Below are 71826 nucleotides of genomic sequence, written 5' to 3' on the forward strand. Positions count from 1 at the left end.
CAATGCCACCGGAGCATCGCACCGGGCCCTCATACATGCGGGGTGGTGTGGTGGCATGTCCGAAGAGGCGGGACGCGTCTCCGGGGCGTGGCCCCCCTCACGGACGGCGATGACACGGTAGTAGACGTTCGGCGGTAACGATGCGGCGTCTATATTACTAAATACTCGGAGCGCGATAAAATCATGATTTTTTTTGCATGACGTGGGCACATGTGCTATAGGAACGATGGTAGTTTTTCATAATTTTTGGTGATGGAGAAGTATCCGAAAAATTCCCTCTACGCGGATTGCCCTTCGCGCGTCTACGGCTGTGGCCGGCGGCCTCCGGGGGCTAGCATGCCGCCAAATCTTGCGCCGGCGGCCTCTCACAAGTCTGGAAGTGTTGTCGCGGTTGCAAACGCCCGACACGCGTGTCCGGGGTGTGCCCCCCTCACGGACGGCGCTGCCGCCGGCACCTGGAGGGGGGAAACGGATGCGTAGGGGTCTACACGGAGGGGATCTTGCTGTGGGTCTGCCCCGGATGTTGTTCCAAAGTGTTCCTATGGGCTGACCTAACACAACCGGGTGGGGAGGTCCACTGGTCAAAGCCCGTCCGTGCAAAGTCAAAGGGGTAGATCCCGTGGTCAAACACTACAGGGTTTGGCGGGACGGGGGCACTGGGGGTAGCAATGCCACCGGAGCATCGCACCGGGCCCTCATACATGCGGGGTGGTGTGGTGGCATGTCCGAAGAGGCGGGACGCGTCTCCGGGGCGTGGCCCCCCTCACGGACGGCGATGACACGGTAGTAGACGTTCGGCGGTAACGATGCGGCGTCTATATTACTAAATACTCGGAGCGCGATAAAATCATGATTTTTTTTGCACGACGTGGGCACATGTGCTATAGGAACGATGGTAGTTTTTCATAATTTTTGGTGATGGAGAAGTATCCGAAAAATTCCCACTACGCGGATTGCCCTTCGCGCGTCTACGGCTGTGGCCGGCGGCCTCCGGGGGCTAGCATGCCGCAAAATCTTGCGCCGGCGGCCTCTCACAAGTCTGGAAGTGTTGTCGCGGTTGCAAACGCCCGGCACGCGTGTCCGGGGTGTGCCCCCCTCACGGACGGCGCTGCCGCCGGCACCTGGAGGGGGGAAACGGATGCGTAGGGGTCTACACGGAGGGGATCTTGCTGTGGGTCTGCCCCGGATGTTGCTCCAAAGTGTTCCTATGGGCTGACCTAACACAACCGGGTGGGGAGGTCCACTGGTCAAAGCCCGTCCGTGCAAAGTCAAAGGGGTAGATCCCGTGGTCAAACGCTACAGGGTTAGGCGGGACGGGGGCACTGGGGGTAGCAATGCCACCGGAGCATCGCACCGGTCCCTCATACATGCGGGGTGGTGTGGTGGCATGTCCGAAGAGGCGGGACGCGTCTCCGGGGCATGGCCCCCCTCACGGACGGCGATGACACGGTAGTAGACGTTCTGCGGTAACGATGCCGCGTCAATATTACTAAATACTCGGAGCGCGATAAAATCGTGATTTTTTTTTTGCACGACGCGGGCACATGTGCTATAGGAACGATGGAATTTTTTCATAATTTTTGGTGATGGAGAAGTATCCGAAAAATTCCCACAACGCGGATTGCCCTTCGCGCGTCTACGGCTGTGGGCGGCGGCCTCCGGGGGCTAGCATGCCGCCAAATCTTGCGCCGGCGGCCTCTCACAAGTCTGGAAGTGTTGTCGCGGTTGGAAACGCCCGGCACGCGTGTCCGGGGTGTGCCCCCCTCACGGACGGCGCTGCCGCCGGCACCTGGAGGGGGGAAACGGACGCGTGGGGTCTACACGGAGGGGATCTTGCTGTGGGTCTGCCCCGTATGTTGCTCCAAAGTGTTCCTATGGGCTGACCTAACACAACCGGGTGGGGAGGTCCACTGGTCAAAGCCCGTCCATGCAAAGTCAATGGGGTAGATCCCGTGGTCAAACGCTACAGGGTTAGGCGGGACGGGGGCACTGGGGGTTAGCAATGCCACCGGAGCATCGCACCGGGCCCTCATACATGCGGGGTGGTGTGGTGGCATGTCCGAAGAGGCAGGATGCGTCTCCGGGGCGTGGCCCCCCTCACGGACGGCGATGACACGGTAGTAGACGTTCGGCGGTAACGATGCGGCGTCTATATTACTAAATACTCGGAGCGCGATAAAATCGTGATTTTTTTTGCACGACGGGGGCACATGTGCTATAGGACCGATGGTATTTTTTCATAATTTTTGGTGATGGAGAAGTATCCGAAAAATTCCCTCTACGCGGATTGCCCTTCGCGCGTCTACGGCTGTGGCCGGCGGCCTCCGGGGGCTAGCATGCCGCCAAATCTTGCGCCGGCGGCCTCTCACAAGTCCGGAAGTGTTGTCGCGGTTGCAAACGCCCGGCACGCATGTCCGGGTTGTGCCCCCCTCACGGACGGCGCTGCCGCCGGCACCTGGAGGGGGGAAACGGACGCGTGGGGTCTACACGGAGGGGATCTTGCTGTGGGTCTGCCCCGGATGTTGCTCCAAAGTGTTCCTATGGGCTGACCTAACACAACCGGGTGGGGAGGACCACTGGTCAAAGCCCGTCCATGCAAAGTCAAAGGGGTAGATCCCGTGGTCAAACGCTACAGGGTTAGGCGGGACGGGGGCACTGGGGGTAGCAATGCCACCGGAGCGTCGCACCGGGCCCTCATGCATGCGGGGTGGTGTGGTGGCATGTCCGAAGAGGCGGGACGCGTCTCCGGGGCGTGGCCCCCCTCACGGACGGCGATGACACGGTAGTAGACGTTCTGCGGTAACGATGCGGCGTCAATATTACTAAATACTCGGAGCGTGATAAAATCATGATTTTTTTTTGCACGACGCGGGCGCATGTGCTATAGGAACGATGGAATTTTTTCATAATTTTTGGTGATGGAGAAGTATTCGAAAAATTCCCACTACGCGGATTGCCCTTCGCGCGTCTACGGCTGTGGCCGGCGGCCTCTGGGGCTAGCATGCCGCCAAATCTTGCGCCGGCGGCCTCTCACAAGTCTGGAAGTGTTGTCGCGGTTGCAAACGCCCGGCACGCGTGTCCGGGGTGTGCCCCCCTCAAGGACGGCGCTGCCGCCGGCACATGGAGGGGGGAAACGGACGCGCGGGGTCTACACGGAGGGGATCTTGCTGTGGGTCTGCCCCGGATGTTGCTCCAAAGTGTTCCTATGGGCTGACCTAACACAACCGGGTGGGGAGCTCCACTGGTCAAAGCCCGTCCGTGCAAAGTCAAAGGGGTAGATCCCGTGGTCAAACGCTACAGGGTTAGGCAGGACGGGGGCACTGGGGGTAGCAATGCCACCGGAGCGTCGCACCGGCCCTCATACATGCGGGGTGGTGTGGTGGCATGTCCGAAGAGGCGGGACGCGTCTCCGGGGCGTGGCCCCCATCACGGACGGCGATGACACGGTAGTAGACGTTCTGCGGTAACGATGCGGCGTCAATATTACTAAATACTCGGAGCGCGATAAAATCGTGATTTTTTTGCACGACGCGGGCACATGTGCTATAGGAACGGTGGAATTTTTTCATAATTTTTGGTGATGGAGAAGTATCCAAAAAATTCCCACTACGCGGATTGCCCTTCGCGCGTCTACGGCTGTGGCCGGCAGCCTCCGGGGGCTAGCATGCTGCCAAATCTTGCGCCGGCGGCCTCTCACAAGTCTGGAAGTGTTGTCGTGGTTGCAAACGCCCGGCACGCATGTTTGGGGTGTGCCCCCCTAACGTACGGCGCTGCCGCCGGCACCTGGAGGGGGGAAACGGACGCGTGGGGTCTACACGGAGGGGATCTTGCTGTGTGTCTGCCCCGGATGTTGCTCTAAAGTGTTCCTATGGGCTGACCTAACACAACCGGGTGGGGAGGTCCACTGGTCAAAGCCCGTCCGTGCAAAGTCAAAGGGGTAGATCCCGTGGTCAAACACTACAGGGTTTGGCGGGACGGGGGCACTGGGGGTAGCAATGCCACCGGAGCATCGCACCGGGCCCTCATACATGCGGGGTGGTGTGGTGGCATGTCCGAAGAGGCGGGACGCGTCTCCGGGGCGTGGCCCCCCTCACGGACGGCGATGACACGGTAGTAGATGTTCGGCGGTAACGATGCGGCGTCTATATTACTAAATACTCGGAGCGCGATAAAATCATGATTTTTTTTGCACGACGTGGGCACATGTGCTATAGGAACGATGGTATTTTTTCATAATTTTTGGTGATGGAGAAGTATCCGAAAAATTCCCTCTACGCGGATTGCCCTTCGCGCGTCTACGGCTGTGGCCGGCGGCCTCCGGGGGCTAGCATGCCGCCAAATCTTGCGCCGGCGGCCTCTCACAAGTCTGGAAGTGTTTTCGCGGTTGCAAACGCCCGGCACGCGTGTCCGGGGTGTGCCCCCCTCACGGACTGCGCTGCCGCCGGCACCTGGAGGGGGGAAACGGATGCGTAGGGGTCTACACGGAGGGGATCTTGCTGTGGGTCTGCCCCGGATGTTGCTCCAAAGTGTTCCTATGGGCTGACCTAACACAACCGGGTGGGGAGGTCCACTGGTCAAAGCCCGTCCGTGCAAAGTCAAAGGGGTAGATCCCGTGGTCAAACGCTACAGGGTTAGGCGGGACGGGGGCACTGGGGGTAGCAATGCCACCGGAGCATCGCACCGGTCCCTCATACATGCGGGGTGGTGTGGTGGCATGTCCGAAGAGGCGGGACGCGTCTCCGGGGCGTGGCCCCCCTCACGGACGGCGATGACACGGTAGTAGACGTTCTGCGGTAACGATGCCGCGTCAATATTACTAAATACTCGGAGCGCGATAAAATCGTGATTTTTTTTTTGCACGACGCGGGCACATGTGCTATAGGAACGATGGAATTTTTTCATAATTTTTGGTGATGGAGAAGTATCCGAAAAATTCCCACAACGCGGATTGCCCTTCGCGCGTCTACGGCTGTGGGCGGCGGCCTCCGGGGGCTAGCATGCCGCCAAATCTTGCGCCGGCGGCCTCTCACAAGTCTGGAAGTGTTGTCGCGGTTGGAAACGCCCGGCACGCGTGTCCGGGGTGTGCCCCCCTCACGGACGGCGCTGCCGCCGGCACCTGGAGGGGGGAAACGGACGCGTGGGGTCTACACGGAGGGGATCTTGCTGTGGGTCTGCCCCGTATGTTGCTCCAAAGTGTTCCTATGGGCTGACCTAACACAACCGGGTGGGGAGGTCCACTGGTCAAAGCCCGTCCATGCAAAGTCAATGGGGTAGATCCCGTGGTCAAACGCTACAGGGTTAGGCGGGACGGGGGCACTGGGGGGTAGCAATGCCACCGGAGCATCGCACCGGGCCCTCATACATGCGGGGTGGTGTGGTGGCATGTCCGAAGAGGCAGGATGCGTCTCCGGGGCGTGGCCCCCCTCACGGACGGCGATGACACGGTAGTAGACGTTCGGCGGTAACGATGCGGCGTCTATATTACTAAATACTCGGAGCGCGATAAAATCGTGATTTTTTTTGCACGACGGGGGCACATGTGCTATAGGACCGATGGTATTTTTTCATAATTTTTGGTGATGGAGAAGTATCCGAAAAATTCCCTCTACGCGGATTGCCCTTCGCGCGTCTACGGCTGTGGCCGGCGGCCTCCGGGGGCTAGCATGCCGCCAAATCTTGCGCCGGCGGCCTCTCACAAGTCCGGAAGTGTTGTCGCGGTTGCAAACGCCCGGCACGCATGTCCGGGTTGTGCCCCCCTCACGGACGGCGCTGCCGCCGGCACCTGGAGGGGGGAAACGGACGCGTGGGGTCTACACGGAGGGGATCTTGCTGTGGGTCTGCCCCGGATGTTGCTCCAAAGTGTTCCTATGGGCTGACCTAACACAACCGGGTGGGGAGAACCACTGGTCAAAGCCCGTCCATGCAAAGTCAAAGGGGTAGATCCCGTGGTCAAACGCTACAGGGTTAGGCGGGACGGGGGCACTGGGGGTAGCAATGCCACCGGAGCGTCGCACCGGGCCCTCATGCATGCGGGGTGGTGTGGTGGCATGTCCGAAGAGGCGGGACGCGTCTCCGGGGCGTGGCCCCCCTCACGGACGGCGATGACACGGTAGTAGACGTTCTGCGGTAACGATGCGGCGTCAATATTACTAAATACTCGGAGCGTGATAAAATCATGATTTTTTTTTGCACGACGCGGGCGCATGTGCTATAGGAACGATGGAATTTTTTCATAATTTTTGGTGATGGAGAAGTATTCGAAAAATTCCCACTACGCGGATTGCCCTTCGCGCGTCTACGGCTGTGGCCGGCGGCCTCTGGGGCTAGCATGCCGCCAAATCTTGCGCCGGCGGCCTCTCACAAGTCTGGAAGTGTTGTCGCGGTTGCAAACGCCCGGCACGCATGTTTGGGGTGTGCCCCCCTAACGTACGGCGCTGCCGCCGGCACCTGGAGGGGGGAAACGGACGCGTGGGGTCTACACGGAGGGGATCTTGCTGTGTGTCTGCCCCGGATGTTGCTCCAAAGTGTTCCTATGGGCTGACCTAACACAACCGGGTGGGGAGGTCCACTGGTCAAAGCCCGTCCGTGCAAAGTCAAAGGGGTAGATCCCGTGGTCAAACACTACAGGGTTTGGCGGGACGGGGGCACTGGGGGTAGCAATGCCACCGGAGCATCGCACCGGGCCCTCATACATGCGGGGTGGTGTGGTGGCATGTCCGAAGAGGCGGGACGCGTCTCCGGGGCGTGGCCCCCCTCACGGACGGCGATGACACGGTAGTAGACGTTCGGCGGTAACGATGCGGCGTCTATATTACTAAATACTCGGAGCGCGATAAAATCATGATTTTTTTTGCACGACGTGGGCACATGTGCTATAGGAACGATGGTATTTTTTCATAATTTTTGGTGATGGAGAAGTATCCGAAAAATTCCCTCTACGCGGATTGCCCTTCGCGCGTCTACGGCTCTGGCCGGCGGCCTCCGGGGGCTAGCATGCCGCCAAATCTTGCGCCGGCGGCCTCTCACAAGTCTGGAAGTGTTGTCGCGGTTGCAAACGCCCGGCACGCGTGTCCGGGGTGTGCCCCCCTCACGGACGGCGCTACCGCCGGCACCTGGAGGGGGGAAACGGACGCGTGGGGTCTACACGGAGGGGATCTTGCTGTGTGTCTGCCACGGATGTTGCTCCAAAGTGTTCCTATGGGCTGACCTAACACAACCGGGTGGGGAGGTCCACTGGTCAAAGCCCGTCCGTGCAAAGTCAAAGGGGTAGATCCCGTGGTCAAACGCTACAGGGTTAGGCGGGACGGGGGCACTAGGGGGTAGCAATGCCACCGGAGCGTCGCACCGGGCCCTCATACATGCGGGGTGGTGTGGTGGCATGTCCGAAGAGGCGGGATGCGTCTCCGGGGCGTGGCCCCCCTCACGGACGGCGATGACACGGTAGTAGACGTTCTGCCGTAACGATGCGGCGTCAATATTACTAAATACTCGGAGCACGATAAAATCATGATTTTTTTTGTACGACGTGGGCACATGTGCTATAGGAACGATGGAATTTTTTCATAATTTTTGGTGATGGAGAAGTATCCGAAAAATTCCCACTACGTGGATTGCCCTTTGCGCGTCTACGGCTGTGGCCGGCGGCCTCCGGGGGCTAGCATGCCGCCAAATCTTGCACCGGCGGCCTCTCACAAGTCTGGAAGTGTTGTCGCGGTTGCAAACGCCCGGCACGCGTGTCCGGGGTGTAACCCCCTCACGGACGGCGCTGCCGCCGGCACCTGGAGGGGGAAACGGACGCGTGGGGTCTACACGGAGGGGATCTTGCTGTGGGTCTGCCCCGGATGTTGCTCCAAAGTGTTCCTATGGGCTGACCTAACACAACCGGGTGGGGAGGTCCACTGGTCAAAGCCCGTCCGTGCAAAGTCAAAGGGGTAGATCCCGTGGTCAAACGCTACAAGGTTAGGCGGGACGGGGGCACTGGGGGTAGCAATGCCACCGGAGCATCGCACCGGGCCCTCATACATGCGGCGTGGTGTGTTGGCATGTCCGAAGAGGCGGGACGCGTCTCCGGGGCGTGGCCCCCCTCACGGACGGCCATGACACGGTAGTAGACGTTCTGCCGTAAGGATGCGGCGTCAATATTACTAAATACTAGGAGCGCGATAAAATCATGATTTTTTTTTGCACGACGCGGGCACATGTGCTATAGGAACGATGGAATTTTTTCATAATTTTTGGTGATGGAGAAGTATCCGAAAAATTCCCACTACGCGGATTGCCCTTCGCGCGTCTACGGCTGTGGCCGGCGGCCTCCAGGGGCTAGCATGCCGCCAAATCTTGCGCCGGCGGCCTCTCACAAGTCTGGAAGTCTTGTCGCGATTGCAAACGCCTGGCACGCGTGTTCGGGGTGTGCCCCCTCACGGACGGCGCTCCCGCCGGCACCTGGAAGGGGGAAACGGACGCGTGGGGTCTACACGGAGGGGATCTTGCTGTCGGTCTGCCCCGGATGTTGCTCCAAAGTGTTCCTATGGGCTGACCTAACACAACCGGGTGTGGAGGTCCACTGGTCAAAGCCCGTCCGTGCAAAGTCAAAGGGGTAGATCCCATGGTCAAACGCTACAGGGTTAGGCGGGACGGGGGCACTGGGGGGTAGCAATGCCACCGGAGCGTCGCACCGGGCCCTATATTACTAAATACTCGGAGCGCGATAAAATCATGATTTTTTTGCACGACGTGGGCACATGTACTATAGGAACGATGGTATTTTTTCAGAATTTTTGGTGATGGATAAGTATCCGAAAAATTCCCTCTACGCGGATTGCCCTTCGCGCGTCTACGGCTGTGGCCGGCGGCCTCCGGGGGCTAGCATGCTGCCAAATCTTGCGCCGGCGGCCTCTCACAAGTCTGGAAGTGTTGCCGCGGTTGCAAACGCCCGGCACGCATGTCTGGGGTGTGCCCCCCTAACGTACGGCGCTGCCGCCGGCACCTGGAGGGGGGAAACGGACGCGTGGGGTCTACACGGAGGGGATCTTGCTGTGTGTCTGCCCCGGATGTTGCTCCAAAGTGTTCCTATGGGCTGACCTAACACAACCGGGTGGGGAGGTCCACTGGTCAAAGCCCGTCCGTGCAAAGTCAAAGGGGTAGATCCCGTGGTCAAACACTACAGGGTTTGGCGGGACGGGGGCACTGGGGGGTAGCAATGCCACCGGAGCATCGCACCGGGCCCTCATACATGCGGGGTGGTGTGGTGGCATGTCCGAAGAGGCGGGACGCGTCTCCGGGGCGTGGCCCCCCTCACGGACGGCGATGACACGGTAGTAGACGTTCGGCGGTAACGATGCGGCGTCTATATTACTAAATACTCGGAGCGCGATAAAATCATGATTTTTTTTGCACGACGTGGGCACATGTGCTATAGGAACGATGGTATTTTTTCATAATTTTTGGTGATGGAGAAGTATCCGAAAAATTGCCTCTACGCGGATTGCCCTTCGCGCGTCTACGGCTGTGGCCGGCGGCCTCCGGGGGCTAGCATGCCACCAAATCTTGCGCCGGCGGCCTCTCACAAGTCTGGAAGTGTTGTCGCGGTTGCAAACGCCCAGCACGCGTGTCCGGGGTGTGCACCCCTCACGGACGGCGCTGCCGCTGGCACCTGGAGGGGGGAAACGGACGCGTGGGGTCTACACGGAGGGGATCTTGCTGTGTGTCTGCCCCGGATGTTGCTCCAAAGTGTTCCTATGGGCTGACCTAACACAACCGGGTGGGGAGGTCCACTGGTCAAAGCCCGTCCGTGCAAAGTCAAAGGGGTAGATCCCGTGGTCAAACGCTACAGTGTTAGGCGGGACGGGGGTACTGGGGGGTAGCAATACCACCGGAGCGTCGCACCGGGCCCTCATACATGCGGGGTGGTGTGGTGGCATGTCCGAAGAGGCGGGACGCGTCTCCGGGGCGTGGCCCCCCTCACGGACGGCGATGACACGGTAGTAGACGTTCTGCGGTAACGATGCGACGTCAATATTACTAAATACTCGGAGCGGGATAAAATCATGATTTTTTTTGCACGACGTGGGCACATGTACTATAGGAACGATGGAATTTTTTCTGAATTTTTGGTGATGGAGAAGTATCCGAAGAATTCCCTCTACGCGGATTGCCCTTCGCGCGTCTACGGCTGTGGCCGGCGGCCTCCGGGGGCTAGCATGCCGCCAAATCTTGCGCCGGCGGCCTCTCACAAGTCTGGAAGTGTTGTCGCGGTTGCAAACGCCCGGCACGCGTGTCCGGGGTGTGCCCCCCTCACGGACGGCGCTGTCGCCGGCACCTGGAGGGGGGAAACGGACGTGTGGGGTCTACACGGAGGGGATCTTGCTGTGGGTCTGCCCCTGATGTTGCTCCAAAGTGTTCCTATGGGCTGACCTAACACAACCGGGTGGGGAGGTCCACTGGTCAATGCCCATCTGTGCAAAGTCAAAGGGGTAGATCCCGTGGTCAAACGCTACAGGGTTAGGCGGGACGGGGGCACTGGGGGGTAGCAATGCCACCGGAGCATCGCACCGGGCCCTCATACATGCGGCGTGGTGTGTTGGCATGTCCGAAGAGGCGGGACGCGTCTCCGGGGCGTGGCCCCCCTCACTGACGGCGATGACAAGGTAGTAGACGTTCTGCCGTAATGATGCGGCGTCAATATTACTAAATAATCGGAGCGTGATAAAATCGTGATTTTTTTGCACGACGCGGGCACATGTGCTATAGGAACGATGGAATTTTTTCATAATTTTTGGTGATGGAGAAGTATCCGCAAAATTCCCTCTATGCGGATTGCCCTTCGCGCGTCTACGGCTGTGGCCGGCGGCCTCCGGGGGCTAGCATGCCGCCAAATCTTGCGCCGGCGGCCTCTCACAAGTCTGGAAGTGTTGTCGCGGTTGCAAACGCCCGGCACGCGTGTCCGGGGTGTGCCCCCCTCACGGACGGCGCTGCCGCCGGCACCTGGAGGGGGGAAACGGACGCGTGGGGTCTACACGGAGGGGATCTTGCTGTCGGTCTGCCCCGGATGTTGCTCCAAAGTGTTCCTATGGGCTGACCTAACACAACCGGGTGTGGAGGTCCACTGGTCAAAGCCCGTCCGTGCAAAGTCAAAGGGGTAGATCCCGTGGACAAACGCTATAGGGTTAGGCGGGACGGGGGCACTGGGGGGTAGCAATGCCACCGGAGCGTCGCACCGGGCCCTCATACATGCGGGGTGGTGTGGTGGCATGTCCGAAGAGGCCGGACGCGTCTCCGGGGCGTGGCCCCCCTCACGGACGGCGATGACACGGTAGTAGACGTGCTGCGGTAACGATGCGGCGTCAATATTACTAAATACTCAGAGCGCGATAAAATCATGATTTTTTTTGCACGACGTGGGCACATGTGCTATAGGAACGATGGTATTTTTTCATAATTTTTGGTGATGGAGAAGTATCCGAAAAATTCCCTCTACGCGGATTGCCCTTCGCGCCTCTACGGCTGTGGCCGGCGGCCTCCGGGGGCTAGCATGCCGCCAAATCTTGCGCCGGCGGCCTCTCACAAGTCTGGAAGTGTTGTCGCGGTTGCGAACGCCCGGCACGGGTGTCCGGGGTGTGCCCCCCTCACGGACGGCGCTGCCGCCGGCACCTAGAGGGGGGAAACGGACGCGTGGGGTCTACACGGAGGGGATCTTGCTGTGGGTCTGCCCCGGATGTTGCTCCAAAGTGTTCCTATGGGCTGACCTAACACAACCGGGTGGGGAGGACCACTGGTCAAAGCCCGTCCATGCAAAGTCAAAGGGGTAGATCCCGTGGTCAAACGCTACAGGGTTAGGCGGGACGGGGGCACTGGGGGTAGCAATGCCACCGGAGCGTCGCACCGGGCCCTCATACATGCGGGGTGGTGTGGTGGCATGTCCGAAGAGGCGGGACGCGTCTCCGGGGCGTGGCCCCCCTCACGGACGGCGATGACACGGTAGTAGACGTTCTGCGGTAACGATGCGGCGTCAATATTACTAAATACTCGGAGCGCGATAAAATCATGATTTTTTTTTGCACGACGCGGGCACATGTGCTATAGGAACGATGGAATTTTTTCATAATTTTTGGTGATGGATAAGTATCCGAAAAATTCCCACTACGCGGATTGCCCTTCGCGCGTCTACGGCTGTGGGCGGCGGCCTCCGGGGGCTAGCATGCGGCCAAATCTTGCGCCGGCGGCCTCTCACAAGTCTGGAAGTGTTGTCGCGGTTGCAAACGCCTGGCACGCGTGTCCGGGTTGTGCCCCCCTCACGGACGGCGCTGCCGCCGGCACCTGGAGGGGGGAAACGGACGCGTGGGGTCTACACGGAGGGGATCTTGCTGTGGGTCTGCCCCGGATGTTGCTCCAAAGTGTTCCTATGGGCTGACCTAACACAACCGGGTGGGGAGGTCCACTGGTCAAAGCCCGTCCGTGCAAAGTCAAAGGGGTAGATCCCGTGGTCAAACGCTACAGGGTTAGGCGGGACGGGGGCACTGGGGGTAGCAATGCCACCGGAGCGTCGCACCGGGCCCTCATACATGCGGGGTGGTGTGGTGGCATGTCCGAAGAGGCGGGATGCGTCTCCGGGGCGTGGCCCCCCTCACGGACGGCGATGACACGGTAGTAGACGTTCTGCGGTAACGATGCGGCGTCTATATTACTAAATACTCGGAGCGCGATAAAATCATGATTTTTTTTGCACGACGTGGGCACATGTGCTATAGGAACGATGGTTTTTTTTCATAATTTTTGGTGATGGAGAAGTATCCGAAAAATTCCCTCTACGCGGATTGCCCTTCGCGCGTCTACGGCTGTGGCCGGCGGCCTCCGGGGGCTAGCATGCCACCAAATCTTGCGCCGGCGGCCTCTCACAAGTCTGGAAGTGTTGTCGCGGTTGCAAACGCCTGGCACGCGTGTCCGGGTTGTGCCCCCCTCACGGACGGCGCTGCCGCCGGCACCTGGAGGGGGGAAACGGACGCGTGGGGTCTACACGGAGGGGATCTTGCTGTGGGTCTGCCCCGGATGTTGCTCCAAAGTGTTCCTATGGGCTGACCTAACACAACCAGGTGGGAGGTCCACTGGTCAAAGCCCGTCCGTGCAAAGTCAAAGGGGTAGATCCCGTGGTCAAACGCTACAGGGTTAGGCGGGACGGGGGCACTAGGGGGTAGCAATGCCACCGGAGCGTCGCACCGGGCCCACATACATGCGGCGTGGTGTGGTGGCATGTCCGAAGAGGCGGGACGCGTCTCCGGGGCGAGGCCCCCCTCACGGACGGCGATGACACGGTAGTAGACGTTCTGCGGTAACGATGCGGCGTCAATATTACTAAACACTCGGAGCGCGATAAAATCATGATTTTTTTTGCACAACGCGGGCACATGTGCTATAGGAACGATGGAATTTTTTCATAATTTTTGGTGATGGAGAAGTATCCGAAAAATTCCCACTACGCGGATTGCCCTTCGCGCGTCTACGGCTGTGGGCGGCGGCCTCCGGGGGCTAGCATGCCGCCAAATCTTGCGCCGGCGGCCTCTCACAAGTCTGGAAGTGTTGTCGCGGTTGCAAACGCCCGGCACGCGTGTCCGGGGTGTGCCCCCCTCACGGACGGCGCTGCCGCCGGCACCTGGAGGGGGGAAACGGACGCGTGGGGTCTACACGGAGGGGATCTTGCTGTGGGTCTGCCCCGGATGTTGCTCCAAAGTGTTCCTATGGGCTGACCTAACACAACCGGGTGGGGAGGTCCACTGCTCAAAGCCCGTCCGTGCAAAGTCAAAGGGGTAGATCCCGTGGTCAAACGCTACAGGGTTAGGCGGGACGGGGGCACTGGGGGTAGCAATGCCACCGGAGCGTCGCACCGGGCCCTCATACATGCGGGGTGGTGTGGTGGCATGTCCGAAGAGGCGGGACGCGTCTCCGGGGCGTGGCCCCGCTCACGGACGGCGATGACACGGTAGTAGACGTTCTGCGGTAACGGTGCGGCGTCAATATTACTAAATACTCGGAGCGTGATAAAATCGTGATTTTTTTGCACGACGTGGGCACATGTGCTATAGGAACGATGGTATTTTTTCATAATTTTTGGTGATGGAGAAGTATCCGCAAAATTCCCTCTACGCGGATTGCCCTTCGCGCGTCTACGGCTGTGGCCGGCGGCCTCCGGGGCTAGCATGCTGCCAAATCTTGCGCCGGCGACCTCTCACAAGTCTGGAAGTGTTGTCGCGGTTGCAAACGCCCGGCACGCGTGTCCGGGGTGTGCCCCCCTCACGGACGGTGCTGCCGCCGGCACCTGGAGGGGGGAAACGGATGCGTGGGGTCTACACGGAGGGGATCTTGTGGGTCTGCCCCGGATGTTGCTCCAAAGTGTTCCTATGGGCTGACCTAACACAACCGGGTGGGGAGGTCCACTGGTCAAAGCCCGTCCGTGCAAAGTCAAAGGGGTAGATCCCGTGGTCAAACGCTACAGGGTTAGGCGGGACGGGGGCACTGGGGGTAGCAAAGCCACCGGAGCGTCGCACCGGGCCCTCATACATGCGGGGTGGTGTCGTGGCATGTCCGAAGAGGCGGGACACGTCTCCAGGGCATGGCCCCCCTCACGGACGGCGATGACACGGTAGTAGACGTGCTGCGGTAACGATGCGGCGTCAATATTACTAAATACTCGGAGCGCGATAAAATCATGATTTTTTTTGCACGACGTGGGCACATGTGCTATAGGAACGATGGTATTTTTTCATAATTTTTGGTGATGGAGAAGTATCCGAAAAATTCCCTCTACACGGATTGCCCTTCGCGCCTCTACGGCTGTGGCCGGCGGCCTCCGGGGGCTAGCATGCCGCCAAATCTTGCGCCGGCGGCCTCTCACAAGTCTGGAAGTGTTGTCGCGGTTGCAAACGCCCGGCACGGGTGTCTGGGGTGTGCCCCCCTCACGGACGTCGCTGCCGCCGGCACCTGGAGGGGGGAAACGGACGCGTGGGGTCTACACGGAGGGGATCTTGCTGTGGGTCTGCCCCGGATGTTGCTCCAAAGTGTTCCTATGGGCTGACCTAACACAACCGGGTGGGGAGGTCCACTGGTCAAAGCCCGTCTGTGCAAAGTCAAAGGGGTAGATCCCGTGGTCAAACGCTACAGGGTTAGGCGGGACGGGGGCACTGGGGGGTACCAATGCCACCGGAGCGTCGCACCGGGCCCTCATGCATGCGGGGTGGTGTGGTGGCATGTCCGAAGAGGCGGGACGCGTGTCCGGGGCGTGGACCCCCTCACGGACGGCGATGACACGGTAGTAGACGTTCTGCGGTAACGATGCGGCGTCAATATTACTAAATACTCGGAGCGCGATAAAATCATGATTTTTTTTGCACGACGTGGGCACATGTGCTATAGGAACGATGGTATTTTTTCATAATATTTGGTGATGGAGAAGTATCCGAAAAATTCCCTCTACGCGGATTGCCCTTCGCGCGTCTACGGCTGTGGCCGGCGGCCTCCGGGGGCTAGCATGCCGCCAAATCTTGCGCCGGCGGCCTCTCACAAGTCTGGAAGTGTTGTCGCGGTTGCAAACGCCCGGCACGCGTGTCCGGGGTGTGCCCCCCTCACGGACGGCGCTGCCGCCGGCTCCTGGAGGGGGGAAACGGACGCGCGGGGTCTACACGGAGGGGATCTTGCTGTGGGTCTGCCCCGGATGTTGCTCCAAAGTGTTCCTATGGGCTGACCTAACACAACCGGGTGGGGAGCTCCACTGGTCAAAGCCCGTCCGTGCAAAGTCAAAGGGGTAGATCCCGTGGTCAAAGGCTACAGGGTTAGGCAGGACGGGGGCACTGGGGGTAGCAATGCCACCGGAGCGTCGCACCGGCCCTCATACATGCGGGGTGGTGTGGTGGCATGTCCGAAGAGGCGGGACGCGTCTCCGGGGCGTGGCCCCCATCACGGACGGCGATGACACGGTAGTAGACGTTTTGCGGTAACGATGCGGCGTCAATATTATTAAATACTCGGAGCGCGATAAAATCGTGATTTTTTTGCACGACGCGGGCACATGTGCTATAGGAACGGTGGAATTTTTTCATAATTTTTGGTGATGGAGAAGTATCCAAAAAATTCCCACTACGCGGATTGCCCTTCGCGCGTCTACGGCTGTGGCCGGCAGCCTCCGGGGGCTAGCATGCAGCCAAATCTTGCGCCGGCGGCCTCTCACAAGTCTGGAAGTGTTGTCGCGGTTGCAAACGCCCGACATGCATGTCTGGGGTGTGCCCCCCTAACGTACGGCGCTGCCGCCGGCACCTGGAGGGGGGAAACGGACGCGTGGGGTCTACACGGAGGGGATCTTGCTGTGTGTCTGCCCCGGATGTTGCTCCAAAGTGTTCCTATGGGCTGACCTAACACAACCGGGTGGGGAGGTCCACTGGTCAAAGCCCGTCTGTGCAAAGTCAAAGGGGTAGATCCCGTGGTCAAACGCTACAGGGTTAGGCGGGACGGGGGCCTAGGGGGTACCAATGCCACCGGAGCGTCGCACCGGGCCCTCATACATGCGGGGTGGTGTGGTGGCATGTCCGAAGAGGCGGGACGCGTGTCCGGGGCGTGGACCCCCTCACGGACGGCGATGACACGGTAGTAGACGTTCTGCGGTAACGATGCGGCGTCAATATTACTAAATACTCGGAGCGCGATAAAATCATGATTTTTTTTGCACGACGTGGGCACATGTGCTATAGGGGGGAAACGGACGCGCGGGGTCTACACGGAGGGGATCTTGCTGTGGGTCTGCCCCGGATGTTGCTCCAAAGTGTTCCTATGGGCTGACCTAACACAACCGGGTGGGGAGCTCCACTGGTCAAAGCCCGTCCGTGCAAAGTCAAAGGGGTAGATCCCGTGGTCAAACGCTACAGGGTTAGGCAGGACGGGGGCACTGGGGGTAGCAATGCCACCGGAGCGTCGCACCGGGCCCTGATACATGCGGGGTGGTGTGGTGGCATGTCCGAAGAGGCGGGACGCGTCTCCGGGGCGTGGCCCCCCTCACGGACGGCGATGACACGGTAGTAGACGTTCTGCGGTAACGATGCGGCGTCAATATTACTAAATACTCGGAGCGCGATAAAATCACGATTTTTTTTGCATGACGCGGGCACATGTGCTATAGGAACGATGGAATTTTGTCATAATTTTTGGTGATGGAGAAGTATCCGAAAAATTCCCAATACGCGGATTGCCCTTCGCGCGTCTACGGCTGTGGCCGGCAGCCTCCGGGGGCTAGCATGCCGCCAAATCTTGCGCCGGCGGCCTCTCACAAGTCTGGAAGTGTTGTCGCGGCTGCAAACGCCCGCCACCCGTGTCCGGGGTGTGCCCCCCTCACGGACGGCGCTGCCGCCGGCACCTGGAGGGGGGAAACGGACGCGTGGGGTCTACACGGAGGGGATCTTGCTGTGGGTCTGCCCCGGATGTTGCTCCAAAGTGTTCCTATGGGCTGACTTAACACAGCCGGGTGGGGAGGTCCACTGGTCAAAGCCCGTCCGTGCAAAGTCAAAGGGGTAGATCCCGTGGTCAAACGCTACAGGGTTAGGCGGGACGGGGGCACTGGGGGGTAGCAATGCCACCGGAGCGTCGCACCGGTCCCTCATACATGCGGGGTGGTGTGGTGGCATGTCCAAAGAGGCGGGACGCGTGTCCGGGGCGTGGCCCCCCTCACGGATGGCGATGACACGGTAGTAGACGTTCTGCGGTAACGATGCGGCGTCAATATTACTAAATACTCGGAGCGCGATAAAATCATGATTTTTTTTGCACGACGTGGGCACATGTGCTATAGGAACAATGGTATTTTTTCATAATATTTGGTGATGGAGAAGTATCCGAAAAATTCCCTCTACGCGGATTGCCCTTCGCGCGTCTACGGCTGTGGCCGGCGGCCTCCGGGGGCTAGCATGCCGCCAAATCTTGCGCCGGCGGCCTCTCACAAGTCTGGAAGTGTTGTCGCGGCTGCAAACGCCCGCCACCCGTGTCCGGGGTGTGCCCCCCTCACGGACGGCGCTGCCGCCGGCACCTGGAGGGGGGAAACGGACGCGTGGGGTCTACACGGAGGGGATCTTGCTATGGGTCTGCCCCGGATGTTGCTCCAAAGTGTTCCTATGGGCTGACCTAACACAACCGGGTGGGGAGGTCCACTGGTCAAAGCCCGTCCGTGCAAAGTCAAAGGGGTAGATCCCGTGGTCAAACGCTACAGGGTTAGGCGGGACGGGGGCACTGGGGGGTAGCAATGCAACCGGAGCGTCGCACCGGTCCCTCATACATGCGGGGTGGTGTGGTGGCATGTCCGAAGAGGCGGGACGCGTGTCCGGGGCGTGGCCCCCCTCACGGATGGCGATGACACGGTAGTAGACGTTCTGCGGTAACGATGCGGCGTCAATATTACTAAATACTCGGAGCGCGATAAAATCATGATTTTTTTGCACGACGTGGGCACATGTGCTATAGGAAAGATGGTATTTTTTCATAATTTTTGGTGATGGAGAAGTATCCGAAAAATTCCCTCTACGCGGATTGCCCTTCGCGCGTCTACGGCTGTGGCCGGCGGCCTCCGGGGGCTAGCATGCCGCCAAATCATGCGCCGGCGGCCTCTCACAAGTCTGGAAGTGTTGTCGTGGTTGCAAACGCCCGGCACGCGTGTCCGGGGTGTGCCCCCCTCACGGACGGCGCTGCCGCCGGCACCTGGAGGGGGGAAACGGACGCGTGGGGTCTACACGGAGGGGATCTTGCTGTGGGTCTGCCCCGGATGTTGCTCCAAAGTGTTCCTATGGGCTGACCTAACACAACTGGGTGGGGAGGTCCACTGGTCAAAGCCCGTCCGTGCAAAGTCAAAGGGGTAGGTCCCGTGGTCAAACGCTACAGGGTTAGGCGGGACGGGGGCACTAGGGGTAGCAATGCCACCGGAGCGTCGCACCGGGCCCTCATACATGCGGGGTGGTGTGGTGGCATGTTCGAAGGGGCGGGACGCGTCTCCGGGGCGTGGCCCCCCTCACGGACGGCGATGACACGGTAGTAGACGTTCTGCGGTAACGATGCGGCGTCAATATTACTAAATACTCGGAGCGCGATAAAATCATGATTTTTTTTGCACGACGCGGGCACATGTGCTATAGGAACGATGGAATTTTGTCATAATTTTTGGTGATGGAGAAGTATCCGAAAAATTCCCACTACGCGGATTGCCCTTCGCGCGTCTACGCCTGTGGCCGGCAGCCTCCGGGGGCGAGCATGCCGCCAAATCTTGCGCCGGCGGCCTCTCACAAGTCTGGAAGTGTTGTCGCGGCTGCAAACGCCCGCCACCCGTGTCCGGGGTGTGCCCCCCTCACGGACGACGCTGCCGCCGGCACCTGGAGGGGGGAAACGGACGCGTGGGGTCTAAACGGAGGGGATCTTGCTGTGGGTCTGCCCCGGATGTTGCTCCAAAGTGTTCCTATGGGCTGACCTAACACAACCGGGTGGGGAGGTCCACTGGTCAAAGCCCGTCCGTGCAAAGTCAAAGGGGTAGATCCCGTGGTCAAACGCTACAGGGTTAGGCGGGACGGGGGCACTGGGGGGTAGCAATGCCACCGGAGCGTCGCACCGGGCCCTCATACATGCGGGGTGGTGTGGTGGCATGTCCGAAGAGGCCGGACGCGTCTCCGGGGCGTGGCCCCCCTCACGGACGGCGATGACACGGTAGTAGATGTTCTGCGGTAACGATGCGGCGTCAATATTACTAAATACTCGGAGCGCGATAAAATCATGATTTTTTTTGCACGACGCGGGCACATGTGCTATAGGAATGATGGAATTTTTTCAAATTTTTTGGTGATGGAGAAGTATCCGAAAAATTCCCAATACGCGGATTGCCCTTCGCGCGTCTACGGCTGTGGCCGGCGGCCTCCGGGGGCTAGCATGCCGCCAAATCTTGCGCCGGCGGCCTCCGACAAGTCTGGAAGTGTTGTCGCGGCTGCAAACGCCCGCCACCCGTGTCCGGGGTGTGCCCCCCTCACGGACGGCGCTCCCGCCGGCACCTGGAGGGGGGAAACGGACGCATGGGGTCTACACGGAGGGGATCTTGCTGTGTGTCTTCCCCGGATGTTGCTCCAAAGTGTTCCTATGGGCTGACCTAACACAACCGGGTGGGGAGGTCCACTGGTCAAAGCCCGTCCATGCAAAGTCAAAGGGGTAGATCCCGTGGTCAAACGCTACAGGGTTAGGCGGGACGGGGGCACTGGGGGGTAGCAATGCCACCGGAGCGTCGCACCGGGCCATCATACATGCGGGGTGGTGTGGTGGCATGTCCGAAGAGGCCGGACGCGTCTCCGGGGCGTGGCCCCCCTCACGGACGGCGATGACACGGTAGTAGACGTTCTGCGGTAACGATGCGGCGTCAATATTACTAAATACTCGGAGCGCGATAAAATCATGATTTTTTTTGCACGATGCGGGCACATGTGCTGTAGGAACGATGGAATTTTGTCATAATTTTTGGTGATGGAGAAGTATCTGAAAAATTCCCACTACGCGGATTGCCCTTCGCGCGTCTACGGCTGTGGCCGGCGGCCTCCGGGGGCTAGCATGCCGCCAAATCTTGCGCCGGCGGCCTCTCACAAGTCTGGAAGTGTTGTCGCGGCTGCAAACGCCCGCCACCCGTGTCCGGGGTGTGCCCCCCTCACGGACGGCGCTGCCGCCGGCACCTGGAGGGGGGAAACGGACGCGTGGGGTCTACACGGAGGGGATCTTGCTGTGGGTCTGCCCCGGATGTTGCTCCAAAGTGTTCCTATGGGCTGACCTAACCAAACCGGGTGGGGAGGTCCACTGGTCAAAGCCCGTCCGTGCAAAGTCAAAGGGGTAGATCCCGTGGTCAAACGCTACAGGGTTTGGCGGGACGGGGGCACTGGGGTAGCAATGCCACTGGAGCGTCGCACTGGGCCCTGATACATGCGGGGTGGTGTGGTGGCATGTCCGAAGAGGCGGGACGCGTCTCCGGGGCATGGCCCCCATCACGGACGGCGATGACACGGTAGTAGACGTTCTGCGGTAACGATGCGGCGTCAATATTACTAAATACTCGGAGCGCGATAAAATCATGATTTTTTTTGCACGACGCGGGCACATGTGCTATAGGAACGATGGAATTTTGTCATAATTTTTGGTGATGGAGAAGTATCCGAAAAATTCCCACTACGCGGATTGCCCTTCGCGCGTCTACGGCTGTGGCCGGCAGCCTCCGGGGGCTAGCATGCCGACAAATCTTGCGCCGGCGGCCTCTCACAAGTCTGGAAGTGTTGTCGCGGCTGCAAATGCCCGCCACCCGTGTCCGGGGTGTGCCCCCCTCACGGACGACGCTGCCGCCGGCACCTGGAGGGGGGAAACGGACGCATGGGGTCTACACGGAGGGGATCTTGCTGTGGGTCTGCCCCGGATGTTGCTCCAAAGTGTTCCTATGGGCTGACCTAACACAACCGGGTGGGGAGGTCCACTGGTCAAAGCCCGTCCGTGCAAAGTCAAAGGGGTAGATCCCGTGGTCAAACGCTACAGGGTTAGGCGGGACGGGGGCACTGGGGGGTAGCAATGCAACCGGAGCGTCGCACCGGTCCCTCATACATGCGGGGTGGTGTGGTGGCATGTCCGAAGAGGCGGGACGCGTGTCCGGGGCGTGGCCCCCCTCACGGATGGCGATGACACGGTAGTAGACGTTCTGCGGTAACGATGCGGCGTCAATATTACTAAATACTCGGAGCGCGATAAAATCATGATTTTTTTGCACGACGTGGGCACATGTGCTATAGGAAAGATGGTATTTTTTCATAATTTTTGGTGATGGAGAAGTATCCGAAAAATTCCCTCTACGCGGATTGCCCTTCGCGCGTCTACGGCTGTGGCCGGCGGCCTCCGGGGGCTAGCATGCCGCCAAATCATGCGCCGGCGGCCTCTCACAAGTCTGGAAGTGTTGTCGCGGCTGCAAACGCCCGCCACCCGTGTCCGGGGTGTGCCCCCCTCACGGACGACGCTGCCGCCGGCACCTGGAGGGGGGAAACGGACGCGTGGGGTCTACACGGAGGGGATCTTGCTGTGGGTCTGCCCCGGATGTTGCTCCAAAGTGTTCCTATGGGCTGACCTAACACAACCGGGTGGGGAGGTCCACTGGTCAAAGCCCGTCCGTGCAAAGTCAAAGGGGTAGATCCCGTGGTCAAACGCTACAGGGTTAGGCGGGACGGGGGCACTGGGGGGTAGCAATGCCACCGGAGCGTCGCACCGGGCCCTCATACATGCGGGGTGGTGTGGTGGCATGTCCGAAGAGGCCGGACGCGTCTCCGGGGCGTGGCCCCCCTCACGGACGGCGATGACACGGTAGTAGATGTTCTGCGGTAACGATGCGGCGTCAATATTACTAAATACTCGGAGCGCGATAAAATCATGATTTTTTTTGCACGATGCGGGCACATGTGCTATAGGAACGATGGAATTTTTTCATAATTTTTGGTGATGGAGAAGTATCCGAAAAATTCCCACTACGCGGATTGCCCTTCGCGCGTCTACGGCTGTGGCCGGCGGCCTCCGGGGGCTAGCATGCCGCCAAATCTTGCACCGGCGGCCTCCGACAAGTCTGGAAGTGTTGTCACGGTTGCAAACGCCCGGCACGCGTTTCCGGGGTGTGCCCCCCTCACGGACGGCGCTCCCGCCGGCACCTGGAGGGGGGAAACGGACGCATGGGGTCTACACGGAGGGGATCTTGCTGTGTGTCTGCCCCGGATGTTGCTCCAAAGTGTTCCTATGGGCTGACCTAACACAACCGGGTGGGGAGGTCCACTGGTCAAAGCCCGTCCATGCAAAGTCAAAGGGGTAGATCCCGTGGTCAAACGCTACAGGGTTAGGCGGGACGGGGGCACTGGGGGGTAGCAATGCCACCGGAGCGTCGCACCGGGCCCTCATACATGCGGGGTGGTGTGGTGGCATGTCCGAAGAGGCGGGACGCGTCTCCTGGGCGTGGCCCCCCTCACGGACGGCGATGACACGGTAGTAGACGTTCTGCGGTAACGATGCGGCGTCAATATTACTAAATACTCAGAGTGCGATAAAATCATGATTTTTTTTGCACGACGTGGGCACATGTGCTATAGGAACAATGGTATTTTTTCATAATATTTGGTGATGGAGAAGTATCCGAAAAATTCACTCTACGCGGATTGCCCTTCGCGCGTCTACGGCTGTGGCCGGCGGCCTCCGGGGGCTAGCATGCCGCCAAATCTTGCGCCGGCGGCCTCCGACAAGTCTGGAAGTGTTGTCGCGGTTGCAAACGCCCGGCACGCGTGTCCGGGGTGTGCCCCCCTCACGGACGGCGCTCCCGCCGGCACCTGGAGGGGGGAAACGGACGCATGGGGTCTACACGGAGGGGATCTTGCTGTGTGTCTTCCCCGGATGTTGCTCCAAAGTGTTCCTATGGGCTGACCTAACACAACCGGGTGGGGAGGTCCACTGGTCAAAGCCCGTCCATGCAAAGTCAAAGGGGTAGATCCCGTGGTCAAACGCTACAGGGTTAGGCGGGACGGGGGCACTGGGGGGTAGCAATGCCACCGGAGCGTCGCACCGGGCCCTCATACATGCGGGTTGGTGTGGTGGCATGTCCGAAGAGGCGGGACGCGTCTCCTGGGCGTGGCCCCCCTCACGGACGGCGATGACACGGTAGTAGACGTTCTGCGGTAACGATGCGGCGTCAATATTACTAAATACTCGGAGCGCGATAAAATCATGATTTTTTTTGCACGACGCGGGCACATGTGCTGTAGGAACGATGGAATTTTGTCATAATTTTTGGTGATGGAGAAGTATCCGAAAAATTCCCACTACGCGGATTGCCCTTCGCGCGTCTACGGCTGTGGCCGGCAGCCTCCGGGGGCTAGCATGCCGCCAAATCTTGCGCCGGCGGCCTCTCACAAGTCTGGAAGTGTTGTCGCGGCTGCAAACGCCCGCCACCCGTGTCTTGGGTGTGCCCCCCTCACGGACGGCGCTGCCGCCGGCACCTGGAGGGGGGAAACGGACGCGTGGGGTCTACACGGAGGGGATCTTGCTGTGGGTCTGCCCCGGATGTTGCTCCAAAGTGTTCCTATGGGCTGACCTAACCAAACCGGGTGGGGAGGTCCACTGGTCAAAGCCCGTCCGTGCAAAGTCAAAGGGGTAGATCCCGTGGTCAAACGCTACAGGGTTTGGCGGGACGGGGGCACTGGGGGTAGCAATGCCACCGGAGCGTCGCACCGGGCCCTGATACATGCGGGGTGGTGTGGTGGCATGTGCGAAGAGGCGGGACGCGTCTCCGGGGCATGGCCCCCCTCACGGACGGCGATGACACGGTAGTAGACGTTCTGCGGTAACGATGCGGCGTCAATATTACTAAATACTCGGAGCGCGATAAAATCATGATTTTTTTTGCACGACGCGGGCACATGTGCTATAGGAACAATGGAATTTTGTCATAATTTTTGGTGATGGAGAAGTATCCGAAAAATTCCCACTACGCGGATTGCCCTTCGCGCGTCTACGGCTGTGGCCGGCAGCCTCCGGGGGCTAGCATGCCGACAAATCTTGCGCCGGCGGCCTCTCACAAGTCTGGAAGTGTTGTCGCGGCTACAAACGCCCGCCACCCGTGTCCGGGGTGTGCCCCCCTCACGGACGACGCTGCCGCCGGCACCTGGAGGGGGGAAACGGACGCATGGGGTCTACACGGAGGGGATCTTGCAGTGGGTCTGCCCCGGATGTTGCTCCAAAGTCTTCCTCTGGGCTGACCTAACACAACCGGGTGGGGAGGTCCACTGGTCAAAGCCCGTCCGTGCAAAGTCAAAGGGGTAGATCCCGTGGTCAAACGCTACAGGGTTAGGCGGGACGGGGGCACTGGGGGGTAGCAATGCAACCGGAGCGTCGCACCGGTCCCTCATACATGCGGGGTGGTGTGGTGGCATGTCCGAAGAGGCGGGACGCGTGTCCGGGGCGTGGCCCCCCTCACGGATGGCGATGACACGGTAGTAGACGTTCTGCGGTAACGATGCGGCGTCAATATTACTAAATACTCGGAGCGCGATAAAATCATGATTTTTTTGCACGACGTGGGCACATGTGCTCTAGGAAAGATGGTATTTTTTCATAATTTTTGGTGATGGAGAAGTATCCGAAAAATTCCCTCTACGCGGATTGCCCTTCGCGCGTCTACGGCTGTGGCCGGCGGCCTCCGGGGGCTAGCATGCCGCCAAATCATGCGCCGGCGGCCTCTCACAAGTCTGGAAGTGTTGTCGTGGTTGCAAACGCCCGGCACGCGTGTCCGGGGTGTGCCCCCCTCACGGACGGCGCTGCCGCCGGCACCTGGAGGGGGGAAACGGACGCGTGGGGTCTACACGGAGGGGATCTTGCTGTGGGTCTGCCCCGGATGTTGCTCCAAAGTGTTCCTATGGGCTGACCTAACACAACCGGGTGGGGAGGTCCACTGGTCAAAGCCCGTCCGTGCAAAGTCAAAGGGGTAGGTCCCGTGGTCAAACGCTACAGGGTTAGGCGGGACGGGGGCACTAGGGGTAGCAATGCCACCGGAGTGTCGCACCAGGCCCTCATACATGCGGGGTGGTGTGGTGGCATGTTCGAAGGGGCGGGACGCGTCTCCGGGGCGTGGCCCCCCTCACGGACGGCGATGACACGGTAGTAGACGTTCTGCGGTAACGATGCGGCGTCAATATTACTAAATACTCGGAGCGCGATAAAATCATGATTTTTTTTGCACGACGCGGGCACATGTGCTATAGGAACGATGGAATTTTGTCATAATTTTTGGTGATGGAGAAGTATCCGAAAAATTCCCACTACGCGGATTGCCCTTCGCGCGTCTACGACTGTGGCCGGCAGCCTCCGGGGGCGAGCATGCCGCCAAATCTTGCGCCGGCGGCCTCTCACAAGTCTGGAAGTGTTGTCGCGGCTGCAAACGCCCGCCACCGGCGTCCGGGGTGTGCCCCCCTCACAGACGACGCTGCCGCTGGCACCTGGAGGGGGGAAACGGACGCGTGGGGTCTACACGGAGGGGATCTTGCTGTTGGTCTGCCCCGGATGTTGCTCCAAAGTGTTCCTATGGGCTGACCTAACACAACCGGGTGGGGAGGTCCACTGGTCAAAGCCCGTCCGTGCAAAGTCAAAGGGGTAGATCCCGTGGTCAAACGCTACAGGGTTAGGCGGGACGGGGGCACTGGGGGGGAGCAATGCCACCGGAGCGTCGCACCGGGCCCTCATACATGCGGGGTGGTGTGGTGGCATGTCCGAAGAGGCCGGACGCGTCTCCGGGGCGTGGCCCCCCTCACGGACGGCGATGACACGGTAGTAGATGTTCTGCGGTAACGATGCGGCGTCAATATTACTAAATACTCGGAGCGCGATAAAATCATGATTTTTTTTGCACGACGCGGGCACATGTGCTATAGGAACGATGGAATTTTTTCAAAATTTTTGGTGATGGAGAAGTATCCGAAAAATTCCCACTACGCGGATTGCCCTTCGCGCGTCTACGGCTGTGGCCGGCGGCCTCCGGGGGCTAGCATGCCGCCAAATCTTGCGCCGGCGGCCTCCGACAAGTCTGGAAGTGTTGTCGCGGTTGCAAACGCCCGGCACGCGTGTCCGGGGTGTGCCCCCCTCACGGACGGCGCTTCCGCCGGCACCTGGAGGGGGGAAACGGACGCATGGGGTCTACACGGAGGGGATCTTGCTGTGTGTCTTCCCCGGATGTTGCTCCAAAGTGTTCCTATGGGCTGACCTAACACAACCGGGTGGGGAGGTCCACTGGTCAAAGCCCGTCCATGCAAAGTCAAAGGGGTAGATCCCGTGGTCAAACGCTACAGGGTTAGGCGGGACGGGGGCACTGGGGGGTAGCAATGCCACCGGAGCGTCGCACCGGGCCCTCATACATGCGGGGTGGTGTGGTGGCATGTCCGAAGAGGCGGGACGCGTCTCCTGGGCGTGGCCCCCCTCACGGACGGCGATGACACGGTAGTAGACGTTCTGCGGTAACGATGCGGCGTCAATATTACTAAATACTCGGAGCGCGATAAAATCATGATTTTTTTTGCACGACGCGGGCACATGTGCTATAGGAACGATGGAATTTTGTCATAATTTTTGGTGATGGAGAAGTATCCGAAAAATTCCCACTACGCGGATTGCCCTTCGCGCGTCTACGGCTGTGGCCGGCAGCCTCCGGGGGCTAGCATGCCGAATCTTGCGCCGGCGGCCTCTCACAAGTCTGGAAGTGTTGTCGCGGCTGCAAACGCCCGCCACCCGTGTCCGGGGTGTGCCCCCCTCACGGACGGCGCTGCCGCCGGCACCTAGAGGGGGGAAACGGACGCGTGGGGTCTACACGGAGGGGATCTTGCTGTGGGTCTGCCCCGGATGTTGCTCCAAAGTGTTCCTATGGGCTGACCTAACCAAACCGGGTGGGGAGGTCCACTGGTCAAAGCCCGTCCGTGCAAAGTCAAAGGGGTAGATCCCGTGGTCAAACGCTACAGGGTTTGGCGGGACGGGGGCACTGGGGTAGCAATGCCACCGGAGCGTCGCACCGGGCCCTGATACATGCGGGGTGGTGTGGTGGCATGTCCGAAGAGGCGGGACGCGTCTCCGGGGCATGGCCCCCCTCACGGACGGCGATGACACGGTAGTAGACGTTCTGCGGTAACGATGCGGCGTCAATATTACTAAATACTCGGAGCGCGATAAAATCATGATTTTTTTTGCACGACGCGGGCACATGTGCTATAGGAACGATGGAATTTTGTCATAATTTTTGGTGATGGAGAAGTATCCAAAAAATTCCCACTACGCGGATTGCCCTTCGCGCGTCTACGGCTGTGGCCGGCAGCCTCCGGGGGCTAGCATGCCGACAAATCTTGCGCCGGCGGCCTCTCACAAGTCTGGAAGTGTTGTCGCGGCTGCAAACGCCCGCCACCCGTGTCCGGGGTGTGCCCCCCTCACGGACGACGCTGCCGCCGGCACCTGGAGGGGGGAAACGGACGCATGGGGTCTACACGGAGGGGATCTTGCTGTGGGTCTGCCCCGGATGTTGCTCCAAAGTGTTCCTATGGGCTGACCTAACACAACCGGGTGGGGAGGTCCACTGGTCAAAGCCCGTCCGTGCAAAGTCAAAGGGGTAGATCCCGTGGTCAAACGCTACAGGGTTAGGCGGGACGGGGGCACTGGGGGGTAGCAATGCAACCGGAGCGTCGCACCGGTCCCTCATACATGCGGGGTGGTGTGGTGGCATGTCCGAAGAGGCGGGACGCGTGTCCGGGGCGTGGCCCCCCTCACGGATGGCGATGACACGGTAGTAGACGTTCTGCGGTAACGATGCGGCGTCAATATTACTAAATACTCGGAGCGCGATAAAATCATGATTTTTTTTTGCACGACGTGGGCACATGTGCTATAGGAAAGATGGTATTTTTTCATAATTTTTGGTGATGGAGAAGTATCCGAAAAATTCCCTCTACGCGGATTGCCCTTCGCGCGTCTACGGCTGTGGCCGGCGGCCTCCGGGGGCTAGCATGCCGCCAAATCATGCGCCGGCGGCCTCTCACAAGTCTGGAAGTGTTGTCGTGGTTGCAAACGCCCGGCACGCGTGTCCGGGGTGTGCCCCCCTCACGGACGGCGCTGCCGCCGGCACCTGGAGGGGGGAAACGGACGCGTGGGGTCTACACGGAGGGGATCTTGCTGTGGGTCTGCCCCGGATGTTGCTCCAAAGTGTTCCTATGGGCTGACCTAACACAACCGGGTGGGGAGGTCCACTGGTCAAAGCCCGTCCGTGCAAAGTCAAAGGGGTAGGTCCCGTGGTCAAACGCTACAGGGTTAGGCGGGACGGGGGCACTAGGGGTAGCAATGCCACCGGAGCGTCGCACCGGGCCCTCATACATGCGGGGTGGTGTGGTGGCATGTTCGAAGGGGCGGGACGCGTCTCCGGGGCGTGGCCCCCCTCACGGACGGCGATGACACGGTAGTAGACGTTCTGCGGTAACGATGCGGCGTCAATATTACTAAATACTCGGAGCGCGATAAAATCATGATTTTTTTGCACGACGCGGGCACATGTGCTATAGGAACGATGGAATTTTGTCATAATTTTTGGTGATGGAGAAGTATCCGAAAAATTCCCACTACGCGGATTGCCCTTCGCGCGTCTACGACTGTGGCCGGCAGCCTCCGGGGGCGAGCATGCCGCCAAATCTTGCGCCGGCGGCCTCTCACAAGTCTGGAAGTGTTGTCGTGGCTGCAAACGCCCGCCACCCGTGTCCGGGGTGTGCCCCCCTCACGGACGACGCTGCCGCCGGCACCTGGAGGGGGGAAACGGACGCGTGGGGTCTACACGGAGGGGATATTGCTGTGGGTCTGCCCCGGATGTTGCTCCAAAGTGTTCCTATGGGCTGACCTAACACAACCGGGTGGAGAGGTCCACTGGTCAAAGCCCGTCCGTGCAAAGTCAAAGGGGTAGATCCCGTGGTCAAACGCTATAGGGTTAAGCGGGACGGGGGCACTAGGGGGTAGCAATGCCACCGGAGCGTCGCACCGGGCCCTCATACATGCGGGGTGGTGTGGTGGCATGTCCGAAGAGGCCGGACGCGTCTCCGGGGCGTGGCCCCCCTCACGGACGGCGATGACACGGTAGTAGATGTTCTGCGGTAACGATGCGGCGTCAATATTACTAAATACTCGGAGCGCGATAAAATCATGATTTTTTTTGCACGACGCGGGCACATGTGCTATAGGAACGATGGAATTTTTTCAAAATTTTTGGTGATGGAGAAGTATCCGAAAAATTCCCACTACGCGGATTGCCCTTCGCGCGTCTACGGCTGTGGCCGGCGGCCTCCGGGGGCTAGCATGCCGCCAAATCTTGCGCCGGCGGCCTCCGACAAGTCTGGAAGTGTTGTCGCGGTTGCAAACGCCCGGCACGCGTGTCCGGGGTGTGCCCCCCTCACGGACGGCGCTCCCGCCGGCACCTGGAGGGGGGAAACGGACGCATGGGGTCTACACGGAGGGGATCTTGCTGTGTGTCTTCCCCGGATGTTGCTCCAAAGTGTTCCTATGGGCTGACCTAACACAACCGGGTGGGGAGGTCCACTGGTCAAAGCCCGTCCATGCAAAGTCAAAGGGGTAGATCCCGTGGTCAAACGCTACAGGGTTAGGCGGGACGGGGGCACTGGGGGGTAGCAATGCCACCGAAGCGTCGCACCGGGCCCTCATACATGCGGGGTGGTGTGGTGGCATGTCCGAAGAGGCGGGACGCGTCTCCGGGGCGTGGCCCCCCTCACGGACGGCGATGACACGGTAGTAGACGTTCTGCGGTAACGATGCGGCGTCTATATTACTAAATACTCGGAGCGCGATAAAATCATGATTTTTTTTGCACGACGCGGGCACATGTGCTATAGGAACGATGGAAATTTTTCATAATTTTTGGTGATGGAGAAGTATCCGAAAAATTCCCACTACGCGGATTGCCCTTCGCGCGTCTATGGCTGTGGCCGGCGGCCTCCGGGGGCTAGCATGGCGCCAAGTCTTGCGCCGGCGGCCTCTCACAAGTCTGGAAGTGTTGTCGCGGTTGCAAACGCCCGGCACGCGTGTCCGGGGTGTGCCCCCCTCACGGACGGCGCTCCCGCCGGCACCTGGAGGGGGGAAACGGACGCGTGGGGTCTACACGGAGGGGATCTTGCTGTGTGTCTGCCCCGGATGTTGCTCCAAAGTGTTCCTATGGGCTGACCTAACACAACCGGGTGGGGTGGTCCACTGGTCAAAGCCTGTCCGTGCAAAGTCAAAGGGGTAGATCCCGTGGTCAAACGCTACAGGGTTAGGCGGGACGGGGGCACTAGGGGTAGCAATGCCACCGGAGTGTCACACCGGGCCCTCATACATGCGGGGTGGTGTGGTGGCATGTTCGAAGGGGCGGGACGCGTCTCCGGGGCGTGGCCCCCCTCACGGACGGCGATAACACGGTAGTAGACGTTCTGCGGTAACGATGCGGCGTCAATATTACTAAATACTCGGAGCGCGATAAAATCGTGATTTTTTTTGCACGACGTGGCACATGTGCTATAGGAACAATGGTATTTTTTCATAATTTTTGGTGATGGAGAAGTATCCGAAAAATTCCCACTACGCGGATTGCCCTTCACGCGTCTACGGCTGTGGCCGGCGGCCTCCGGGGGCTAGCATGCCGCTAAATCTTGCGCCGGCGGCCTCTCACAAGTCTGGAAGTGTTGTCGCGGCTGCAAACGCCCGCCACCCGTGTCCGGGGTGTGCCCCCCTCACGGACGACGCTGCCGCCGGCACCTGGAGGGGGGAAACGGACGCGTGGGGTCTACACGGAGGGGATCTTGCTGTGGGTCTGCCCCGGATGTTGCTCCAAAGTGTTCCTATGGGCTGACCTAACACAACCGGGTGGGGAGGTCCACTGGTCAAAGCCCGTCCGTGCAAAGTCAAAGGGGTAGATCCCGTGGTCAAACGCTACAAGGTTAGGCGGGACGGGGGCACTGGGGGGTAGCAATGCCACCGGAGCGTCGCACCGGTCCCTCATACATGCGGGGTGGTGTGGTGGCATGTCCGAAGAGGCGGGACGCGTGTCCGGGGCGTGGCCCCCCTCACGGATGGCGATGACACGGTAGTAGACGTTCTGCGGTAACGATGCGGCGTCAATATTACTAAATACTCGGAGCGCGATAAAATCATGATTTTTTTTGCACGACGTGGGCACATGTGCTATAGGAAAGATGGTATTTTTTCATAATTTTTGGTGATGGAGAAGTATCCGAAAAATTCCCTCTACGCGGATTGCCCTTCGCGCGTCTACGGCTGTGGCCGGCGGCCTCCGGGGGCTAGCATGCCGCCAAATCATGCGCCGGAGGCCTCTCACAAGTCTGGAAGTGTTGTCGTGGTTGCAAACGCCCGGCACGCGTGTCCGGGGTGTGCCCCCCTCACGGACGGCGCTGCCGCCGGCACCTGGAGGGGGGAAACGGACGCGTGGGGTCTACACGGAGGGGATCTTGCTGTGGGTCTGCCCCGGATGTTGCTCCAAAGTGTTCCTATGGGCTGACCTAACACAACCGGGTGGGGAGGTCCACTGGTCAAAGCCCGTCCATGCAAAGTCAAAGGGGTAGATCCCGTGGTCAAACGCTACAGGGTTAGGCGGGACGGGGGCACTGGGGGGGTAGCAATGCCACCGGAGCGTCGCACCGGGCCCTCATACATGCGGGGTGGTGTGGTGGCATGTCCGAAGAGGCGGGACGCATCTCCGGGGCGTGGCCCCCCTCACGGACGGCGATGACACGGTAGTAGACGTTCTGCGGTAACGATGCGGCGTCTATATTACTAAATACTCGGAGAGCGATAAAATCATGATTTTTTTTGCACGACGCGGGCACATGTGCTATAGGAACGATGGAATTTTTTCATAATTTTTGGTGATGGAGAAGTATCCGAAAAATTCCCACTACGCGGATTGCCCTTCGCGCGTCTATGGCTGTGGCCGGCGGCCTCCGGGGGCTAGCATGCCGCCAAGTCTTGCGCCGGCGGCCTCTCACAAGTCTGGAAGTGTTGTCGCGGTTGCAAACGCCCGGCACGCGTGTCCGGGTTGTGCCCCCCTCACGGACGGCGCTCCCGCCGGCACCTGGAGGGGGGAAACGGACGCGTGGGGTCTACACGGAGGGGATCTTGCTGTGTGTCTGCCCCGGATGTTGCTCCAAAGTGTTCCTATGGGCTGACCTAACACAACCGGGTGGGGTGGTCCACTGGTCAAAGCCTGTCCGTGCAAAGTCAAAGGGGTAGATCCCGTGGTCAAACGCTACAGGGTTAGGCGGGACGGGGGCACTAGGGGTAGCAATGCCACCGGAGTGTCACACCGGGCCCTCATACATGCGGGGTGGTGTGGTGGCATGTTCGAAGGGGCGGGACGCGTCTCCGGGGCGTGGCCCCCCTCACGGACGGCGATAACACGGTAGTAGACGTTCTGCGGTAACGATGCGGCGTCAATATTACTAAATACTCGGAGCGCGATAAAATCGTGATTTTTTTTGCACGACGTGGCACATGTGCTATAGGAACAATGGTATTTTTTCATAATTTTTGGTGATGGAGAAGTATCCGAAAAATTCCCACTACGCGGATTGCCCTTCACGCGTCTACGGCTGTGGCCGGCGGCCTCCGGGGGCTAGCATGCCGCTAAATCTTGCGCCGGCGGCCTCTCACAAGTCTGGAAGTGTTGTCGCGGCTGCAAACGCCCGCCACCCGTGTCCGGGGTGTGCCCCCCTCACGGACGACGCTGCCGCCGGCACCTGGAGGGGGGAAACGGACGCGTGGGGTCTACACGGAGGGGATCTTGCTGTGGGTCTGCCCCGGATGTTGCTCCAAAGTGTTCCTATGGGCTGACCTAACACAACCGGGTGGGGAGGTCCACTGGTCAAAGCCCGTCCGTGCAAAGTCAAAGGGGTAGATCCCGTGGTCAAACGCTACAAGGTTAGGCGGGACGGGGGCACTGGGGGGTAGCAATGCCACCGGAGCGTCGCACCGGTCCCTCATACATGCGGGGTGGTGTGGTGGCATGTCCGAAGAGGCGGGACGCGTGTCCGGGGCGTGGCCCCCCTCACGGATGGCGATGACACGGTAGTAGACGTTCTGCGGTAACGATGCGGCGTCAATATTACTAAATACTCGGAGCGCGATAAAATCATGATTTTTTTTGCACGACGTGGGCACATGTGCTATAGGAAAGATGGTATTTTTTCATAATTTTTGGTGATGGAGAAGTATCCGAAAAATTCCCTCTACGCGGATTGCCCTTCGCGCGTCTACGGCTGTGGCCGGCGGCCTCCGGGGGCTAGCATGCCGCCAAATCATGCGCCGGAGGCCTCTCACAAGTCTGGAAGTGTTGTCGTGGTTGCAAACGCCCGGCACGCGTGTCCGGGGTGTGCCCCCCTCACGGACGGCGCTGCCGCCGGCACCTGGAGGGGGGAAACGGACGCGTGGGGTCTACACGGAGGGGATCTTGCTGTGGGTCTGCCCCGGATGTTGCTCCAAAGTGTTCCTATGGGCTGACCTAACACAACCGGGTGGGGAGGTCCACTGGTCAAAGCCCGTCCATGCAAAGTCAAAGGGGTAGATCCCGTGGTCAAACGCTACAGGGTTAGGCGGGACGGGGGCACTGGGGGGGTAGCAATGCCACCGGAGCGTCGCACCGGGCCCTCATACATGCGGGGTGGTGTGGTGGCATGTCCGAAGAGGCGGGACGCATCTCCGGGGCGTGGCCCCCCTCACGGACGGCGATGACACGGTAGTAGACGTTCTGCGGTAACGATGCGGCGTCTATATTACTAAATACTCGGAGAGCGATAAAATCATGATTTTTTTTGCACGACGCGGGCACATGTGCTATAGGAACGATGGAATTTTTTCATAATTTTTGGTGATGGAGAAGTATCCGAAAAATTCCCACTACGCGGATTGCCCTTCGCGCGTCTATGGCTGTGGCCGGCGGCCTCCGGGGGCTAGCATGCCGCCAAGTCTTGCGCCGGCGGCCTCTCACAAGTCTGGAAGTGTTGTCGCGGTTGCAAACGCCCGGCACGCGTGTCCGGGTTGTGCCCCCCTCACGGACGGCGCTCCCGCCGGCACCTGGAGGGGGGAAACGGACGCGTGGGGTCTACACGGAGGGGATCTTGCTGTGTGTCTGCCCCGGATGTTGCTCCAAAGTGTTCCTATGGGCTGACCTAACACAACCGGGTGGGGAGGTCCACTGGTCAAAGCCCGTCCGTGCAAAGTCAAAGGGGTAGATCCCATGGTCAAACGCTACAGGGTTAGGCGGGACGGGGGCACTGGGGGGTAGCAATGCCACCGGAGCGTCGCACCGGGCCCTCATACATGCGGGGTATTGTGGTGGCATGTCCGGCCGGACGCGTCTCCGGGGCGTGGCCCCCCTCACGGACGGCGATGACACGGTAGTAGACGTTCTGTGGTAACGATGCGGCGTCAATATTACTAAATACTCGGAGCGCGATAAAATCATGATTTTTTTTGCACGACGCGGGCACATGTGCTATAGGAACGATGGAATTTTTTCAAAATTTTTGGTGATGGAGAAGTATCCGAAAAATTCCCACTACGCGGATTGCCCTTCGCGCGTCTACGGCTGTGGCCGGCGGCCTCCGGGGGCTAGCATGCCGCCAAATCTTGCGCCGGCGGCCTCCCACAAGTCTGGAAGTGTTGTCGCGGTTGCAAACGCCCGGCACGCGTGTCCGGGTTGTGCCCCCCTCACGGACGGCGCTCCCGCCGGCACCTGGAGGGGGGAAACGGACGCGTGGGGTCTACACGGAGGGGATCTTGCTGTGTGTCTGCCCCGGATGTTGCTCCAAAGTGTTCCTATGGGCTGACCTAACACAACCGGGTGGGGAGGTCCACTGGTCAAAGCCTGTCCGTGCAAAGTCAAAGGGGTAGATCCCGTGGTCAAACGCTACAGGGTTAGGCGGGACGGGGGCACTGGGGGTACATATGCCACCAGAGCGTCTCGCCGGGCCCTCATACATGCGGGGTATTGTGGTGGCATGTCCTGCCGGACGCGTCTCCGGGGCGTGGCCCCCCTCACGGACGGCGATGACACGGTAGTAGACGTTCTGCGGTAACGATGCGGCGTCAATATTACTAAATACTCGGAGCGCGATAAAATCATGATTTTTTTTGCACGACGCGGGCACATGTGCTATAGGAACGATGGAATTTTTTCAAAATTTTTGGTGATGGAGAAGTATCCGAAAAATTCCCACTACGCGGATTGCCCTTCGCGCGTCTACGGCTGTGGCCGGCGGCCTCCGGGGGCTAGCATGCCGCCAAATCTTGCGCCGGCGGCCTCCCACAAGTCTGGAAGTGTTGTCGCGGTTGCAAACGCCCGGCACGCGTGTCCGGGGTGTGCCCCCCTCACGGACGGCGCTCCCGCTGGCACCTGGAGGGGGGAAACGGACGCATGGGGTCTACACGGAGGGGATCTTGCTGTGTGTCTTCCCCGGATGTTGCTCCAAAGTGTTCCTATGGGCTGACCTAACACAACCGGGTGGGGAGGTCCACTGGTCAAAGCCCGTCCATGCAAAGTCAAAGGGGTAGATCCCGTGGTCAAACGCTACAGGGTTAGGCGGGACGGGGGCACTGGGGGGTAGCAATGCCACCGGAGCGTCGCACCGGGCCCTCATACATGCGGGGTGGTGTGGTGGCATGTCCGAAGAGGCGGGACGCGTCTCCGGGGCGTGGCCCCCCTCACGGACGGCGATGACACGGTAGTAGACGTTCTGCGGTAACGATGCGGCGTCTATATTACTAAATACTCGGAGCGCGATAAAATCATGATTTTTTTTGCACGACGCGGGCACATGTGCTATAGGAACGATGGAATTTTTTCATAATTTTTGGTGATGGAGAAGTATCCGAAAAATTCCCACTACGCGGATTGCCCTTCGCGCGTCTATGCCTGTGGCCGGCGGCCTCCGGGGGCTAGCATGCCGCCAAGTCTTGCGCCGGCGGCTTCTCACAAGTCTGGAAGTGTTGTCGCGGTTGCAAACGCCCGGCACGCGTGTCCGGGTTGTGCCCCCCTCACGGACGGCGCTCCCGCCGGCACCTGGAGGGGGGAAACGGACGCGTGGGGTCTACACAGAGGGAATCTTGCTGTGTGTCTGCCCCGGATGTTGCTCCAAAGTGTTCCTATGGGCTGACCTAACACAACCGGGTGGGGAGGTCCACTGGTCAAAGCCTGTCCGTGCAAAGTGAAAGGGGTAGATCCCGTGGTCAAACGCTACAGGGTTAGGCGGGACGGGGGCACTGGGGGTACATATGCCACCAGAGCATCTCACCGGGCCCTCATACATGCGGGGTATTGTGGTGGCATGTCCGGCCGGACGCGTCTCCGGGGCGTGGCCCCCCTCACGGACGGCGATGACACGGTAGTAGACGTTCTGCGGTAACGATGCGGCGTCAATATTACTAAATACTCGGAGCGCGATAAAATCATGATTTTTTTTGCACGACGCGGGCACATGTGCTATAGGAACGATGGAATTTTTTCAAAATTTTTGGTGTTGGAGAAGTATCCGAAAAATTCCCACTACGCGGATTGCCCTTCGCGCGTCTACGGCTGTGGCCGGCGGCCTCCGGGGGCTAGCATGCCGCCAAATCTTGCGCCAGCGGCCTCCCACAAGTCTGGAAGTGTTGTCGCGGTTGCAAACGCCCGGCACGCGTGTCCGGGGTGTGCCCCCCTCACGGACGGCGCTCCCGCCGGCACCTGGAGGGGGGAAACGGACGCATGGGGTCTACACGGAGGGGATCTTGCTGTGTGTCTTCCCCGGATGTTGCTCCAAAGTGTTCCTATGGGCTGACCTAACACAACCGGGTGGGGAGGTCCACTGGTCAAAGCCCGTCCATGCAAAGTCAAAGGGGTAGATCCCGTGGTCAAACGCTACAGGGTTAGGCGGGACGGGGGCACTGGGGGGGTAGCAATGCCACCGGAGCGTCGCACCGGGCCCTCATACATGTGGGGTGGTGTGGTGGCATGTCCGAAGAGGCGGGACGCGTCTCCGGGGCGTGGCCCCCCTCACGGACGGCGATGACACGGTAGTAGACGTTCTGCGGTAACGATGCGGCGTCTATATTACTAAATACTCGGAGCGCGATAAAATCATGATTTTTTTTGCACGACGCGGGCACATGTGCTATAGGAACGATGGAATTTTTTCATAATTTTTGGTGATGGAGAAGTATCCAAAAAATTCCCACTACGCGGATTTCCCTTCGCGCGTCTATGGCTGTGGCCGGCGGCCTTCGGGGGCTAGCATGCCGCCAAGTCTTGCGCCGGCGGCCTCTCACAAGTCTGGAAGTGTTGTCGCGGTTGCAAACGCCCGGCACGCGTGTCCGGGGTGTGCCCCCCTCACGGACGGCGCTGCCGCCGGCACCAGGAGGGGGGAATCGGACGCGTGGGGTCTACACGGAGGGGATCTTGCTGTGGGTCTGCCCCGGATGTTGCTCCAAAGTGTTCCTATGGGCTAACCTAACACAACCGGGTGGGGAGGTCCACTGGTCAAAGCCCGTCCGTGCAAAGTCAAAGGGGTAGATCCCGTGGTCAAACGCTACAGCGTTAGGCGGGACGGGGGCACTGGGGGTAGCAATGCCACCAGAGCGTCGCACCGGGCCCTCATACATGCGGGGTGGTGTGGTGGCATGTCCGAAGAGGCGGGACGCGTCTCCGGGGCGTGGCCCCTCTCACAGACGGCGATGACACGCTAGTAGACGTTCTGCGGTAACGATGCGGCGTCAATATTACTAAATACTCGGAGCACGATAAAATCGTGATTTTATTTGCACGACGCGGGCACATGTGCTATAGGAACGATGGAATTTTTTCAAAATTTTTGGTGATGGAGAAGTATCCGAAAAATTCCCACTACGCGGATTGCCCTTCGCGCGTCTACGGCTGTGGCCGGCGGCCTCCGGGGGCTAGCATGCCGCCAAATCTTGCGCCGGCGGCCTCCCACAAGTCTGGAAGTGTTGTCGCGGTTGCAAACGCCCGGCACGCGTGTCCGGGGTGTGCCCCCCTCACGGACGGCGCTCCCGCCGGCACCTGGAGGGGGGAAACGGACGCATGGGGTCTACACGGAGGGGATCTTGCTGTGTGTCTTCCCCGGATGTTGCTCCAAAGTGTTCCTATGGGCTGACCTAACACAACCGGGTGGGGAGGTCCACTGGTCAAAGCCCGTCCATGCAAACTCAAAGGGGTAGATCCCGTGGTCAAACGCTACAGGGTTAGGCGGGATGTGGGCACTGGGGGTGTAGCAATGCCACCGGAGCGTCGCACCGGGCCCTCATACATGTGGGGTGGTGTGGTGGCATGTCCGAAGAGGCGGGACGCGTCTCTGGGGCGTGGCCCCCCTCACGGACGGCGATGACACGGTAGTAGACGTTCTGCGGTAACGATGCGGCGTCAATATTACTAAATACTCGGAGCGCGATAAAATCATGATTTTTTTTGCACGACGCGGGCACATGTGCTATAGGAACGATGGTATTTGTTCATAATTTTTGGTGATGGAGAAGTATCCGAAAAATTCCCACTACACGGATTGCCCTTCGCGCGTCTACGGCTGTGGCCGGCGGCCTCCGGGGGCTAGCATGCCGCCAAATCTTGCGCCGGCGGCCTCTCACAAGTCTGGAAGTGTTGTCGCGGTTGCAAACGCCCGGCACGCGTGTCCGGGGTGTGCCCCCCTCACGGACGGCGCTGCCGCCGGCACCTGGAGGGGGGAAACGGACGCGTGCGGTCTACACGGAGGGGATCTTGCTGTGTGTCTGCCCCAGATGTTGCTCCAAAGTGTTCCTATGGGCTGACCTAACACAACCAGGTGGGGAGGTCCACTGGTCAAAGCCCGTCCATGCAAAGTCAAAGGGGTAGATCCCGTGGTCAAACGCTACAGCGTTAGGCGGGACGGGGGCACTGGGGGTAGCAATGCCACCGGAGCGTCGCACCGGGCCCTCATACATGCAGGATGGTGTGGTGGCATGTCCGAAGAGGCGGGACGAGTCTCCGGGGCGTGGCCCCCCTCACGGACGGCGATGACACGGTAGTAGACGTTCTGCGGTAACGATGCGGCGTCAATGTTACTAAATACTCGGAGCGTGATAAAATCATGATTTTTTTGCACGACGCGGGCACATGTGCTATAGGAACGATGGTATTTTTTCATAATTTTTGGTGATGGAGAAGTATCCAAAAAAATTCCCACTACGCGGATTGCCCTTCGCGCGTCTACGACTCTGGCCGGCGGCCTCCGGGGGCTAGCATGCCGCCAAATCTTGCGCCGGCGGCCTCTCATAAGTCTGGAAGTGTTGTCGCGGTTGCAAACGCCCGGCACGCGTGTCCGGGGAGTGCCCCCCTCACGGACGGCGCTGCCGCCGGCACCTGGAGGGGGGAAACGGACGCGTGGGGTCTACACGGAGGGGATCTTGCTGTGTGTCTGCCCCGGATGTTGCTCCAAAGTGTTCCTATGGGCTGACCTAACACAACCGGGTGGGGAGGTCCACTGGTCAAAGCCCGTCCATGCAAAGTCAAAGGGGTAGATCCCGTGGTCAAACGCTACAGGGTTAGGCAGGACGGGGGCACTAGGGGGGTAGCAATGCCACCGGAGCGTCGCACCGGGCCCTCATACATGCGGGGTGGTGTGGTGGCATGTCCGAAGAGGCGGGACGCGTCTCTGGGGCGTGGCCCCCCTCACGGACGGCGATGACACGGTAGTAGACGTTCTGCGGTAACGATGCGGCGTCAATATTACTAAATACTCGGAGCGCGATAAAATCATGATTTTTTTTGCACGACGCGGGCACATGTGCTATAGGAACGATGGTATTTGTTCATAATTTTTGGTGATGGAGAAGTATCCGAAAAATTCCCACTACACGGATTGCCCTTCGCGCGTCTACGGCTGTGGCCGGCGGCCTCCGGGGGCTAGCATGCCGCCAAATCTTGCGCCGGCGGCCTCTCACAAGTCTGGAAGTGTTGTCGCGGTTGCAAACGCCCGGCACGCGTGTCCGGGGTGTGCCCCCGTCACGAACGGCGCTGCCGCCGGCACCTGGAGGGGGGAAACGGACGCGTGGGGTCTACACGGAGGGGATCTTGCTGTGTGTCTGCCCCGGATGTTGCTCCAAAGTGTTCCTATGGGCTGACCTAACACAACCGGGTGGGGAGGTCCACTGGTCAAAGCCCGTCCGTGCAAAGTCAAAGGGGTAGATCCCGTGGTCAAACGCTACAGGGTTGGCGGGACGGGGGCACTGGGGGTAGCAATGCCACCGGAGCGTCGCACCGGGCCCTGATACATGCGGGGTGGTGTGGTGGCATGTCCGAAGAGGCGGGACGCGTCTCCGGGGCATGGCCCCCCTCACGGACGGCGATGACACGGTAGTAGACGTTCTGCGGTAACGATGCGGCGTCAATATTACTAAATAATCGGAGCGCGATAAAATCATGATTTTTTTGCACAACGTGGGCACATGTGCTATAGGAAAGATGGTATTTTTTCATAATTTTTGGTGATGGAGAAGTATCCGAAAAATTCCCTCTACGCGGATTGCCCTTCGCGCGTCTACGGCTGTGGCCGGCGGCCTCCGGGGGCTAGCATGCCGCCAAATCATGCGCCGGCGGCCTCTCACAAGTCTGGAAGTGTTGTCGTGGTTGCAAACGCCCGGCACGCGTGTCCGGGGTGTGCCCCCCTCACGGACGGCGCTGCCGCCGGCACCTGGAGGGGGGAAACGGACGCGTGGGGTCTACACGGAGGGGATCTTGCTGTGGGTCTGCCCCGGATGTTGCTCCAAAGTGTTCCTATGGGCTGACCTAACACAACCGGGTGGGGAGGTCCACTGGTCAAAGCCCGTCCATGCAAAGTCAAAGGGGTAGATCCCGTGGTCAAACGCTACAGGGTTAGGCGGGACGGGGGCACTGGGGGGGTAGCAATGCCACCGGAGCGTCGCACCGGGCCCTCATACATGCGGGGTGGTGTGGTGGCATGTCCGAAGAGGCGGGACGCGTCTCCGGGGCGTGGCCCCCCTCACGGACGGCGATGACACGGTAGTAGACGTTCTGCGGTAACGATGCGGCGTCTATATTACTAAATACTCGGAGCGCGATAAAATCATGATTTTTTTTGCACGACGCGGGCACATGTGCTATAGGAACGATGGAATTTTTTCATAATTTTTGGTGATGGAGAAGTATCCGAAAAATTCCCACTACGCGGATTGCCCTTCGCGCGTCTATGGCTGTGGCCGGCGGCCTCCGGGGGCTAGCATGCCGCCAAGTCTTGCGCCGGCGGCCTCTCACAAGTCTGGAAGTGTTGTCGCGGTTGCAAACGCCCGGCACGCGTGTCCGGGTTGTGCCCCCCTCACGGACGGCGCTCCCGCCGGCACCTGGAGGGGGGAAACGGACGCGTGGGGTCTACACGGAGGGGATCTTGCTGTGTGTCTTCCCCGGATGTTGCTCCAAAGTGTTCCTATGGGCTGACCTAACACAACCGGGTGGGGAGGTCCACTGGTCAAAGCCCGTCCATGCAAAGTCAAAGGGGTAGATCCCGTGGTCAAACGCTACAGGGTTAGGCGGGACGGGGGCACTGGGGGGTAGCAATGCCACCGGAGCGTCGCACCGGGCCCTCATACATGCGGGGTGGTGTGGTGGCATGTCCGAAGAGGCGGGACGCGTCTCCTGGGCGTGGCCCCCCTCACGGACGGCGATGACACGGTAGTAGACGTTCTGCGGTAACGATGCGGCGTCAATATTACTAAATACTCGGAGCGCGATAAAATCATGATTTTTTTTGCACGACGCGGGCACATGTGCTATAGGAACGATGGAATTTTGTCATAATTTTTGGTGATGGAGAAGTATCCGAAAAATTCCCACTACGCGGATTACCCTTCGCGCGTCTACGGCTGTGGCCGGCAGCCTCCGGGGGCTAGCATGCCGCCAAATCTTGCGCCGGCGGCCTCTCACAAGTCTGGAAGTGTTGTCGCGGCTGCAAACGCCCGCCACCCGTGTCCGGGGTGTGCCCCCCTCACGGACGGCGCTGCCGCCGGCACCTGGAGGGGGGAAACGGACGCGTGGGGTCTACACGGAGGGGATCTTGCTGTGGGTCTGCCCCGGATGTTGCTCCAAAGTGTTCCTATGGGCTGACCTAACCAAACCGGGTGGGGAGGTCCACTGGTCAAAGCCCGTCCGTGCAAAGTCAAAGGGGTAGATCCCGTGGTCAAACGCTACAGGGTTTGGCGGGACGGGGGCACTGGGGGTAGCAATGCCACCGGAGCGTCGGACCGGGCCCTGATACATGCGGGGTGGTGTGGTGGCATGTCCGAAGAGGCGGGACGCGTCTCCGGGGCATGGCCCCCCTCACGGACGGCGATGACACGGTAGTAGACGTTCTGCGGTAACGATGCGGCGTCAATATTACTAAATACTCGGAGCGCGATAAAATCATGATTTTTTTTGCACGACGCGGGCACATGTGCTATAGGAACGATGGAATTTTGTCATAATTTTTGGTGATGGAGAAGTATCCGAAAAATTCCCACTACGCGGATTGCCCTTCGCGCGTCTACGGCTGTGGCCGGCAGCCTCCGGGGGCTAGCATGCCGACAAATCTTGCGCCGGCGGCCTCTCACAAGTCTGGAAGTGTTGTCGCGGCTGCAAACGCCCGCCACCCGTGTCCGGGGTGTGCCCCCCTCACGGACGACGCTGCCGCCGGCACCTGGAGGGGGGAAACGGACGCATGGGGTCTACACGGAGGGGATCTTGCTGTGGGTCTGCCCCGGATGTTGCTCCAAAGTGTTCCTATGGGCTGACCTAACACAACCGGGTGGGGAGGTCCACTGGTCAAAGCCCGTCCGTGCAAAGTCAAAGGGGTAGATCCCGTGGTCAAACGCTACAGGGTTAGGCGGGACGGTGGCACTGCGGGGTAGCAATGCAACCGGAGCGTCGCACCGGTCCCTCATACATGCGGGGTGGTGTGGTGGCATGTCCGAAGAGGCGGGACGCGTGTCCGGGGCGTGGCCCCCCTCACGGATGGCGATGACACGGTAGTAGACGTTCTGCGGTAACGATGCGGCGTCAATATTACTAAATACTCGGAGCGCGATAAAATCATGATTTTTTTTGCACGACGTGGGCACATGTGCTATAGGAAAGATGGTATTTTTTCATAATTTTTGGTGATGGAGAAGTATCCGAAAAATTCCCTCTACGCGGATTGCCCTTCGCGCGTCTACGGCTGTGGCCGGCGGCCTCCGGGGGCTAGCATGCCGCCAAATCATGCGCCGGCGGCCTCTCACAAGTCTGGAAGTGTTGTCGTGGTTGCAAACGCCCGGCACGCGTGTCCGGGGTGTGCCCCCCTCACGGACGGCGCTGCCGCCGGCACCTGGAGGGGGGAAACGGACGCGTGGGGTCTACACGGAGGGGATCTTGCTGTGGGTCTGCCCCGGATGTTGCTCCAAAGTGTTCCTATGGGCTGACCTAACACAACCGGGTGGGGAGGTCCACTGGTCAAAGCCCGTCCATGCAAAGTCAAAGGGGTAGATCCCGTGGTCAAACGCTACAGGGTTAGGCGGGACGGGGGCACTGGGGGGGTAGCACTGCCACCGGAGCGTCGCACCGGGCCCTCATACATGCGGGGTGGTGTGGTGGCATGTCCGAAGAGGCGGGACGCGTCTCCGGGGCGTGGCCCCCCTCACGGACGGCGATGACACGGTAGTAGACGTTCTGCGGTAACGATGCAGCGTCTATATTACTAAATACTCGGAGCGCGATAAAATCATGATTTTTTTTGCACGACGCGGGCACATGTGCTATAGGAACGATGGAATTTTTTCATAATTTTTGGTGATGGAGAAGTATCCGAAAAATTCCCACTACGCGGATTGCCCTTCGCGCGTCTATGGCTGTGGCCGGCGGCCTCCGGGGGCTAGCATGCCGCCAAGTCTTGCGCCGGCGGCCTCTCACAAGTCTGGAAGTGTTGTCGCGGTTGCAAACGCCCGGCACGCGTGTCCGGGTTGTGCCCCCCTCACGGACGGCGCTCCCGCCGGCACCTGGAGGGGGGAAACGGACGCGTGGGGTCTACACGGAGGGGATCTTGCTGTGTGTCTGCCCCGGATGTTGCTCCAAAGTGTTCCTATGGGCTGACCTAACACAACCGGGTGGGGAGGTCCACTGGTCAAAGCCCGTCCGTGCAAAGTCAAAGGGGTAGATCCCATGGTCAAACGCTACAGGGTTAGGCGGGACGGGGGCACTGGGGGGTAGCTATGCCACCGGAGCGTCGCACCGGGCCCTCATACATGCGGGGTATTGTGGTGGCATGTCCGGCCGGACGCGTCTCCGGGGCGTGGCCCCCCTCACGGACGGCGATGACACGGTAGTAGACGTTCTGCGGTAACGATGCGGCGTCAATATTACTAAATACTCGGAGCGCGATAAAATCATGATTTTTTTTGCACGACGCGGGCACATGTGCTATAGGAACGATGGAATTTTTTCAAAATTTTTGGTGATGGAGAAGTATCCGAAAAATTCCCACTACGCGGATTGCCCTTCGCGCGTCTACGGCTGTGGCCGGCGGCCTCCGGGGGCTAGCATGCCGCCAAATCTTGCGCCGGCGGCCTCCCACAAGTCTGGAAGTGTTGTCGCGGTTGCAAACGCCCGGCACGCGTGTCCGGGGTGTGCCCCCCTCACGGACGGCGCTCCCGCCGGCACCTGGAGGGGGGAAACGGACGCATGGGGTCTACACGGAGGGGATCTTGCTGTGTGTCTTCCCCGGATGTTGCTCCAAAGTGTTCCTATGGGCTGACCTAACACAACCGGGTGGGGAGGTCCACTGGTCAAAGCCCGTCCATGCAAAGTCAAAGGGGTAGATCCCGTGGTCAAACGCTACAGGGTTAGGCGGGACGGGGGCACTGGGGGTAGCAATGCCACCGGAGCGTCGCACCGGGCCCTCATACATGCGGGGTGGTGTGGTGGCATGTCCGAAGAGGCGGGACGCGTCTCCGGGGCGTGGCCCCCCTCACGGACGGCGATGACACGGTAGTAGACGTTCTGCGGTAACGATGCGGCGTCTATATTACTAAATACTCGGAGCGCGATAAAATCATGATTTTTTTTGCAAGACGCGGGCACATGTGCTATAGGAACGATGGAATTTTTTTATAATTTTTGGTGATGGAGAAGTATCCGAAAAATTCCCACTACGCGGATTGCCCTTCGCGCGTCTATGGCTGTGGCCGGCGGCCTCCGGGGGCTAGCATGCCGCCAAGTCTTGCGCCGGCGGCCTCTCACAAGTCTGGAAGTGTTGTCGCGGTTGCAAACGCCCGGCACGCGTGTCCGGGTTGTGCCCCCCTCACGGACGGCGCTCCCGCCGGCACCTGGAGGGGGGAAACGGACGCGTGGGGTCTACACGGAGGGGATCTTGCTGTGTGTCTGCCCCGGATGTTGCTCCAAAGTGTTCCTATGGGCTGACCTAACACAACCGGGTGGGGAGGTCCACTGGTCAAAGCCGGTCCGTGCAAAGTCAAAGTGGTAGATCCCGTGGTCAAACGCTACAGGGTTAGGCGGGACGGGGGCACTGGGGGTACATATGCCACCAGAGCGTCTCACTGGGCCCTCATACATGCGGGGTATTGTGGTGGCATGTCTGGCCGGACGCGTCTCCGGGGCGTGGCCCCCCTCACGGACGGCGATGACACGGTAGTAGACGTTCTGCGGTAACGATGCGGCGTCAATATTACTAAATACTCGTAGCGCGATAAAATCATGATTTTTTTTGCACGACGCGGGCACATGTGCTATAGGAACGATGGAATTTTTTCAAAATTTTTGGTGATGGAGAAGTATCCGAAAAATTCCCACTACGCGGATTGCCCTTCGCGCGTCTACGGCTGTGGCCGGCGGCCTCCGGGGGCTAGCATGCCGCCAAATCTTGCGCCGGCGGCCTCCCACAAGTCTGGAAGTGTTGTCGCGGTTGCAAACGCCCGGCACGCGTGTCCGGGGTGTGCCCCCCTCACGGACGGCGCTCCCGCCGGCACCTGGAGGGGGGAAACGGACGCATGGGGTCTACACGGAGGGGATCTTGCTGTGTGTCTTCCCCGGATGTTGCTCCAAAGTGTTCCTATGGGCTGACCTAACACAACCGGGTGGGGAGGTCCACTGGTCAAAGCCCGTCCATGCAAAGTCAAAGGGGTAGATCCCGTGGTCAAACGCTACAGGGTTAGGCGGGACGGGGGCACTGGGGGGGTAGCAATGCCACCGGAGCGTCGCACCGGGCCCTCATACATGCGGGGTGGTGTGGTGGCATGTCCGAAGAGGCGGGACGCGTCTCCGGTGCGTGGCCCCCCTCACGGACGGCGATGACACGGTAGTAGACGTTCTGCGGTAACGATGCGGCGTCTATATTACTAAATACTCGGAGCGCGATAAAATCATGATTTTTTTTGCATGACGCGGGCACATGTGCTATAGGAACGATGGAATTTTTTCATAATTTTTGGTGATGGAGAAGTATCCGAAAAATTCCCACTACGCGGATTGCCCTTCGCGTGTCTACGGCTGTGGCCGGCGGCCTCCGGGGGCTAGCATGCCGCCAAATCTTGCGCCGGCGGCCTCCCACAAGTCTGGAAGTGTTGTCGCGGTTGCAAACGCCCGGCACGCGTGTCCGGGGTGTGCCCCCCTCACGGACGGCGCTCCCGCCGGCACCTGGAGGGGGGAAACGGACGCATGGGGTCTACACGGAGGGGATCTTGCTGTGTGTCTTCCCCGGATGTTGCTCCAAAGTGTTCCTATGGGCTGACCTAACACAACCGGGTGGGGAGGTCCACTGGTCAAAGCCCGTCCATGCAAAGTCAAAGGGGTAGATCCCGTGGTCAAACGCTACAGGGTTAGGCGGGATGGGGGCACTGGGGGGGTAGCAATGCCACCGGAGCGTCGCATCGGGCCCTCATACATGTGGGGTGGTGTGGTGGCATGTCCGAAGAGGCGGGACGCGTCTCTGGGGCGTGGCCCCCCTCACGGACGGCGATGACACGGTAGTAGACGTTCTGCGGTAACGATGCGGCGTCAATATTACTAAATACTCGGAGCGCGATAAAATCATGATTTTTTTTGCACGACGCGGGCACATGTGCTATAGGAACAATGGTATTTGTTCATAATTTTTGGTGATGGAGAAGTATCCGAAAAATTCCCACTACACGGATTGCCCTTTGCGCGTCTACGGCTGTGGCCGGCGGCCTCCGGGGGCTAGCATGCCGCCAAATCTTGCGCCGGCGGCCTCTCACAAGTCTGGAAGTGTTGTCGCGGTTGCAAACGCCCGGCACGCGTGTCCGGGGTGTGCCCCCCTCACGGACGGCGCTGCCGCCGGCACCTGGAGGGGGGAAACGGACGCGTGCGGTCTACACGGAGGGGATCTTGCTGTGTGTCTGCCCCAGATGTTGCTCCAAAGTGTTCCTATGGGCTGACCTAACACAACCGGGTGGGGAGGTCCACTGGTCAAAGCCCGTCCATGCAAAGTCAAAGGGGTAGATCCCGTGGTCAAACGCTACAGCGTTAGGCGGGACGGGGGCACTGGGGGTAGCAATGCCACCGGAGCGTCGCACCGGGCCCTCATACATGCAGGATGGTGTGGTGGCATGTCCGAAGAGGCGGGACGAGTCTCCGGGGCGTGGCCCCCCTCACGGACGGCGATGACACGGTAGTAGACGTTCTGCGGTAACGATGCGGCGTCAATGTTACTAAATACTCGGAGCGTGATAAAATCATGATTTTTTTGCACGACGCGGGCACATGTGCTATAGGAACGATGGTATTTTTTCATAATTTTTGGTGATGGAGAAGTATCCAAAAAAATTCCCACTACGCGGATTGCCCTTCGCGCGTCTACGACTCTGGCCGGCGGCCTCCGGCGGCTAGCATGCCGCCAAATCTTGCGCCGGCGGCCTCTCATAAGTCTGGAAGTGTTGTCGCGGTTGCAAACGCCCGGCACGCGTGTCCGGGGAGTGCCCCCCTCACGGACGGCGCTGCCGCCGGCACCTGGAAGGGGGAAACGGACGCGTGGGGTCTACACGGAGGGGATCTTGCTGTGTGTCTGCCCCGGATGTTGCTCCAAAGTGTTCCTATGGGCTGACCTAACACAACCGGGTGGGGAGGTCCACTGGTCAAAGCCCGTCCATGCAAAGTCAAAGGGGTAGATCCCGTGGTCAAACGCTACAGGGTTAGGCAGGACGGGGGCACTAGGGGGGTAGCAATGCCACCGGAGCGTCGCACCGGGCCCTCATACAAGCGGGGTGGTGTGGTGGCATGTCCGAAGAGGCGGGACGCGTCTCTGGGGCGTGGCCCCCCTCACGGACGGCGATGACACGGTAGTAGACGTTCTGCGGTAACGATGCGGCGTCAATATTACTAAATACTCGGAGCGCGATAAAATCATGATTTTTTTTGCACGATGCGGGCACATGTGCTATAGGAACGATGGTATTTGTTCATAATTTTTGGTGATGGAGAAGTATCCGAAAAATTCCCACTACACGGATTGCCCTTCGCGCGTCTACGGCTGTGGCCGGCGGCCTCCGGGGGCTAGCATGCCGCCAAATCTTGCGCCGGCGGCCTCTCACAAGTCTGGAAGTGTTGTCGCGGTTGCAAACGCCCGGCACGCGTGTCCGGGGTGTGCCCCCGTCACGAACGGCGCTGCCGCCGGCACCTGGAGGGGGGAAACGGACGCGTGGGGTCTACACGGAGGGGATCTTGCTGTGTGTCTGCCCCGGATGTTGCTCCAAAGTGTTCCTATGGGCTGACCTAACACAACCGGGTGGGGAGGTCCACTGGTCAAAGCCCGTCCGTGCAAAGTCAAAGGGGTAGATCCCGTGGTCAAACGCTACAGGGTTGGCGGGACGGGGGCACTGGGGGTAGCAATGCCACCGGAGCGTCGCACCGGGCCCTGATACATGCGGGGTGGTGTGGTGGCATGTCCGAAGAGGCGGGACGCGTCTCCGGGGCATGGCCCCCCTCACGGACGGCGATGACACGGTAGTAGACGTTCTGCGGTAACGATGCGGCGTCAATATTACTAAATACTCGGAGCGCGATAAAATCATGATTTTTTTGCACGACGTGGGCACATGTGCTATAGGAAAGATGGTATTTTTTCATAATTTTTGGTGATGGAGAAGTATCCGAAAAATTCCCTCTACGCGGATTGCCCTTCGCGCGTCTACGGCTGTGGCCGGCGGCCTCCGGGGGCTAGCATGCCGCCAAATCATGCGCCGGCGGCCTCTCACAAGTCTGGAAGTGTTGTCGTGGTTGCAAACGCCCGGCACGCGTGTCCGGGGTGTGCCCCCCTCACGGACGGCGCTGCCGCCGGCACCTGGAGGGGGGAAACGGACGCGTGGGGTCTACACGGAGGGGATCTTGCTGTGGGTCTGCCCCGGATGTTGCTCCAAAGTGTTCCTATGGGCTGACCTAACACAACCGGGTGGGGAGGTCCACTGGTCAAAGCCCGTCCATGCAAAGTCAAAGGGGTAGATCCCGTGGTCAAACGCTACAGGGTTAGGCGGGACGGGGGCACTGGGGGGGTAGCAATGCCACCGGAGCGTCGCACCGGGCCCTCATACATGCGGGGTGGTGTGGTGGCATGTCCGAAGAGGCGGGACGCGTCTCCGGGGCGTGGCCCCCCTCACGGACGGCGATGACACGGTAGTAGACGTTCTGCGGTAACGATGCGGCGTCTATATTACTAAATACTCGGAGCGCGATAAAATCATGATTTTTTTTGCACGACGCGGGCACATGTGCTATAGGAACGATGGAATTTTTTCATAATTTTTGGTGATGGAGAAGTATCCGAAAAATTCCCACTACGCGGATTGCCCTTCGCGCGTCTATGGCTGTGGCCGGCGGCCTCCGGGGGCTAGCATGCCGCCAAGTCTTGCGCCGGCGGCCTCTCACAAGTCTGGAAGTGTTGTCGCGGTTGCAAACGCCCGGCACGCGTGTCCGGGTTGTGCCCCCCTCACGGACGGCGCTCCCGCCGGCACCTGGAGGGGGGAAACGGACGCGTGGGGTCTACACGGAGGGGATCTTGCTGTGTGTCTTCCCCGGATGTTGCTCCAAAGTGTTCCTATGGGCTGACCTAACACAACCGGGTGGGGAGGTCCACTGGTCAAAGCCCGTCCATGCAAAGTCAAAGGGGTAGATCCCGTGGTCAAACGCTACAGGGTTAGGCGGGACGGGGGCACTGGGGGGTAGCAATGCCACCGGAGCGTCGCACCGGGCCCTCATACATGCGGGGTGGTGTGGTGGCATGTCCGAAGAGGCGGGACGCGTCTCCTGGGCGTGGCCCCCCTCACGGACGGCGATGACACGGTAGTAGACGTTCTGCGGTAACGATGCGGCGTCAATATTACTAAATACTCGGAGCGCGATAAAATCATGATTTTTTTTTGCACGACGCGGGCACATGTGCTATAGGAACGATGGAATTTTGTCATAATTTTTGGTGATGGAGAAGTATCCGAAAAATTCCCACTACGCGGATTGCCCTTCGCGCGTCTACGGCTGTGGCCGGCAGCCTCCGGGGGCTAGCATGCCGCCAAATCTTGCGCCGGCGGCCTCTCACAAGTCTGGAAGTGTTGTCGCGGCTGCAAACGCCCGCCACCCGTGTCCGGGGTGTGCCCCCCTCACGGACGGCGCTGCCGCCGGCACCTGGAGGGGGGAAACGGACGCGTGGGGTCTACACGGAGGGGATCTTGCTGTGGGTCTGCCCCGGATGTTGCTCCAAAGTGTTCCTATGGGCTGACCTAACCAAACCGGGTGGGGAGGTCCACTGGTCAAAGCCCGTCCGTGCAAAGTCAAAGGGGTAGATCCCGTGGTCAAACGCTACAGGGTTTGGCGGGACGGGGGCACTGGGGGTAGCAATGCCACCGGAGCGTCGGACCGGGCCCTGATACATGCGGGGTGGTGTGGTGGCATGTCCGAAGAGGCGGGACGCGTCTCCGGGGCATGGCCCCCCTCACGGACGGCGATGACACGGTAGTAGACGTTCTGCGGTAACGATGCGGCGTCAATATTACTAAATACTCGGAGCGCGATAAAATCATGATTTTTTTTGCACGACGCGGGCACATATGCTATAGGAACGATGGAATTTTGTCATAATTTTTGGTGATGGAGAAGTATCCGAAAAATTCCCACTACGTGGATTGCCCTTCGCGCGTCTACGGCTGTGGCCGGCAGCCTCCGGGGGCTAGCATGCCGACAAATCTTGCGCCGGCGGCCTCTCACAAGTCTGGAAGTGTTGTCGCGGCTGCAAACGCCCGCCACCCGTGTCCGGGGTGTGCCCCCCTCACGGACGACGCTGCCGCCGGCACCTGGAGGGGGGAAACGGACGCATGGGGTCTACACGGAGGGGATCTTGCTGTGGGTCTGCCCCGGATGTTGCTCCAAAGTGTTCCTATGGGCTGACCTAACACAACCGGGTGGGGAGGTCCACTGGTCAAAGCCCGTCCGTGCAAAGTCAAAGGGGTAGATCCCGTGGTCAAACGCTACAGGGTTAGGCGGGACGGGGGCACTGGGGGGTAGCAATGCAACCGGAGCGTCGCACCGGTCCCTCATACATGCGGGGTGGTGTGGTGGCATGTCCGAAGAGGCGGGACGCGTGTCCGGGGCGTGGCCCCCCTCACGGATGGCGATGACACGGTAGTAGACGTTCTGCGGTAACGATGCGGCGTCAATATTACTAAATACTCGGAGCGCGATAAAATCATGATTTTTTTTGCACGACGTGGGCACATGTGCTATAGGAAAGATGGTATTTTTTCATAATTTTTGGTGATGGAGAAGTATCCGAAAAATTCCCTCTACGCGGATTGCCCTTCGCGCGTCTACGGCTGTGGCCGGCGGCCTCCGGGGGCTAGCATGCCGCCAAATCATGCGCCGGCGGCCTCTCACAAGTCTGGAAGTGTTGTCGTGGTTGCAAACGCCCGGCACGCGTGTCCGGGGTGTGCCCCCCTCACGGACGGCGCTGCCGCCGGCACCTGGAGGGGGGAAACGGACGCGTGGGGTCTACACGGAGGGGATCTTGCTGTGGGTCTGCCCCGGATGTTGCTCCAAAGTGTTCCTATGGGCTGACCTAACACAACCGGGTGGGGAGGTCCACTAGTCAAAGCCCGTCCATGCAAAGTCAAAGGGGTAGATCCCGTGGTCAAACGCTACAGGGTTAGGCGGGACGGGGGCACTGGGGGGGTAGCAATGCCACCGGAGCGTCGCACCGGGCCCTCATACATGCGGGGTGGTGTGGTGGCATGTCCGAAGAGGCGGGACGCGTCTCCGGGGCGTGGCCCCCCTCACGGACGGCGATGACACGGTAGTAGACGTTCTGCGGTAACGATGCGGCGTCTATATTACTAAATACTCGGAGCGCGATAAAATCATGATTTTTTTTGCACGACGCGGGCACATGTGCTATAGGAACGATGGAATTTTTTCATAATTTTTGGTGATGGAGAAGTATCCGAAAAATTCCCACTACGCGGATTGCCCTTCGCGCGTCTATGGCTGTGGCCGGCGGCCTCCGGGGGCTAGCATGCCGCCAAGTCTTGCGCCGGCGGCCTCTCACAAGTCTGGAAGTGTTGTCGCGGTTGCAAACGCCCGGCACGCGTGTCCGGGTTGTGCCCCCCTCACGGACGGCGCTCCCGCCGGCACCTGGAGGGGGGAAACGGACGCGTGGGGTCTACACGGAGGGGATCTTGCTGTGTGTCTGCCCCGGATGTTGCTCCAAAGTGTTCCTATGGGCTGACCTAACACAACCGGGTGGGGAGGTCCACTGGTCAAAGCCCGTCCGTGCAAAGTCAAAGGGGTAGATCCCATGGTCAAACGCTACAGGGTTAGGCGGGACGGGGGCACTGGGGGGTAGCAATGCCACCGGAGCGTCGCACCGGGCCCTCATACATGCGGGGTATTGTGGTGGCATGTCCGGCCGGACGCGTCTCCGGGGCGTGGCCCCCCTCACGGACGGCGATGACACGGTAGTAGACGTTCTGCGGTAACGATGCGGCGTCAATATTACTAAATACTCGGAGCGCGATAAAATCATGATTTTTTTTGCACGACGCGGGCACATGTGCTATAGGAACGATGGAATTTTTTCAAAATTTTTGGTGATGGAGAAGTATCCGAAAAATTCCCACCACGCGGATTGCCCTTCGCGCGTCTACGGCTGTGGCCGGCGGCCTCCGGGGGCTAGCATGCCGCCAAATCTTGCGCCGGCGGCCTCCCACAAGTCTGGAAGTGTTGTCGCGGTTGCAAACGCCCGGCACGCGTGTCCGGGGTGTGCCCCCCTCACGGACGGCGCTCCCGCCGGCACCTGGAGGGGGGAAACGGACGCATGGGGTCTACACGGAGGGGATCTTGCTGTGTGTCTTCCCCGGATGTTGCTCCAAAGTGTTCCTATGGGCTGACCTAACACAACCGGGTGGGGAGGTCCACTGGTCAAAGCCCGTCCATGCAAAGTCAAAGGGGTAGATCCCGTGGTCAAACGCTACAGGGTTAGGCGGGACGGGGGCACTGGGGGGTAGCAATGCCACCGGAGCGTCGCACCGGGCCCTCATACATGCGGGGTGGTGTGGTGGCATGTCCGAAGAGGCGGGACGCGTCTCCGGGGCGTGGCCCCCCTCACGGACGGCGATGACACGGTAGTAGACGTTCTGCGGTAACGATGCGGCGTCTATATTACTAAATACTCGGAGCGCGATAAAATCATGATTTTTTTTGCACGACGCGGGCACATGTGCTATAGGAACGATGGAATTTTTTCATAATTTTTGGTGATGGAGAAGTATCCGAAAAATTCCCACTACGCGGATTGCCCTTCGCGCGTCTATGGCTGTGGCCGGCGGCCTCCGGGGGCTAGCATGCCGCCAAGTCTTGCGCCGGCGGCCTCTCACAAGTCTGGAAGTGTTGTCGCGGTTGCAAACGCCCGGCACGCGTGTCCGGGTTGTGCCCCCCTCACGGACGGCGCTCCCGCCGGCACCTGGAGGGGGGAAACGGACGCGTGGGGTCTACACGGAGGGGATCTTGCTGTGTGTCTGCCCCGGATGTTGCTCCAAAGTGTTCCTATGGGCTGACCTAACACAACCGGGTGGGGAGGTCCACTGGTCAAAGCCGGTCCGTGCAAAGTCAAAGGGGTAGATCCCGTGGTCAAACGCTACAGGGTTAGGCAGGACGGGGGCACTGGGGGTACATATGCCACCAGAGCGTCTCACCGGGCCCTCATACATGCGGGGTATTGTGGTGGCATGTCCGGCCGGACGCGTCTCCGGGGCGTGGCCCCCCTCACGGACGGCGATGACACGGTAGTAGACGTTCTGCGGTAACGATGCGGCGTCAATATTACTAAATACTCGGAGCGCGATAAAATCATGATTTTTTTTGCACGACGCGGGCACATGTGCTATAGGAACGATGGAATTTTTTCAAAATTTTTGGTGTTGGAGAAGTATCCGAAAAATTCCCACTACGCGGATTGCCCTTCGCGCGTCTACGGCTGTGGCCGGCGGCCTCCGGGGGCTAGCATGCCGCCAAATCTTGCGCCGGCGGCCTCCCACAAGTCTGGAAGTGTTGTCGCGGTTGCAAACGCCCGGCACGCGTGTCCGGGGTGTGCCCCCCTCACGGACGGCGCTCCCGCCGGCACCTGGAGGGGGGAAACGGACGCATGGGGTCTACACGGAGGGGATCTTGCTGTGTGTCTTCCCCGGATGTTGCTCCAAAGTGTTCCTATGGGCTGACCTAACACAACCAGGTGGGGAGGTCCACTGGTCAAAGCCCGTCCATGCAAAGTCAAAGGGGTAGATCCCGTGGTCAAACGCTACAGGGTTAGGCGGGACGGGGGCACTGGGGGGGGTAGCAATGCCACCGGAGCGTCGCACCGGGCCCTCATACATGTGGGGTGGTGTGGTGGCATGTCCGAAGAGGCGGGACGCGTCTCCGGGGCGTGGCCCCCCTCACGGACGGCGATGACACGGTAGTAGACGTTCTGCGGTAACGATGCGGCGTCTATATTACTAAATACTCGGAGCGCGATAAAATCATGATTTTTTTTGCACGACGCGGGCACATGTGCTATAGGAACGATGGAATTTTTTCATAATTTTTGGTGATGGAGAAGTATCCAAAAAATTCCCACTACGCGGATTTCCCTTCGCGCGTCTATGGCTGTGGCCGGCGGCCTTCGGGGGCTAGCATGCCGCCAAGTCTTGCGCCGGCGGCCTCTCACAAGTCTGGAAGTGTTGTCGCGGCTGCAAACGCCCGCCACCCGTGTCCGGGGTGTGCCCCCCTCACGGACGGCGCTGCCGCCGGCACCTGGAGGGGGGAAACGGACGCGTGGGGTCTACACGGAGGGGATCTTGCTGTGGGTCTGCCCCGGATGTTGCTCCAAAGTGTTCCTATGGGCTGACCTAACCAAACCGGGTGGGGAGGTCCACTGGTCAAAGCCCGTCCGTGCAAAGTCAAAGGGGTAGATCCCGTGGTCAAACGCTACAGGGTTTGGCGGGACGGGGGCACTGGGGGTAGCAATGCCACCGGAGCGTCGGACCGGGCCCTGATACATGCGGGGTGGTGTGGTGGCATGTCCGAAGAGGCGGGACGCGTCTCCGGGGCATGGCCCCCCTCACGGACGGCGATGACACGGTAGTAGACGTTCTGCGGTAACGATGCGGCGTCAATATTACTAAATACTCGGAGCGCGATAAAATCATGATTTTTTTTGCACGACGCGGGCACATGTGCTATAGGAACGATGGAATTTTGTCATAATTTTTGGTGATGGAGAAGTATCCGAAAAATTCCCACTACGCGGATTGCCCTTCGCGCGTCTACGGCTGTGGCCGGCAGCCTCCGGGGGCTAGCATGCCGACAAATCTTGCGCCGGCGGCCTCTCACAAGTCTGGAAGTGTTGTCGCGGCTGCAAACGCCCGCCACCCGTGTCCGGGGTGTGCCCTCCTCACGGACGACGCTGCCGCCGGCACCTGGAGGGGGGAAACGGACGCATGGGGTCTACACGGAGGGGATCTTGCTGTGGGTCTGCCCCGGATGTTGCTCCAAAGTGTTCCTATGGGCTGACCTAACACAACCGGGTGGGGAGGTCCACTGGTCAAAGCCCGTCCGTGCAAAGTCAAAGGGGTAGATCCCGTGGTCAAACGCTACAGGGTTAGGCGGGACGGGGGCACTGGGGGGTAGCAATGCAACCGGAGCGTCGCACCGGTCCCTCATACATGCGGGGTGGTGTGGTGGCATGTCCGAAGAGGCGGGACGCGTGTCCGGGGCGTGGCCCCCCTCACGGATGGCGATGACACGGTAGTAGACGTTCTGCGGTAACGATGCGGCGTCAATATTACTAAATACTCGGAGCGCGATAAAATCATGATTTTTTTTGCACGACGTGGGCACATGTGCTATAGGAAAGATGGTATTTTTTCATAATTTTTGGTGATGGAGAAGTATCCGAAAAATTCCCTCTACGCGGATTGCCCTTCGCGCGTCTACGGCTGTGGCCGGCGGCCTCCGGGGGCTAGCATGCCGCCAAATCATGCGCCGGCGGCCTCTCACAAGTCTGGAAGTGTTGTCGTGGTTGCAAACGCCCGGCACGCGTGTCCGGGGTGTGCCCCCCTCACGGACGGCGCTGCCGCCGGCACCTGGAGGGGGGAAACGGACGCGTGGGGTCTACACGGAGGGGATCTTGCTGTGGGTCTGCCCCGGATGTTGCTCCAAAGTGTTCCTATGGGCTGACCTAACACAACCGGGTGGGGAGGTCCACTGGTCAAAGCCCGTCCATGCAAAGTCAAAGGGGTAGATCCCGTGGTCAAACGCTACAGGGTTAGGCGGGACGGGGGCACTGGGGGGTAGCAATGCCACCGGAGCGTCGCACCGGGCCCTCATACATGCGGGGTGGTGTGGTGGCATGTCCGAAGAGGCGGGACGCGTCTCCGGGGCGTGGCCCCCCTCACGGACGGCGATGACACGGTAGTAGACGTTCTGCGGTAACGATGCGGCGTCTATATTACTAAATACTCGGAGCGCGATAAAATCATGATTTTTTTTGCACGACGCGGGCACATGTGCTATAGGAACGATGGAATTTTTTCATAATTTTTGGTGATGGAGAAGTATCCGAAAAATTCCCACTACGCGGATTGCCCTTCGCGCGTCTATGGCTGTGGCCGGCGGCCTCCGGGGGCTAGCATGCCGCCAAGTCTTGCGCCGGCGGCCTCTCACAAGTCTGGAAGTGTTGTCGCGGTTGCAAACGCCCGGCACGCGTGTCCGGGTTGTGCCCCCCTCACGGACGGCGCTCCCGCCGGCACCTAGAGGGGGGAAACGGACGCGTGGGGTCTACACGGAGGGGATCTTGCTGTGTGTCTGCCCCGGATGTTGCTCCAAAGTGTTCCTATGGGCTGACCTAACACAACCGGGTGGGGAGGTCCACTGGTCAAAGCCCGTCCGTGCAAAGTCAAAGGGGTAGATCCCATGGTCAAACGCTACAGGGTTAGGCGGGACGGGGGCACTGGGGGTAGCAATGCCACCGGAGCGTCGCACCGGGCCCTCATACATGCGGGGTATTGTGGTGGCATGTCCGGCCGGACGCGTCTCCGGGGCGTGGCCCCCCTCACGGACGGCGATGACACGGTAGTAGACGTTCTGCGGTAACGATGCGGCGTCAATATTACTAAATACTCGGAGCGCGATAAAATCATGATTTTTTTTGCACGACGCGGGCACATGTGCTATAGGAACGATGGAATTTTTTCAAAATTTTTGGTGATGGAGAAGTATCCGAAAAATTCCCACTACGCGGATTGCCCTTCGCGCGTCTACGGCTGTGGCCGGCGGCCTCCGGGGGCTAGCATGCCGCCAAATCTTGCGCCGGCGGCCTCCCACAAGTCTGGAAGTGTTGTCGCGGTTGCAAACGCCCGGCACGCGTGTCCGGGGTGTGCCCCCCTCACGGACGGCGCTCCCGCCGGCACCTGGAGGGGGGAAACGGACGCATGGGGTCTACACGGAGGGGATCTTGCTGTGTGTCTTCCCCGGATGTTGCTCCAAAGTGTTCCTATGGGCTGACCTAACACAACCGGGTGGGGAGGTCCACTGGTCAAAGCCCGTCCATGCAAAGTCAAAGGGGTAGATCCCGTGGTCAAACGCTACAGGGTTAGGCGGGACGGGGGCACTGGGGGGTAGCAATGCCACCGGAGCGTCGCACCGGGCCCTCATACATGCGGGGTGGTGTGGTGGCATGTCCGAAGAGGCGGGACGCGTCTCCAGGGCGTGGCCCCCCTCACGGACGGCGATGACACGGTAGTAGACGTTCTGCGGTAACGATGCGGCGTCTATATTACTAAATACTCGGAGCGCGATAAAATCATGATTTTTTTTGCACGACGCGGGCACATGTGCTATAGGAACGATGGAATTTTTTCATAATTTTTGGTGATGGAGAAGTATCCGAAAAATTCCCACTACGCGGATTGCCCTTCGCGCGTCTATGGCTGTGGCCGGCGGCCTCCGGGGGCTAGCATGCCGCCAAGTCTTGCGCCGGCGGCCTCTCACAAGTCTGGAAGTGTTGTCGCGGTTGCAAACGCCCGGCACGCGTGTCCGGGTTGTGCCCCCCTCACGGACGGCGCTCCCGCCGGCACCTGGAGGGGGGAAACGGACGCGTGGGGTCTACACGGAGGGGATCTTGCTGTGTGTCTACCCCGGATGTTGCTCCAAAGTGTTCCTATGGGCTGACCTAACACAACCGGGTGGGGAGGTCCACTGGTCAAAGCCGGTCCGTGCAAAGTCAAAGGGGTAGATCCCGTGGTCAAACGCTACAGGGTTAGGCGGGACGGGGGCACTGGGGGTACATATGCCACCAGAGCGTCTCACCGGGCCCTCATACATGCGGGGTATTGTGGTGGCATGTCCGGCCGGACGCGTCTCCGGGGCGTGGCCCCCCTCACGGACGGCGATGACACGGTAGTAGACGTTCTGCGGTAACGATGCGGCGTCAATATTACTAAATACTCGGAGCGCGATAAAATCATGATTTTTTTTGCACGACGCGGGCACATGTGCTATAGGAACGATGGAATTTTTTCAAAATTTTTGGTGATGGAGAAGTATCCGAAAAATTCCCACCACGCGGATTGCCCTTCGCGCGTCTACGGCTGTGGCCGGCGGCCTCCGGGGGCTAGCATGCCGCCAAATCTTGCGCCGGCGGCCTCCCACAAGTCTGGAAGTGTTGTCGCGGTTGCAAACGCCCGGCACGCGTGTCCGGGGTGTGCCCCCCTCACGGACGGCGCTCCCGCCGGCACCTGGAGGGGGGAAACGGACGCATGGGGTCTACACGGAGGGGATCTTGCTGTGTGTCTTCCCCGGATGTTGCTCCAAAGTGTTCCTATGGGCTGACCTAACACAACCGGGTGGGGAGGTCCACTGGTCAAAGCCCGTCCATGCAAAGTCAAAGGGGTAGATCCCGTGGTCAAACGCTACAGGGTTAGGCGGGACGGGGGCACTGGGGGGTAGCAATGCCACCGGAGCGTCGCACCGGGCCCTCATACATGCGGGGTGGTGTGGTGGCATGTCCGAAGAGGCGGGACGCGTCTCCGGGGCGTGGCCCCCCTCACGGACGGCGATGACACGGTAGTAGACGTTCTGCGGTAACGATGCGGCGTCTATATTACTAAATACTCGGAGCGCGATAAAATCATGATTTTTTTTGCACGACGCGGGCACATGTGCTATAGGAACGATGGAATTTTTTCATAATTTTTGGTGATGGAGAAGTATCCGAAAAATTCCCACTACGCGGATTGCCCTTCGCGCGTCTATGGCTGTGGCCGGCGGCCTCCGGGGGCTAGCATGCCGCCAAGTCTTGCGCCGGCGGCCTCTCACAAGTCTGGAAGTGTTGTCGCGGTTGCAAACGCCCGGCACGCGTGTCCGGGTTGTGCCCCCCTCACGGACGGCGCTCCCGCCGGCACCTGGAGGGGGGAAACGGACGCGTGGGGTCTACACGGAGGGGATCTTGCTGTGTGTCTGCCCCGGATGTTGCTCCAAAGTGTTCCTATGGGCTGACCTAACACAACCGGGTGGGGAGGTCCACTGGTCAAAGCCGGTCCGTGCAAAGTCAAAGGGGTAGATCCCGTGGTCAAACGCTACAGGGTTAGGCAGGACGGGGGCACTGGGGGTACATATGCCACCAGAGCGTCTCACCGGGCCCTCATACATGCGGGGTATTGTGGTGGCATGTCCGGCCGGACGCGTCTCCGGGGCGTGGCCCCCCTCACGGACGGCGATGACACGGTAGTAGACGTTCTGCGGTAACGATGCGGCGTCAATATTACTAAATACTCGGAGCGCGATAAAATCATGATTTTTTTTGCACGACGCGGGCACATGTGCTATAGGAACGATGGAATTTTTTCAAAATTTTTGGTGTTGGAGAAGTATCCGAAAAATTCCCACTACGCGGATTGCCCTTCGCGCGTCTACGGCTGTGGCCGGCGGCCTCCGGGGGCTAGCATGCCGCCAAATCTTGCGCCGGCGGCCTCCCACAAGTCTGGAAGTGTTGTCGCGGTTGCAAACGCCCGGCACGCGTGTCCGGGGTGTGCCCCCCTCACGGACGGCGCTCCCGCCGGCACCTGGAGGGGGGAAACGGACGCATGGGGTCTACACGGAGGGGATCTTGCTGTGTGTCTTCCCCGGATGTTGCTCCAAAGTGTTCCTATGGGCTGACCTAACACAACCGGGTGGGGAGGTCCACTGGTCAAAGCCCGTCCATGCAAAGTCAAAGGGGTAGATCCCGTGGTCAAACGCTATAGGGTTAGGCGGGACGGGGGCACTGGGGGGGGGTAGCAATGCCACCGGAGCGTCGCACCGGGCCCTCATACATGTGGGGTGGTGTGGTGGCATGTCCGAAGAGGCGGGACGCGTCTCCGGGGCGTGGCCCCCCTCACGGACGGCGATGACACGGTAGTAGACGTTCTGCGGTAACGATGCGGCGTCTATATTACTAAATACTCGGAGCGCGATAAAATCATGATTTTTTTTGCACGACGCGGGCACATGTGCTATAGGAACGATGGAATTTTTTCATAATTTTTGGTGATGGAGAAGTATCCAAAAAATTCCCACTACGCGGATTTCCCTTCGCGCGTCTATGGCTGTGGCCGGCGGCCTTCGGGGGCTAGCATGCCGCCAAGTCTTGCGCCGGCGGCCTCTCACAAGTCTGGAAGTGTTGTCGCGGTTGCAAACGCCCGGCACGCGTGTCCGGGGTGTGCCCCCCTCACGGACGGCGCTGTCGCCGGCACCAGGAGGGGGGAATCGGACGCGTGGGGTCTACACGGAGGGGATCTTGCTGTGGGTCTGCCCCGGATGTTGCTCCAAAGTGTTCCTATGGGCTAACCTAACACAACCGGGTGGGGAGGTCCACTGGTCAAAGCCCGTCCGTGCAAAGTCAAAGGGGTAGATCCCGTGGTCAAACGCTACAGCGTTAGGCGGGACGGGGGCACTGGGGGTAGCAATGCCACCAGAGCGTCGCACCGGGCCCTCATACATGCGGGGTGGTGTGGTGGCAAGTCCGAAGAGGCGGGACGCGTCTCCGGGGCGTGGCCCCTCTCACAGACGGCGATGACACGCTAGTAGACGTTCTGCGGTAACGATGCGGCGTCAATATTACTAAATACTCGGAGCACGATAAAATCGTGATTTTATTTGCACGACGCGGGCACATGTGCTATAGGAACGATGGAATTTTTTCAAAATTTTTGGTGATGGAGAAGTATCCGAAAAATTCCCACTACGCGGATTGCCCTTCGCGCGTCTACGGCTGTGGCCGGCGGCCTCCGGGGGCTAGCATGCCGCCAAATCTTGCGCCGGCGGCCTCCCACAAGTCTGGAAGTGTTGTCGCGGTTGCAAACGCCCGGCACGCGTGTCCGGGGTGTGCCCCCCTCACGGACGGCGCTCCCGCCGGCACCTGGAGGGGGGAAACGGACGCATGGGGTCTACACGGAGGGGATCTTGCTGTGTGTCTGCCCCGGATGTTGCTCCAAAGTGTTCCTATGGGCTGACCTAACACAACCGGGTGGGGAGGTCCACTGGTCAAAGCCCGTCCCTGCAAAGTCAAAGGGGTAGATCCCGTGGTCAAACGCTACAGGGTTAGGCGGGACGGGGGCACTGGGGGGTAGCAATGCAACCGGAGCGTCGCACCGGTCCCTCATACATGCGGGGTGGTGTGGTGGCATGTCCGAAGAGGCGGGACGCGTGTCCGGGGCGTGGCCCCCCTCACGGATGGCGATGACACGGTAGTAGACGTTCTGCGGTAACGATGCGGCGTCAATATTACTAAATACTCGGAGCGCGATAAAATCATGATTTTTTTTGCACGACGTGGGCACATGTGCTATAGGAAAGATGGTATTTTTTCATAATTTTTGGTGATGGAGAAGTATCCGAAAAATTCCCTCTACGCGGATTGCCCTTCGCGCGTCTACGGCTGTGGCCGGCGGCCTCCGGGGGCTAGCATGCCGCCAAATCATGCGCCGGCGGCCTCTCACAAGTCTGGAAGTGTTGTCGTGGTTGCAAACGCCCGGCACGCGTGTCCGGGGTGTGCCCCCCTCACGGACGGCGCTGCCGCCGGCACCTGGAGGGGGGAAACGGACGCGTGGGGTCTACACGGAGGGGATCTTGCTGTGGGTCTGCCCCGGATGTTGCTCCAAAGTGTTCCTATGGGCTGACCTAACACAACCGGGTGGGGAGGTCCACTGGTCAAAGCCCGTCCATGCAAAGTCAAAGGGGTAGATCCCGTGGTCAAACGCTACAGGGTTAGGCGGGACGGGGGCACTGGGGGGGTAGCAATGCCACCGGAGCGTCGCACCGGGCCCTCATACATGCGGGGTGGTGTGGTGGCATGTCCGAAGAGGCGGGACGCGTCTCCGGGGCGTGGCCCCCCTCACGGACGGCGATGACACGGTAGTAGACGTTCTGCGGTAACGATGCGGCGTCTATATTACTAAATACTCGGAGCGCGATAAAATCATGATTTTTTTTGCACGACGCGGGCACATGTGCTATAGGAACGATGGAATTTTTTCATAATTTTTGGTGATGGAGAAGTATCCGAAAAATTCCCACTACGCGGATTGCCCTTCGCGCGTCTATGGCTGTGGCCGGCGGCCTCCGGGGGCTAGCATGCCGCCAAGTCTTGCGCCGGCGGCCTCTCACAAGTCTGGAAGTGTTGTCGCGGTTGCAAACGCCCGGCACGCGTGTCCGGGTTGTGCCCCCCTCACGGACGGCGCTCCCGCCGGCACCTAGAGGGGGGAAACGGACGCGTGGGGTCTACACGGAGGGGATCTTGCTGTGTGTCTGCCCCGGATGTTGCTCCAAAGTGTTCCTATGGGCTGACCTAACACAACCGGGTGGGGAGGTCCACTGGTCAAAGCCCGTCCGTGCAAAGTCAAAGGGGTAGATCCCATGGTCAAACGCTACAGGGTTAGGCGGGACGGGGGCACTGGGGGGTAGCAATGCCACCGGAGCGTCGCACCGGGCCCTCATACATGCGGGGTATTGTGGTGGCATGTCCGGCCGGACGCGTCTCCGGGGCGTGGCCCCCCTCACGGACGGCGATGACACGGTAGTAGACGTTCTGCGGTAACGATGCGGCGTCAATATTACTAAATACTCGGAGCGCGATAAAATCATGATTTTTTTTGCACGACGCGGGCACATGTGCTATAGGAACGATGGAATTTTTTCAAAATTTTTGGTGATGGAGAAGTATCCGAAAAATTCCCACTACGCGGATTGCCCTTCGCGCGTCTACGGCTGTGGCCGGCGGCCTCCGGGGGCTAGCATGCCGCCAAATCTTGCGCCGGCGGCCTCCCACAAGTCTGGAAGTGTTGTCGCGGTTGCAAACGCCCGGCACGCGTGTCCGGGGTGTGCCCCCCTCACGGACGGCGCTCCCGCCGGCACCTGGAGGGGGGAAACGGACGCATGGGGTCTACACGGAGGGGATCTTGCTGTGTGTCTTCCCCGGATGTTGCTCCAAAGTGTTCCTATGGGCTGACCTAACACAACCGGGTGGGGAGGTCCACTGGTCAAAGCCCGTCCATGCAAAGTCAAAGGGGTAGATCCCGTGGTCAAACGCTACAGGGTTAGGCGGGACGGGGGCACTGGGGGGTAGCAATGCCACCGGAGCGTCGCACCGGGCCCTCATACATGCGGGGTGGTGTGGTGGCATGTCCGAAGAGGCGGGACGCGTCTCCGGGGCGTGGCCCCCCTCACGGACGGCGATGACACGGTAGTAGACGTTCTGCGGTAACGATGCGGCGTCTATATTACTAAATACTCGGAGCGCGATAAAATCATGATTTTTTTTGCACGACGCGGGCACATGTGCTATAGGAACGATGGAATTTTTTCATAATTTTTGGTGATGGAGAAGTATCCGAAAAATTCCCACTACGCGGATTGCCCTTCGCGCGTCTATGGCTGTGGCCGGCGGCCTCCGGGGGCTAGCATGCCGCCAAGTCTTGCGCCGGCGGCCTCTCACAAGTCTGGAAGTGTTGTCGCGGTTGCAAACGCCCGGCACGCGTGTCCGGGTTGTGCCCCCCTCACGGACGGCGCTCCCGCCGGCACCTGGAGGGGGGAAACGGACGCGTGGGGTCTACACGGAGGGGATCTTGCTGTGTGTCTACCCCGGATGTTGCTCCAAAGTGTTCCTATGGGCTGACCTAACACAACCGGGTGGGGAGGTCCACTGGTCAAAGCCGGTCCGTGCAAAGTCAAAGGGGTAGATCCCGTGGTCAAACGCTACAGGGTTAGGCGGGACGGGGGCACTGGGGGTACATATGCCACCAGAGCGTCTCACCGGGCCCTCATACATGCGGGGTATTGTGGTGGCATGTCCGGCCGGACGCGTCTCCGGGGCGTGGCCCCCCTCACGGACGGCGATGACACGGTAGTAGACGTTCTGCGGTAACGATGCGGCGTCAATATTACTAAATACTCGGAGCGCGATAAAATCATGATTTTTTTTGCACGACGCGGGCACATGTGCTATAGGAACGATGGAATTTTTTCAAAATTTTTGGTGATGGAGAAGTATCCGAAAAATTCCCACCACGCGGATTGCCCTTCGCGCGTCTACGGCTGTGGCCGGCGGCCTCCGGGGGCTAGCATGCCGCCAAATCTTGCGCCGGCGGCCTCCCACAAGTCTGGAAGTGTTGTCGCGGTTGCAAACGCCCGGCACGCGTGTCCGGGGTGTGCCTCCCTCACGGACGGCGCTCCCGCCGGCACCTGGAGGGGGGAAACGGACGCATGGGGTCTACACGGAGGGGATCTTGCTGTGTGTCTTCCCCGGATGTTGCTCCAAAGTGTTCCTATGGGCTGACCTAACACAACCGGGTGGGGAGGTCCACTGGTCAAAGCCCGTCCATGCAAAGTCAAAGGGGTAGATCCCGTGGTCAAACGCTATAGGGTTAGGCGGGACGGGGGCACTGGGGGGGGGTAGCAATGCCACCGGAGCGTCGCACCGGGCCCTCATACATGTGGGGTGGTGTGGTGGCATGTCCGAAGAGGCGGGACGCGTCTCCGGGGCGTGGCCCCCCTCACGGACGGCGATGACACGGTAGTAGACGTTCTGCGGTAACGATGCGGCGTCTATATTACTAAATACTCAGAGCGCGATAAAATCATGATTTTTTTTGCACGACGCGGGCACATGTGCTATAGGAACGATGGAATTTTTTCATAATTTTTGGTGATGGAGAAGTATCCAAAAAATTCCCACTACGCGGATTTCCCTTCGCGCGTCTATGGCTGTGGCCGGCGGCCTTCGGGGGCTAGCATGCCGCCAAGTCTTGCGCCGGCGGCCTCTCACAAGTCTGGAAGTGTTGTCGCGGTTGCAAACGCCCGGCACGCGTGTCCGGGGTGTGCCCCCCTCACGGACGGCGCTGTCGCCGGCACCAGGAGGGGGGAATCGGACGCGTGGGGTCTACACGGAGGGGATCTTGCTGTGGGTCTGCCCCGGATGTTGCTCCAAAGTGTTCCTATGGGCTAACCTAACACAACCGGGTGGGGAGGTCCACTGGTCAAAGCCCGTCCGTGCAAAGTCAAAGGGGTAGATCCCGTGGTCAAACGCTACAGCGTTAGGCGGGACGGGGGCACTGGGGGTAGCAATGCCACCAGAGCGTCGCACCGGGCCCTCATACATGCGGGGTGGTGTGGTGGCATGTCCGAAGAGGCGGGACGCGTCTCCGGGGAGTGGCCCCTCTCACAGACGGCGATGACACGCTAGTAGACGTTCTGCGGTAACGATGCGGCGTCAATATTACTAAATACTCGGAGCACGATAAAATCGTGATTTTATTTGCACGACGCGGGCACATGTGCTATAGGAACGATGGAATTTTTTCAAAATTTTTGGTGATGGAGAAGTATCCGAAAAATTCCCACTACGCGGATTGCCCTTCGCGCGTCTACGGCTGTGGCCGGCGGCCTCCGGGGGCTAGCATGCCGCCAAATCTTGCGCCGGCGGCCTCCCACAAGTCTGGAAGTGTTGTCGCGGTTGCAAACGCCCGGCACGCGTGTCCGGGGTGTGCCCCCCTCACGGACGGCGCTCCCGCCGGCACCTGGAGGGGGGAAACGGACGCATGGGGTCTACACGGAGGGGATCTTGCTGTGTGTCTTCCCCGGATGTTGCTCCAAAGTGTTCCTATGGGCTGACCTAACACAACCGGGTGGGGAGGTCCACTGGTCAAAGCCCGTCCGTGCAAAGTCAAAGGGGTAGATCCCGTGGTGAAACGCTACAGGGTTAGGCGGGATGGGGGCACTGGGGGGTAGCAATGCCACCGGAGCGTCGCACCGGGCCCTCATACATGTGGGGTGGTGTGGTGGCATGTCCGAAGAGGCGGGACGCGTCTCTGGGGCGTGGCCCCCCTCACGGACGGCGATGACACGGTAGTAGACGTTCTGCGGTAACGATGCGGCGTCAATATTACTAAATACTCGGAGCGCGATAAAATCATGATTTTTTTTGCACGACGCGGGCACATGTGCTATAGGAACGATGGTATTTGTTCATAATTTTTGGTGATGGAGAAGTATCCGAAAAATTCCCACTACACGGATTGCCCTTCGCGCGTCTACGGCTGTGGCCGGCGGCCTCCGGGGGCTAGCATGCCGCCAAATCTTGCGCCGGCGGCCTCTCACAAGTCTGGAAGTGTTGTCGCGGTTGCAAACGCCCGGCACGCGTGTCCGGGGTGTGCCCCCCTCACGGACGGCGCTGCCGCCGGCACCTGGAGGGGGGAAACGGACGCGTGCGGTCTACACGGAGGGGATCTTGCTGTGTGTCTGCCCCAGATGTTGCTCCAAAGTGTTCCTATGGGCTGACCTAACACAACCGGGTGGGGAGGTCCACTGGTCAAAGCCCGTCCATGCAAAGTCAAAGGGGTAGATCCCGTGGTCAAACGCTACAGCGTTAGGCGGGACGGGGGCACTGGGGGTAGCAATGCCACCGGAGCGTCGCACCGGGCCCTCATACATGCAGGATGGTGTGGTGGCATGTCCGAAGAGGCGGGACGAGTCTCCGGGGCGTGGCCCCCCTCACGGACGGCGATGACACGGTAGTAGACGTTCTGCGGTAACGATGCGGCGTCAATGTTACTAAATACTCGGAGCGTGATAAAATCATGATTTTTTTGCACGACGCAGGCACATGTGCTATAGGAACGATGGTATTTTTTCATAATTTTTGGTGATGGAGAAGTATCCAAAAAAATTCCCACTACGCGGATTGCCCTTCGCGCGTCTACGACTCTGGCCGGCGGCCTCCGGGGGCTAGCATGCCGCCAAATCTTGCGCCGGCGGCCTCTCATAAGTCTGGAAGTGTTGTCGCGGTTGCAAACGCCCGGCACGCGTGTCCGGGGAGTGCCCCCCTCACGGACGGCGCTGCCGCCGGCACCTGGAGGGGGGAAACGGACGCGTGGGGTCTACACGGAGGGGATCTTGCTGTGTGTCTGCCCCGGATGTTGCTCCAAAGTGTTCCTATGGGCTGACCTAACACAACCAGGTGGGGAGGTCCACTGGTCAAAGCCCGTCCGTGCAAAGTCAAAGGGGTAGATCCCGTGGTCAAACGCTACAGGGTTAGGCAGGACGGGGGCACTAGGGGGGTAGCAATGCCACCGGAGCGTCGCATCGGGCCCTCATACATGCGGGGTGGTGTGGTGGCATGTCCGAAGAGGCGGGACGCGTCTCTGGGGCGTGGCCCCCCTCACGGACGGCGATGACACGGTAGTAGACGTTCTGCGGTAACGATGCGGCGTCAATATTACTAAATACTCGGAGCGCGATAAAATCATGATTTTTTTTGCACGACGCGGGCACATGTGCTATAGGAACGATGGTATTTGTTCATAATTTTTGGTGATGGAGAAGTATCCGAAAAATTCCCACTACACGGATTGCCCTTCGCGCGTCTACGGCTGTGGCCGGCGGCCTCCGGGGGCTAGCATGCCGCCAAATCTTGCGCCGGCGGCCTCTCACAAGTCTGGAAGTGTTGTCGCGGTTGCAAACGCCCGGCACGCGTGTCCGGGGTGTGCCCCCGTCACGAACGGCGCTGCCGCCGGCACCTGGAGGGGGGAAACGGACGCGTGGGGTCTACACGGAGGGGATCTTGCTGTGTGTCTGCCCCGGATGTTGCTCCAAAGTGTTCCTATGGGCTGACCTAACACAACCGGGTGGGGAGGTCCACTGGTCAAAGCCCGTCCGTGCAAAGTCAAAGGGGTAGATCCCGTGGTCAAACGCTACAGGGTTGGCGGGACGGGGGCACTGGGGGGGTAGCAATGCCACCGGAGCGTCGCACCGGGCCCTCATACATGCAGGATGGTGTGGTGGCATGTCCGAAGAGGCGGGACGAGTCTCCGGGGCGTGGCCCCCCTCACGGACGGCGATGACACGGTAGTAGACGTTCTGCGGTAACGATGCGGCGTCAATGTTACTAAATACTCGGAGCGTGATAAAATCATGATTTTTTTGCACGACGCGGGCACATGTGCTATAGGAACGATGGTATTTTTTCATAATTTTTGGTGATGGAGAAGTATCCAAAAAAATTCCCACTACGCGGATTGCCCTTCGCGCGTCTACGACTCTGGCCGGCGGCCTCCGGGGGCTAGCATGCCGCCAAATCTTGCGCCGGCGGCCTCTCATAAGTCTGGAAGTGTTGTCGCGGTTGCAAACGCCGGGCACGCGTGTCCGGGGTGTGCCCCCCTCATGGACGGCGCTGCAGTCGGCACCTGGAAGGGGGAAACGGACGCGTGGGGTCTACACGGAGGGGATCTTGCTGTGTGTCTGCCCCGGATGTTGCTCCAAAGTGTTCCTATGGGCTGACCTAACACAACCGGGTGGGGAGGTCCACTGGTCAAAGCCCGTCCGTGCAAAGTCAAAGGGGTAGATCCCGTGGTCAAACGCTACAGGGTTAGGCGGGACGATGGCACTGGGGGTAGCAATGCCACCGGAGCGTCGCACCGGGCCCTCATACATGCAGGATGGTGTGGTGGCATGTCCGAAGAGGCGGGACCAGTCTTCGGGGCGTGGCCCCCCTCACGGACGGCGATGACACGGTAGTAGACGTTCTGCGGTAACGATGCGGCGTCAATATTACTAAATACTCGGAGCGTGATAAAATCATGATTTTTTTGCATGACGCGGGCACATGTGCTATAGGAACGATGGTATTTTTTCATAATTTTTGGTGATGGAGAAGTATCCAAAAAAATTCCCACTACGCGGATTGCCCTTCGCGCGTCTACGGCTGTGGCCGGCGGCCTCCAGGGGCTAGCATGCCGCCAAATCTTGCGCCAGCGGCCTCTCACAAGTCTGGAAGTGTTGTCGCGGTTGCAAACGCCCGGCACGCGTGTCCGGGGTGTGCCCCCGTCACGAACGGCGCTGCCGCCGGCACCTGGAGGGGGGAAACGGACGCGTGGGGTCTACACGGAGGGGATCTTGCTGTGTGTCTGCCCCGGATGTTGCTCCAAAGTGTTCCTATGGGCTGACCTAACACAACCGGGTGGGGAGGTCCACTGGTCAAAGCCCGTCCGTGCAAAGTCAAAGGGGTAGATCCCGTGGTCAAACACTACAGGGTTGGCGGGACGGGGGCATTGGGGGGGGTAGCAATGCCACCGGAGCGTCGCACCGGGCCCTCATACATGTGGGGTGGTGTGGTGGCATGTCCGAAGAGGCGGGACGCGTCTCCGGGGCGTGGCCCCCCTCACGGACGGCAATGACAAGGTAACGTTCTGCGGTAACGATGCGGCGTCTATATTACTAAATACTCGGAGCGCGATAAAATCATGATTTTTTTTGCACGACGTGGGCACATGTGCTATAGGAACGATGGTATTTTTTCATAATTTTTGGTGATGGAGAAGTATCCGAAAAATTCCCTCTACGCGGATTGCCCTTCACGCGTCTACGGCTGTGGCCGGCGGCTTCCGGGGGCTAGCATGCCGCGAAATCTTGCGCCGGCGGCCTCTCACAAGTCTGGAAGTGTTGTCGCGGTTGCCAACGCCCGGCACGCGTGTCCGGGGTGTGCCCCCCTCACGGACGGCGCTGCCGCCGGCACCTGGAGGGGGGAAACGGACGCGTGGGGTCTACACGGAGGGGATCTTGCTGTGGGTCTGCCCCGGATGTTGCCCCAAAGTGTTCCTATGGGCTAACCTAACACAACTGGGTGGGGAGGTCCCTTGGTCAAAGACCGTCCGTGCAAAGTCAAAGGGGTAGATCCCGTGGTCAAACGCTACAGGGTTAGGCGGGACGGGGGCACTGGGGGGTACCAATGCCACCGGAGCGTCTCACCGGGCCCTCATACATGCGGGGTGGTGTGGTGGCATGTCCGAAGAGGCGGGACGCGTCTCCTGGGCGTGGCCCCCCTCACGGACGGCGATGACACGGTAGTAGACGTTCTGCGGTAACGATGCGGCGTCAATATTACTAAATACTCGGAGCGCGATAAAATCATGATTTTTTTTGCACGACGCGGGCACATGTGCTATAGGAACGATGGAATTTTTTCATAATTTTTGGTGATGGAGAAGTATCCGAAAAATTCCCACTACGCGGATTGCCCTTCGCGCGTCTACGGCTGTGGCCGGCAGCCTCCGGGGGCTAGCATGCCGCCAAATCTTGCGCCGGAGGCC

The sequence above is a fragment of the Triticum urartu genome, chromosome 6A, assembly GCF_056163025.1.
Source record: "Triticum urartu cultivar PI428250 chromosome 6A, HENAU_Tu73, whole genome shotgun sequence".
In the NCBI taxonomy this organism is placed as follows: domain Eukaryota; kingdom Viridiplantae; phylum Streptophyta; class Magnoliopsida; order Poales; family Poaceae; genus Triticum; species Triticum urartu.